Here is a 71,514-nt window from a genome sequence, read left to right as displayed (position 1 = left end):
GTGTGTGTTAAAGGTTGTGTGTGTTATAAGTGTGTGTTAAAGGTTGTGTGTGTTAAAGGTTGTGTGTGTTATAGGTTGTGTGTGTTAAAGGTTGTGTGTGTTATAAGTGTGTCTGTTAAAGTTTGTGTGTGTTAAAGGTTGTGTGTGTTAAAGGTTGTATGTGTTATAAGTGTGTGTTAAAGGTTGTATGTGTTATAAGTGTGTGTTAAAGGTTGTGTGTGTTAAAGGTTGTGTGTGTTAAAGGTTGTGTGTGTTATAGGTTGTGTGTGTTATAAGTGTGTGTTAAAGGTTGTGTGTGTTATAAGTGTGTGTTAAAGGTTGTGTGTGTTAAAGGTTGTGTGTGTTATAGGTTGTGTGTGTTAAAGGTTGTGTGTGTTATAAGTGTGTGTTAAATGTTGTGTGTGTTAAAGGTTGTGTGTGTTATAAGTGTGTGTTAAATGTTGTGTGTGTTAAAGGTTGTGTGTTAAAGGTTGTGTGTGTTAAAGGTTGCGTGTGTTAAAGGTTGTGTGTTAAAGGTTGTGTGTGTTATAAGTGTGTGTTAAAGGTTGTGTGTGTTAAGGTTGTGTGTGTTAAAGGTTTTGTGTGTTAAGGTTGTGTGTGTTAAAGTGTGTGTGTTAAAGGTTGTGTGTTAAAGCTTGTGTGTGTTAAAGGTTGTGTGTGTTAAAGGTTGTGTGTGTTAAAGTGTGTGTTAAAGGTTGTGTGTGTTATAAGTGTGTGTTAAAGGTTGTGTGTGTTAAAGGTTGTGTGTTAAAGGTTGTGTGTTAAAGGTTGTGTGTGTTAAAGGTTGAGTGTGTTAAAGGTTGTGTGTTAAAGGTTGTGTGTGTTAAAGGTTGTGTGTGTTAAAGGTTGTGTGTGTTAAAGGTTGTGTGTGTTATAAGTGTGTGTTAAAGGTTGTGTGTGTTAAAGGTTGTGTGTGTTAAAGGTTGTGTGTGTTAAAGGTTGTGTGTGTTAAAGGTTGTGTGTGTTATAAGTGTGTGTTAAAGGTTGTGTGTGTTAAAGGTTGTGTGTGTTAAAGTGTGTGTGTTAAAGGTTGTGTGTGTTAAAGCTTGTGTGTGTTAAAGGTTGTGTGTGTTAAAGGTTGTGTGTGTTATAAGTGAGTGTTAAAGGTTGTGTGTGTTATAAGTGTGTGTTAAAGGTTGTGTGTGTTAAAGTGTGTGTGTTAAAGGTTGTGTGTGTTAAAGGTTGTGTGTGTTAAAGGTTGTGTGTTAAAGGTTGTGTGTGTTAAAGGTTGTGTGTGTTATAGGTTGTGTGTGTTATAGGTTGTGTGTTAAAGGTTGTGTGTGTTAACGGTTGTGTGTGTTAAAGGTTGTGTGTGTTAAAGGTTGTGTGTGTTATAAGTGTGTGTTAAAGGTTGTGTGTGTTATAAGTGTGTGTTAAAGGTTGTGTGTGTTAAAGTGTGTGTGTTAAGGTTGTGTGTGTTAAAGGTTGTGTGTTAAAGGTTGTGTGTGTTATAAGTGTGTGTTAAAGGTTGTGTGTGTTAAAGTGTGTGTGTTAAAGGTTGTGTGTGTTAACGGTTGTGTGTGTTAAAGGTTGTGTGTGTTAAAGGTTGTGTGTGTTATAAGTGTGTGTTATAAGTGTGTGTTATAAGTGTGTGTTAAAGGTTGTGTGTGTTAAAGGTTGTGTGTGTTAAAGGTTGTGTGTGTGTGTGTGTGTGTGTGTGTGTGTGTGTGTGTGTGTGTGTGTGTGTGTGTGTGTGTGTGTGTGTGTGTGTGTGTGTGTGTGTGTGTGCGTGCGTGCGTGCGTGCGTGCGTGCGTGCGTGCGTGCGTGCGTGCGTGCGTGCGTGCGTGTGTGTGCACATGTCCAACTCAAAATAGTTACCAATACACACACACCACATACTGTACACACACACACACCACATTGTCACGCCTTGGTCATAGTATTTTGTGTTTTCGTTATATATTTGGTCAGGCCAGGGTGTGACATGGGTTTATTTTGTTGTATTTCGTATTGGGGTTTTGTAGTTATTGGGATTGCGGCTGAGTAGGGGTGTAGCATAGGTTTGGCTGCCTGAGGCGGTTCTCAATCAGAGTCAGGTGATTCTCGTTGTCTCTGATTGGGAACCATATTTAGGTAGCCTGGGTTTCACTGTGTATTTCGTGGGTGATTGTTCCTGTCTCTGTGTAGTTGTTCACCAGACAGGCTGTATAGGTTTTCACGTTCCGTTTGTTGTTTTGTATTTATTAGTCATTTAATGTATCACTATTTTTTCATTAAAGAACATGAGTAACCACCACGCTGCATTTTGGTTCTCTCCTTCAACAAACGAACGCCGTTACAGAATCACCCACTACACACGGACCGAGCGGCGTGGTAACAGGCAGGGACAGCAGGAGCAGCGAAGGGAGGACGTTATGGACAGCAGAAGTATGGAGTATACGACGTGGGAGGAAATAGACAGGTGGGCGGTCGACCCAGAGGGAGTGCCGGAGTCCGCCTGGGATTCGCTGGAGCAGTGCGAAGAGGGCTATAGGAGAATGGAGTTGGAGAGACAATCACGACGGCGCAGAAGAAAGCCCGTGAGTCAGCCCCAAAAATGTATTGGGGGGGGGGGGCTCAGAGGGAGAGTGGCAGAGTCAGGAGATAGACCTGAGCCAACTCTCCTTGTTAATCGTGAGGAGCCAAGGAGGAGACCAGAACCAGAGCCGGTGTTAGAGGTGAGCGAAGCAGAGATTGCGAAGGAGTTAATGGGGAAAGTGGAGTGGAGCTTGGTGCTTTAGGTACAAGATTTGTCCGACGGAGCGTGTCGGGGATTTGATGGCACCTGGGTCAGCGCTCCATACTCGTCCTGAGGTGCGTGTTAGTCGGCTGGTGAAAAATGTGCCAGCCTCACGCACTAGGCCTCCTGTGTACCTACCTAGCCTTGCACGTCCTGTGCCAGTCCTGCTCTCAGGCTCTCCAGTACACCTTCACGGTCCAGTCCATCCTGTGCCACCTTCACATACCAGTCCTCCGATGGCAGCTCCCCGCACCAGGCTTCCTGTGCGTGTCCTCGATCCAGTACCACCAGTTCCAGCACCACGCACCAGGCCTTCAGTGCGCCTCGCCTGTTCAGCGCAGCCAGCGCTTTCCCCCTCTCCTGCGCTGCTGGAGTCTCCTGCCAGTTTAGCGCAGCCAGAGCCTTCCTCCTCTACAGAGCTGCCAGACTGCATGGAGCAGCCAGAGCTGCCAGTCTGCATGGAGCAGCCAGAGCTGCCAGTCTGCATGGAGCAGCCAGAGCTGCCAGCCTGCATGGAGCAGCCAGAGCTGCCAGCCTGCATGGAGCAGCCAGAGCTGTCAGCCTGCATGGAGCAGCCAGAGCTGCCAATCTGCATGGAGCAGCCAGAGCTGCCAGTCTGCATGGAGCAGCCGGAGCTGTCAGCCTGCATGGAGCAGCCAGAGCTGTCAGCCTGCATGGAGGGGGGGTTCTGTCTCACCTCGGCTGAGTAGGGGTGTAGCATTGGTTTGGCTGCCTGAGGCGGTTCTCAATCAGAGTCAGATGATTCTCGTTGTCTCTGATTGGGAACCATATTTAGGTAGCCTGGGTTTCACTGTGTATTTCGTGGGTGATTGTTCCTGTCTCTGTGTAGTTGTTCACCAGACAGGCTGTATAGGTTTTCACGTTCCGTTTGTTGTTTTGTATTTATTAGTTATTTCATGTATCACTATTTTTTCATTAAAGAACATGAGTAACCACCACGCTGCATTTTGGTCCTCTCCTTCAACAAACGAACGCCGTTACACACACACTAACTACACACAATTCTCCAACTCCGTCAGAGAGTGTCCCTCAGCCCAATGATCAAATCAAATCAAAGTTTATGCACTATGCATTTTTATTTATTTTTTTAGCATCACAACATTGAAGTATTAGAGGCCTCCAGTTTTTAAATGGGATCTTTATATTTACCATCTGGATCTTGTTTTTGTAATAGTGACGTCAGACCTTCTTGCTGAGTACCTGACAGACTATCATTTGTATAATAAAACATGCTACTGATGGCTCTCTGAGTACATAGAAAAAGGTTTGATACACAGTTGAAAGTTGGAAGTTTACATACACTTACGTTGGAGTCATTAAAACTAGCTTATCAACCTCTCCACAAATTTCTTGTCAACAAACTATATTTTGTTGACAAGTCGGTTAGGACATATACTTTGTGCATGACACAAGTAATTTCTCCAACAATTGTTTACAGACAGATTATTTCACCGTATCACAATTCCAGTGGATCAGAAGTTTACATACAGTAAGTTCTGGAAAATTCCAGAAAATGATGTCATGGCTTTAGAAGTTTCTGATAGGCTAATCGACATAATTTGAGTCAATTGGAGGTGTACCTGTGGATGTATTTCAAGGCCTACCTTCAAACTCAGTGTCTCTTTGCTTGACATCATGGGAAAATCAAAAGAAATCAGCCAAGACCTCAGATTTTTTTTGTAGACCTCCACAAGTCTGGTTCATCCTTGGGAGTACTTTCAAAATGCCTGAAGGTACCACGTTCATCTGTACAAACAATAGTATGCAGGTATAAACACCATGGGACCACGCAGCTGTCATACCGCTCAGGAAGGAGATGCGTTCTGCCTCCTAGAGATGAACGTACTTTGGTGCGAAAAGTGCAAATCAATCCCAGAACAACAACAAAGGACCTTGTGAAGGATGCTGGAGAAAACAGGTACAAAAGTATCTATATCCACAGTAAAACGAGTCCTATATCAACATAACCTGAAAGGCTGCTCAGCAATGAAGAAGGCACTGCTCCAAAACCGCCATAAAAAAGCCAGACTACGGTTTGCAACTGCACATGGGGACAAAGATCATACATTTTGGAGAAATGTCCTCTGGTCTGATGAAACAAAAATAGAACTCTTTGGCCATAATGACCATTGTTATGTTTGGAGGGAAAAGGGGGAGGTTTGAAAGCTGAAGAACACCATCCCAACCGTGAAGCACAGGGGTGCCAGCATCATGTTGTGGGGGTGCTTTGCTGCAGGAGGGACTGGTGCACTTCACAAAATAGATGGCATCACGAGGCAGGACATTTATGTGGATATAATGAAGCAACATCTCAAGACATCAGTCAGGAAGTTAAAGCTTTGTCATAAATGGGTCTTCCAAATGGACAATGACCCCAAGCATACTTCCAAAGTTGTGGCAAAATGGCTTAAGGACAACAAAGTCAAGGTATTGGAGTGGCCATCGCAAAGCCCTGACCTCAATCCTATAGAAAATGTGTGGACAGAACTGAAAAAGTGTGTGCAAGCAAGGAGGTCTACAAACCTGACTCAGTTACACCAGCTCTGTCAGGAGGAATGGGCCAAATCTCCCCCAACTTATTGTGGGAAGCTTGTGGAAGCTACCCGAAACGTTTGACCCAAGTTAAACAATTTAAAGGCAATGCTACCAAATACTAATTGAGTGTATGTAAACTTCTGACCCACTGGGAATGTGATGAAAGAAATACAAGCTGAAATAAATAATTCTCTCTACAATTATTCTGACATTTCACATTCTTAAAATAAAGTGGTGATCCTAACTGACCTAAGACAGGGATTTTTTTACGAGGATTAAATGTCAGGAATTGTGAAAAACTGAGTTTGAGTGTATTTGGCTAAGATGTATGTAAACATCCAACTTCAACTGTAGCGCAGGAAGGACCTTATTAAGGACCTAAAGGAAGCCATTCCTACCTCATAAAAGCCTGTTGTACATAATGCATGTTTCCACTGCACAACCTTCCCAGAACCTTCATACAACACAGTGTTATAGAGACCTGCGTGTCCTCCTACCTTTCTGTAGACGATGACGTTGGGAGAGTCCTGATCAGGGTCTGCTGTCCCCACTCCCCTCTGGTCCTGGCTGGACTGGTTCATACTGTAGAGCTCTGTCCCCACTCCACTCTGGTCCTGGCTGGACTGGTTCATACTGTAGACAATTATGAGCTCTGTCTCCTCTCCCTCTCCTTCGTTCAATTTCTTCTTCTGTCGCTGGAGGCTGTGAAAAGAATACATTCGATTCATAGCTGTCTCTAATCTTCTCTTTCACTCCCTCTGCTCTCTTTCTTTCTCTAGTGAATAATGATGATACAGTATAGCTAGTGAATAGTGATGATACAGTATAACTAGTGAATAGTGATGATACAGTATAGCTAGTGAATAGTGATGATACAGTATAGCTAGTGAATAGTGATGATACAGTATAGCTAGTGAATAATGATGATACAGTATAGCTAGTGAATAGTGATGATACAGTATAGCTAGTGAATAGTGATGATACAGTATAGCTAGTGAATAATGATGATACAGTATAACTAGTGAATAGTGATGATACAGTATAGCTAGTGAATAATGATGATACAGTATAGCTAGTGAATAGTGATGATACAGTATAGCTAGTGAATAATGATGATACAGTATAACTAGTGAATAGTGATGATACAGTATAGCTAGTGAATAATGATGATACAGTATAACTAGTGAATAGTGATGATACAGTATAGCTAGTGAATAATGATGATACAGTATAGCTAGTGAATAGTGATGATACAGTATAGCTAGTGAATAGTGATGATACAGTATAACTAGTGAATAGTGATGATATAGTATAGCTAGTGAATAGTGATGATACAGTATAGCTAGTGAATAGTGATGATACAGTATAACTCTAGTGAATAGTGATGATACAGTATAACTAGTGAATAATGATGATACAGTATAACTCTAGTGAATAGTGATGATACAGTATAACTCTAGTGAATAATGATGATACAGTATAACTCTAGTGAATAATGATGATACAGTATAACTCTAGTGAATAGTGATGATACAGTATAACTAGTGAATAGTGATGATACAGTATAACTCTAGTGAATAATGATGATACAGTATAACTAGTGAATAATGATGATACAGTATAACTCTAGTGAATAGTGATGATACAGTATAACTCTAGTGAATAGTGATGATACAGTATAGCTAGTGAATAGTGATGATATAGTATAGCTAGTGAATAGTGATGATATAGTATAGCTAGTGAATAGTGATGATACAGTATAACTAGTGAATAGTGATGATACAGTATAACTCTAGTGAATAGTGATGATACAGTATAACTCTAGTGAATAGTGACGATACAGTATAACTCTAGTGAATAGTGACGATACAGTATAACTCTAGTGAATAGTGGTGATACAGTATAACTAGTGAATAGTGGTGATACAGTATAACTAGTGAATAGTGATGATACAGTATACCTCTAGTGAATAGTGATCATACAGTATAACTCTAGTGAATAGTGATGATACAGTATAGCTAGTGAATAGTGATGATACAGTATAACTAGTGAATAGTGATAATACAGTATAACTAGTGAATAGTGGTGAAACAGTATAACTAGTGAATAGTGATGATACAGTATAACTAGTGAATAGTGATAATACAGTATAACTCTAGTGAATAGTGATGATACAGTATACCTCTAGTGAATAGTGATCATACAGTATAACTCTAGTGAATAGTGATGATACAGTATAACTAGTGAATAGTGGTGAAACAGTATAACTAGTGAATAGTGATGATACAGTATAACTCTAGTGAATAGTGATGATACAGTATAGCTAGTGAATAATGATGATACAGTATAACTCTAGTGAATAATGATGATACAGTATAACTCTAGTGAATAGTGACGATACAGTATAACTCTAGTGAATAGTGGTGATACAGTATAACTCTAGTGAATAGTGACGATACAGTATAACTCTAGTGAATAGTGACGATACAGTATAACTCTAGTGAATAGTGATGATACAGTATAGCTAGTGAATAGTGATGATACAGTATAGCTAGTGAATAGTGATGATACAGTATAACTAGTGAATAGTGATAATACAGTATAACTAGTGAATAGTGGTGATACAGTATAACTTGTGAATAGTGATGATACAGTATAACTCTAGTGAATAGTGGTGATACAGTATAACTCTAGTGAATAGTGAGGATACAGTATAACTCTAGTGAATAGTGGTGATACAGTATAACTCTAGTGAATAGTGGTGATACAGTATAACTCTAGTGAATAGTGAGGATACAGTATAACTCTAGTGAATAGTGGTGATACAGTATAACTCTAGTGAATAGTGGTGATACAGCCGATAACAGTTTATTTTGCTGTTGGTACTGTGGGGCTCTCGATGGTATTGTGTATTACTCCGTTTTGAATTGAGGTTTTGAGAATACAGTGACACAAAGCACTACCTGCGCCTTATTTCAATCCCACGTTGACCAACAACAGAACGAGAGATAAGTCCAAATGGGTGTTTTCTCTATAGTAACTAAATCGACAAATGGAAAGACATTGCTTCACTTTCAATTCAAGAATTAATTCTACTCAGTACAGATATCCACCTTTACATCCTCTGCATGGCCATTTATAGTATATAATAATATCATATATAATATAATATAATATAATATATAATATATATGGCATTTAGCAGACACCGTTATACAAAGCGTCGTGCAGTCATGCATGGATTAGTTTTTTATGTATGTATGGTCCCAGGAATCAAATCCACCCTCTTGGCATTGCAAGATCCATGCTCGAGTAACTGAGATACAGAGGATCACATTACTGCACATCCAGTGATCCCAAAAGGCTGTTCTGATACGAGCTCCATGTGCCAGGCTGACAAGCACCAACACCATTTACAGGTGACATTATTCCAGCATTCAAAACCCGAAACGTTGCCTGCAGCTCTCTGGAGGATCCGATAGTGCCATTTCCATTCCACCTTCCTTTCCCAGGTGCCCCAGGTGTCCCGCTGCTGCCGGCTGGCACCTGACGGGCTGACACCTGTCACAATATTGGCGTCTGTGAGCTGTGGCGTGAGCAGAGGAAGAGATGAGGTGAATACCCAAACAGCCGTTGCTTTGCTCTCACTGTTTACCATACACTCAGAGGTACAAGTTTACCCCTAACCACAGATCTAAGATCAGATTACTTTACCCTGAATCCTAACCTTAACCACGAGGGAGATGTAGCAATATTTGACCATTAGACCTAGAGAAAGCAACGTGTTGACTGTTAGACCAGGAGAAAGCAACGTGTTGACCGTTAGACCAGGAGAAAGCAACGTGTTGACTGTTAGACCAGGAGAAAGCAACGTGTTGACCGTTGGACGAGGAGAAAGCAACGTGTTGACCGTTAGTACCAGGAGAAAGCAACGTGTTGACTGTTAGAGCAGGAGAAAGCAACGTGTTGACTGTTAGACCAGGAGAAAGCAACGTGTTGACCGTTAGACCAGGAGAAAGCAACGTGTTGACCGTTAGACGAGGAGAAAGCAACATGTTGACCGTTAGACCAGGAGACAATTGCTATTTTGGCCGAGAGAGAGAGACCGAGAGAGAGAGAGAGAGAGAGAGAGAGAGAGAGAGAGAGAGAGACAGAGACAGAGACAGAGAGAGAGAGAGAGAGAGAGAGAGAGAGAGAGACAGAGAGAGAGAGAGAGAGAGAGAGAGAGAGACAGAGAGAGACAGAGAGAGACAGAGACAGAGAAAGAGAGACAGAGAGACAGAGAGAGACAGAGAGAGAGAGACAGAGACAGAGACAGAGACAGAGACAGAGAAAGAGAGACCGAGAGAGAGATAGCGAGAGAGACAGACCGAGAGAGAGAGAGCGAGAGAGACAGAGAGAGACAGAGAGAGACAGACAGACAAACACCATATTCCACAAACAAACCACAGAGAGAGAGCTTCCCTATTCCTTCCCCTATGGGATGATTAATATGAATGACTGTAGAGGATTCAGAAGCAGCAGGACTTCAACATGAATACTGAACACATTAGAAAGCAACGGTGAAGACAGTGGTCTGTTACTGTACTGTAGCAGCTTCTACTCCGTAGACTTCTATACTGTAGCTCTGAGATCCCCTATACTGTAGCAGCTTCTACTCTGTAGACTTCTATACTGTAGCTCTGAGATCCCCTATACTGTAGCAGCTTCTATTCTGTATATTTCTATACTGTAGCTCTGAGATCCCCTTTACTGTAGCAGCTTCTACTCTGTAGACTTCTATACTGTAGCAGCTTCTATTCTGTAGACTTCTATACTGTAGCAGCTCCTTCTATCCTGTAGCAGCTTCTATACTGTAGACTTCTATACTGTAGCAGCTCCTTCTATCCTGTAGACTTCTATACTGTAGCAGCTCATTCTATCCATTATCAGCTTCTATACTGTAGACTTCTATACTGTAGCAGCTCCTATCGTGTAGCAGCTTCTATTCTGTACACTTCTATACTGTATACTTCTATACTGTAGACTTCTTCTGTCTTTTTAGCCATTTATTAATGTTATTCAATGCGTTTCTATGAGCTGTTTTTTCAAATACTTTTTATATATATATAAATATTTATATACATTTTTATACCTAAAGGGGTCCTTAAATTCAAAATCAAATATCTTAATGATCCATATTATGACGTTCTTAAAACAATTCCACATGTCAGCTTTTTAACCTTGTAAATGTGACGTTTGCTATCCTTGTGGGGAACAAACAATTGATTCCCATTCAAAATTATATTTTCCCTAAACCCAAAACCTAATTCAAACCCTAACGCAGAGCCTAACCCCTAAACCTAATTCAAACCCTAACGCAGAGCCTAACCCCTAAACCTAATTCAAGCCCTAACGCAGAGCCTAACCCCTAAACCTAATTCAAACCCTAACCCCTAAACCTAATTCAAACCCTAACGCAGAGCCTAACCCCTAAACCTAATTCAAACCCTAACCCCTAAACCTAATTCAAACCCTAACCCCTAAACCTAATTCAAGCCCTAACGCAGAGCCTAACCCCTAAACCTAATTCAAACCCTAACCCCTAAACCTAATTCAAACCCTAACGCAGAGCCTAACCCCTAAACCTAATTCAAGCCCTAACGCAGAGCCTAACCCCTAAACCTAATTCAAACCCTAACCCCTAAACCTAATTCAAACCCTAACGCAGAGCCTAACCCCTAAACCTAATTCAAACCCTAACCCCTAAACCTAATTCAAACCCTAACCCCTAAACCTAATTCAAGCCCTAACGCAGAGCCTAACCCCTAAACCTAATTCAAACCCTAACCCCTAAACCTAATTCAAACCCTAACGCAGAGCCTAACCCCTAAACCTAATACAAACCCTAACGCAGAGCCTAACCCCTAAACCTAATTCAAACCCTAACGCAGAACCTAACACCTAAACCTATTTCAAACCCTAACGCAGAACCTAACACCTAAACCTATTTCAAACCCTAACGCAGAACCTAACACCTAAACCTATTTCAAACCCTAACGCCTAAACCTAATTCAAACCCTAACGCAGAGCCTAACCCCTAAACCTAATACAAGCCCTAACGCAGAGCCTAACACCTAAACCTATTTCAAACCCTAACGCAGAACCTAACACCTAAACCTATTTCAAACCCTAACACCCATAAACCTATAAAAGTGCTTTTCATTGTGGGGACCGGCGAAATGTCGCCACTTTTCCATGTTTTAGTATCCTTGGTCCCCACAAGGACTTCTGGTCCCCTCAAGGACTTCTGGTCCCCACAAGGAATTCTGGTCCCCACAAGGAATTCTGGTCCCCACAAGGAATTCTGGTCCCCACAAGGAATTCTGGTCCCCTCAAGGACTTCTGGTCCCCTCAAGCACTTCTGGTCCCCTCAAGCACTTCTGGTCCCCTCAAGCACTTCTGGTCCCCACAAGCACTTCTGGTCCCCTCAAGCACTTCTGGTCCCCTCAAGCACTTCTGGTCCCCTCAAGCACTTCTGGTCCCCTCAAGCACTTCTGGTCCCCTCAAGCACTTCTGGTCCCCTCAAGCACTTCTGGTCCCAACAAGGACTTCTGGTCCCCACAAGGACTTCTGGTCCCCACAAGGACTTCTGGTCCCAACAAGGACTTCTGGTCCCCACAAGGACTTCTGGTCCCCACAAGGACTTCTGGTCCCCACAAGGACTTCTGGTCCCCACAAGGACAGTAAAACCAAACCACACACACTAACACCCACTAGTAACATAACTCCCATATTCACCTGGCAAAACTGCTGTCGTTATTTGATAAACATACATGCACATTCTCTCACATACCCCAGTGACAAAACTCAATATTGTGTTCATTACCTTAAAGTATCGGCTGGTCCACTCCTCTTGGTTCTCTTCCCCCCTTAGCAACAAGCACACGGCAGGTTCATGATATATTTGGCTTGAGGAGCGAGAGAGAGAGGGAAAGAGAGAGGGAGAGAGTCAGACAAAAGGAGGGATGTGAGGATGGTGAGAACGGGAGAAGAATAAGAAGACGCGGAACAAACAGCTGCTGTGTAGCATTTCTCTCTCTCCTCGTTCTGTCTCTAGCTCTGTTCGCTGGGCTGTGGCGTGGGTGGTATCTGTGTAGAGTGGAGCAGTCAGGTACGGAGAGAGAGGATTGTCGCGTTTGCTACTGAGTGTGTGTGTGTGTGTGTATACATATCTGTGTGAGAGAGAGAGAGAGACAGAGAGAGAGACAGAGATATATATATATATATATAATATGACATTTGTAATGTCTTTACTGTTTTGAAACTGTTGTATGTGTAATGTTTACTGTTAATTTTTGTTGTTTTTCACTTTATATATTCACTTTGTATGTTGTCTACCTCACTTGCTTTGGCAATGTTAACACATGTTTCCCATGCCAATAAAGCCCTTGAATTGAATTGAATTGAAATTGAATTGAGAGAGAGAGACAGAGAGAGAGAGAGAGAGAGAGAGAGAGAGAGAGAGAGAGAGAGAGAGAGAGAGAGAGATAGCAGGAGAGAGAGAGAAAGAGAGAGAGAGATAGCAGGAGAGAGAGAGAAGAAAAGCTAGAATCCTTAATTGAAACAAACAAAGTGGTCAACTCACCTGTGTTTTGGTATAAAGCTGAGGGATGAGTCTGAAGAAAAGGACTATCTATAATAAAAACAATTATAGTTTTAACCATGTTTTGAGGTTATAGTGTTTGTTTACATTTAAACAAGCTTATGATTTGGTACGACAGTTGAACTGAGCTCATGATGCATTTCTACATTATTTTCTTCAATATTCAAATGGGTAGATTTGCAGATTTCCCCTTTAATACAATATTCAAATATACCCTTTTTTTAAATTACAGCTCAGTCTCCCCTGCTGAATACCATTACAATGAAATAATACAACATTATAAGATATAAATAATCAGATTGGAAAGGCAAAATAAACTGGACCAGATGGGTTTAAATCAGTTTTGTTCAGCAAAGAGCTCATTGGAAGAAAAAAAAAACATTTGTTTATTTGTGCATCTCGACTCCATTAAGTCTAAAGTGATTGATGAGTGTGTTGAGGTAAATTACCATAATGTTCTCTGTCCACAGCAATAATGACAGGACTGGAATGAAAAGGGAATTAAAAGAGCTTCTTCATTCGTTTTCCAAATTTGATTTATTTTCCAAATCCTTTGTGGGAATTACATGCTACGAGTCATACAGACACACACACATGCAAACAAACAGCGAGACAAGAGTCAGACTTTTGCTCCTCAGGTGTGACTTTGGCTCCTCAGGTGTGACTTTGGCTCATCAGGTGTGACTTTGGCTCCTCGGGTGTGACTTTGGCTCCTCGGGTGTGACTTTGGCTGTGACATTGGCTCATCAGGTGTGACTTTGGCTCCTCGGGTGTGACTTTGGCTCCTCGGGTGTGACTTTGGCTCCTCGGGTGTGACTTTGGCTGTGACATTGGCTCATCAGGTGTGACTTTGGCTCCTCGGGTGTGACTTTGGCTCCTCAGGTGTGACTTTGGCTCCTCAGGTGTGACTTTGGCTCCTCAGGTGTGACTTTGGCTCCTCAGGTGTGACTTTGGCTCCTCAGGTGTGACTTTGGCTCCTCAGGTGTGTTACTGATGCAAAATGCCACCTTCCCCCTCTTCTCCATCCCTCTATTTACAGTTTGTTTATGCAATCGCTTTGGTGCATTTTTTAGATATACAGGGGGTACCAGTACAGAGTCAATGTGGAGGCTATATACAGGGTATTACGGTACAGAGTCAATGTGGAGGCTATATACAGGGTATTACGGTACAGAGTCAATGTGGAGGCTATATACAGGGGGTACCGGTACAGAGTCAATGTGGACGCTATATACAGGGGGTACCGGTACAGAGTCAATGTGGAGGCTATATACAGGGGTACCAGTACAGAGTCAATGTGGAGGCTATATACAGGGTATTACGGTACAGAGTCAATGTGGAGGCTATATACAGGGTGTTACGGTACAGAGTCAATGTGGAGGCTATATACAGGGGGTACCGGTACAGAGTCAATGTGGACGCTATATACAGGGGGTACCGGTACAGAGTCAATGTGGAGGCTATATACAGGGGGTACTGGTACAGAGTCAATGTGGAGACTATATACAGGGGGTACCGGTACAGAGTCAATGTGGAGGCTATATACAGGGGGTACCGGTACAGAGTCAATGTGGAGGCTATATACAGGGGGTACTGGTACAGAGTCAATGTGGAGACTATATACAGGGGGTACCGGTACAGAGTCAATGTGGAGGCTATATACAGGGGGTACCGGTACAGAGTCAATGTGGAGGCTATATACAGGGGGTACCGGTACAGAGTCAATGTGGAGACTATATACAGGGGGTACCGGTACAGAGTCAATGTGGAGGCTATATACAGGGGGTTCCCGGTACAGAGTCAATGTGGAGGCTATATACAGGGGGTTCCCGGTACAGAGTCAATGTGGAGGCTATATACAGGGGGTTCCCGGTACAGAGTCAATGTGCCGGGGCACCGGTTAGATGAGGTAATTGAGGTAATATGTACATGTAGGTAGCGTTATTAAAGTGACTATGCATAGATGATAGATGATATGCATAGATGATAACAACAGAGACTAGCAGCAGTGTAAAAGCCATTTGACTAGATGTTCAGGAGTCTTATGGCTTGGGGGGGTAGAAGCTGTTTCGAAGCCTCTTGGACCTAGACTTGGCGCTCCGGTACCTCTTGCTGTGCGGTAGCAGAGAAGACAGTCTATGACTAGGGTGGCTGGATTCTTCGACAACGTTTAGGGCCTTCCTCTGAAACCGCCTGATATAGAGGTCCTGGATGGCAGGCAGCTTTACCCCGGTGATGTACTGGGCCGTTCTCACTACCCTCTGTAGCGCCATACCAGGCGGTGATGTATTGGGCCGTTCTCACTACCCTCTGTAGCGCCATACCAGGCGGTGATGTATTGGGCCGTTCTCACTACCCTCTGTAGCGCCATACCAGGCGGTGATGTACTGGGCCGTTCTCACTACCCTCTGTAGCGCCATACCAGGCGGTGATGTACTGGGCCGTTCTCACGACCCTCTGTAGCGCCTTACCAGGCGGTGATGTACTGGGCCGTTCTCACTACCCTCTGTAGCGCCATACCAGGCGGTGATGTACTGGGCCGTTCTCACTACCCTCTGTAGCGCCATACCAGGCGGTGATGTATTGGGCCGTTCTCACTACCCTCTGTAGCGCCATACCAGGCGGTGATGTACTGGGCCGTTCTCACTACCCTCTGTAGCGCCATACCAGGCGGTGATGTACTGGGCCGTTCTCACTACCCTCTGTAGCGCCATACCAGGCGGTGATGTACTGGGCCGTTCTCACGACCCTCTGTAGCGCCTTACCAGGCGGTGATGTACTGGGCCGTTCTCACTACCCTCTGTAGCGCCATACCAGGCGGTGATGTACTGGGCCGTTCTCACTACCCTCTGTAGCGCCATACCAGGCGGTGATGTACTGGGCCGTTCTCACTACCCTCTGTAGCGCCATACCAGGCGGTGATGTACTGGGCCGTTCTCACTACCCTCTGTAGCGCCATACCAGGCGGTGATGTACTGGGCCGTTCTCACTACCCTCTGTAGCGCCATACCAGGCGGTGATGTACTGGGCCGTTCTCACTACCCTCTGTAGCGCCATACCAGGCGGTGATGTACTGGGCCGTTCTCACTACCCTCTGTAGCGCCATACCAGGCGGTGATGTACTGGGCCGTTCTCACTACCCTCTGTAGCGCCATACCAGGCGGTGATGTACTGGGCCGTTCTCACGACCCTCTGTAGCGCCATACCAGGCGGTGATGTACTGGGCCGTTCTCACTACCCTCTGTAGCGCCATACCAGGCGGTGATGTACTGGGCCGTTCTCACTACCCTCTGTAGCGCCATACCAGGCGGTGATGTACTGGGCCGTTCTCACTACCCTCTGTAGCGCCATACCAGGCGGTGATGCAACCCATCGGGATGCTCTCGATGGTGCAGCTGTAGAACTGTTTGAGGATCTGAGGACCCTGGACACTGTAAATGTACATCTCACATAATGATCATAAACAATGACGGTGTTTATATGAGTTTTATTGTTTGGAAAAATTGGCTTCTATGACATCAAACCGGTATTTATTATAATCCTCAACGTCTCATCTTTCAAAATACATAAGAGTCCTGCTCTGACCTCATCTATAGCACGTTACTGTACAGCCACTGAGCTCTGACCTCATCTATAGCATGTTACTGTACAGACACTGAGCTCTGACCTCATCTATAGCATGTTACTGTACAGACACTGAGCTCTGACCTCATCTATAGCATGTTACTGTACAGACACTGAGCTCTGACCTCATCTATAGCATGTTACTGCCACACGCCCAGAGGTCCTGCCCTACCACACACCCAGAGGTCCTGCCCTACCACACGCCCAGAGGTCCTGCCCTACCACACGCCCAGAGGTCCTGCCCTACCACACACCCAGAGGTCCTGCCCTACCACACGCCCAGAGGTCCTGCCCTACCACACGCCCAGAGGTCCTGCCCTACCACACGCCCAGAGGTCCTGCCCTACCACACGCCCAGAGGTACTGCCCTACCACACGCCCAGAGGTCCTGCCCTACCACACGCCCAGAGGTCCTGCCCTACCACACGCCCAGAGGTCCTGCCCTACCACACGCCCAGAGGTGCTGCCCTACCACACGCCCAGAGGTGCTGCCCTACCACACGCCCAGAGGTCCTGCCCTACCACACACCCAGAGGTGCTGCCCTACCACACGCCCAGAGGTCCTGCCCTACCACACGCCCAGAGGTGCTGCCCTACCACACACCCAGAGGTGCTGCCCTACCACACGCCCAGAGGTCCTGTGTGTGTGTGTGTGTATATGTGTACCTGTGTGTGTATATGTGTACCTGTGTGTATATGTGTACCAGTGTGTGTTTGTATGTATATGTGTACCAGTGTGTATGTATATGTGTACCAGTGTGTGTGTGTGTATGTGTACCTGTGTGTGTGTGTGTGTGTGTATGTATATGTGTACCAGTGTGTGTGTGTATATGTGTACCAGTGTGTATGTGTGTGTGTGTGTGTATGTATATGTGTACCAGTGTGTGTGTGTGTGTGTATATGTGTACCAGTGTGTGTGTGTATGTATATGTGTACCAGTGTGTGTGTGTGTGTATATGTGTACCAGTGTATGTGTGTGTATATGTGTACCAGTGTGTGTGTGTGTGTGTATGTATATGTGTACCTGTGTGTGTGTGTGTGTGTATATGTATATGTGTACCAGTGTGTGTGTGTATGTATATGTGTACCTGTGTGTGTGTGTATGTGTATGTATATGTGTACCAGTGTGTGTGTGTATGTATATGTGTACCAGTGTGTGTGTGTATGTGTGTGTATATGTGTACCAGTGTGTGTGTGTATGTATATGTGTACCAGTGTGTGTGTGTATGTATATGTGTACCAGTGTGTGTGTGTATGTATATGTGTACCAGTGTGTGTGTGTATGTATATGTATATGTGTACCTGTGTGTGTGTGTATGTGTGTGTATATGTGTACCAGTGTGTGTGTGTATGTGTATGTGTACCTGTGTGTGTGTGTATGTATATGTGTACCTGTGTGTGTGTGTATGTATATGTGTACCAGTGTGTGTGTGTATGTATATGTGTACCTGTGTGTGTGTGTATGTATATGTGTACCAGTGTGTGTGTGTATGTATATGTGTACCTGTGTGTGTGTGTGTATGTATATGTGTACCTGTGTGTGTGTGTATGTATATGTGTACCAGTGTGTGTGTGTATGTATATGTGTACCAGTGTGTGTGTGTATGTATATGTGTACCTGTGTGTGTGTGTATGTATATGTGTACCAGTGTGTGTGTGTATGTATATGTGTACCTGTGTGTGTGTGTATGTATATGTGTACCTGTGTGTGTGTATGTAATAATAATAATAATAATATATATGTGTACCAGTGTGTGTGTGTATATGTGTACCAGTGTGTGTGTGTGTATGTATATGTGTACCTGTGTGTGTGTGTGTGTATGTATATGTGTACCAGTGTGTGTGTGTATGTATATGTGTACCTGTGTGTGTGTGTATGTATATGTATATGTGTACCAGTGTGTGTGTGTGTATGTATATGTATATGTGTACCTGTGTGTGTGTGTATGTATATGTATATGTGTACCAGTGTGTGTGTGTATGTATATGTGTACCAGTGTGTGTGTATATGTATATGTGTACCAGTGTGTGTGTGTATGTATATGTGTACCAGTGTGTGAAAATGACACAATCGTCTCCAGGCACAAAACAATCGGTTTCAGAGAGAAACACACAGAGAGACTTGGTTCTAACACAGTTGGACTGATGTCCCAACAACAACACTCACTGTTCTATTGCAAATGGTCCTTCATCTAACAAAGTATCAATGTACACGGATTGTAAAAAGAAAACCCTTGACAGACAGGTAAAACATAGACTGACCAGGTGAATCCAGAAGAGAAAACCCATGACAGACAGGTAAAACATAGACTGACCAGGTGAATCCAGAAGAGAAAACCCATGACAGACAGGTAAAACATAGACTGACCAGGTGAATCCAGAAGAGAAAACCCATGACAGACAGGTAACCTCTTAGTCCGCCCCATCCCGCATGCGGGATCGTGACTACAGCCTCAAGCTCATTACCATAACGCAACATTAGCGATTTCTAAAAATTGCAAATGAAATGAAATAAATATGCCTGCTCTCAAGCTTATCCTTTTCTTAACAATCCTGTCGTCTCAGATTTTCAAAATATGCTTTAGAACCAGAGAAAATCAATAATTTGTGTAAGAGTGGTGATAGCTAGCTTAGCATTTAGCGTTAGCATTTAGCACGCAACATATTCACAAAAACCAGCAAAGGGATCAAATAAAATAATTTACCTTTGAAGAACTTCAGATGTTTCAATGAGGAGACTCTCAGTTACATAGCAGATGTCCAGTTTTTCCTGAAAGATGCTTGTGTAGGACACAACGTTCCGTTTTGTTACTATGCATTTGGCTACCGAAACTAACCGAAAATTCAGTCACCTAAACGTCAAACTTTTTTCCGAATTAACTCCATAATATCGACTGAAACATGGAAAACGTTGTTTGAATCAATCCTCAAGGTGTTTTGTCATATATCTCTTCATTGAAATGCCGTCCCTGGAAGCGTGCATTCTTCTCTGATTCGGATGGAAAAATACTGGTAGCTGACTTTTTGCGCACCAATTTCCGCAGACACCGTGCGGGACACTTGGCAATTGTAGTCTCTTATGGTCAATCTTCCAATGATATGCCTACAAATACGTCACAATGCTGCAGACACCTGGGGAAACGATAGGAAGTGTCCGTTCATTCCTGTTGCATTCACAGCCATATAAGGCGATCATGGAAAACGTGCCGTCAGAAATCCTGTTGATTTCCTGGTCGCTCAAACATCTTGGTTTTGCCTGTAGATTTTGTTCTATGGCACTCACAGTGAAAATCTTTGCAGTTCTGGAAACGTCAGAGTGTCTTCTTTCCAAAACTATCAATTCCAAGCATAGTCGAGCATCTTTTCGTGACAAAATATTGCGCTAAAAACGGGCACGTCTTTTTATCCAAAAATGAAATACTGCCCCTATAGGACTAACAGGGTAAAACATAGACTGACCAGGTGAATCCAGAAGAGAAAACCCATGACAGACAGGTAAAACATAGACTGACCAGGTGAATCCAGAAGAGAAAACCCATGACAGACAGGTAAAACATAGACTGACCAGGTGAATCCAGAAGAGAAAACCCATGACAGACAGGTAAAACATAGACTGACCAGGTGAATCCTGAAGAGAAAACCCATGACAGACAGGTAAAACATAGACTGACCAGGTGAATCCAGAAGGGAAAACCCATGACAGACAGGTAAAACATAGACTGACCAGGTGAATCCAGAAGAGAAACCCATGACAGACAGGTAAAACATAGACTGACCAGGTGAATCCAGAAGAGAAAACCCATGACAGACAGGTAAAACATAGACTGACCAGGTGAATCCAGAAGAGAAAACCCATGACAGACAGGTAAAACATAGACTGACCAGGTGAATCCAGAAGAGAAAACCCATGACAGACAGGTAAAACATAGACTGACCAGGTGAATCCTGAAGAGAAAACCCATGACAGACAGGTAAAACATAGACTGACCAGGTGAATCCAGAAGAGAAAACCCATGACAGACAGGTAAAACATAGACTGACCAGGTGAATCCTGAAGAGAAACCCATGACAGACAGGTAAAACATAGACTGACCAGGTGAATCCAGAAGAGAAAACCCATGACAGACAGGTAAAACATAGACTGACCAGGTGAATCCAGGTGAAAGATATGATCCCTTGATGATGTCACTCGTTAAATCCACTTCAATCAGGGCAGATGAAGGGGAGGAGACGGGTTACAGAAGGATTTTTAAGCCTTGAGACATGGACTGTGTCTGCGTGTGTCCCATTCAGAGGGTGAACGGGGGCAAGACAAAATATTGAAGTGCCTTTTAAAAGGGTATGTTAGTAGGTGCCAGGCGCACCTGTTTGTGTCAAGAACTGCAACGTTGCTGAGTTTTTCCCACACTCGACAGTTTCCTGTGTGTATAATGAATGGTCCACCACCCAAAGAACATCCAGGCAACTTGACCCAACTTTGGGAAGCATTGGAGTCAACATTGGGGTCATCTTGTAGAGTCGATGCCCCGACGAATTGAGGCAGTTCTGAGGGCAGAAGAGGGGTGCAACTCAATATTAGGAAGGTACTCTCAATGTTTCTATAGTAACTCATGTTTTGTCCACTCAGTGTTCTATAAAATCACGGAGGTCCTTACTGAGGCATTGGGGCGCTGCTCAGTCTCCTCTCTGTCGTCGTTTCAGCAAATTGATGGGAAAAATGGTCACAATAACCACACGAGTCAATACATGCACTTTAACTCAGAAACGAACCATGAAGACAACAAGACTCAAACTAATGGACTACTCTGGATGAACAGATACACACGTGTTGGTACTCTTTAGTGCTGCATGTCTCCAAACAGGCCTGTCTGCTTCATTTCCTCACATGCACTAATGGACCACTTATCCATGTGGTAGACACACACACACACTGTATAAACACACACACACACACACACACTGTGTAGACCCACACACACACAGCGTATAAACACACACACACACCTTATAAACACACAAACACACACTGTGTAGACTCACACACACCGTGCAGACACACACTGTATAAACACACACACACCATGTAGACACACACACACCGTGCAGACACACACATACACCGTGCAGACACACACACACACACACCGTGTAGACACATAAAATACACTAAGCCCCTGATTGGTAGAAACCAGTGTGTTATTGCTGGGGTGGAACACAAACCTGCAACCCGATAGCCATCAGTGAAGACCCCCTATAGCCATCAGTGAAGAACCCCTATAGCCATCAGTGAAGACCCCCTATAGCCATCAGTGAAGAACCCCTATAGCCATCAGTGAAGAACCCCTATAGCCATCAGTGAAGAACCCTTATAGCCATCGGTGAAGAACCCCCATAGCCATCAGTGAAGAACCCCTATAGCCATCAGTGAAGAACCCCCATAGCCATCAGTGAAGAACCCCTATAGCCATCAGTGAAGAACCCCTATAGCCATCAGTGAAGAACCCTTATAGCCATCAGTGAAGAACCCCTATAGCCATCAGTGAAGAACCCTTATAGCCATCGGTGAAGAACCCCCATAGCCATCAGTGAAGAACCCGTATAGCCATCAGTGAAGAACCCCTATAGCCATCAGTGAAGAACCCCTATAGCCATCAGTGAAGACCCCCTATAGCCATCAGTGAAGAACCCTATAGCCATCAGTGAAGAACCCCTATAGCCATCAGTGAAGAACCCCTATAGCCATCAGTGAAGAACCCCTATAGCCATCAGTGAAGACCCCTATAGCCATCAGTGAAGACCCCTATAGCCATCAGTGAAGAACCCCTATAGCCATCAGTGAAGAACCCCTATAGCCATCAGTGAAGAACCCCTATAGCCATCAGTGAAGAACCCCTATAGCCATCAGTGAAGAACCCTATAGCCATCAGTGAAGAACCCCTATAGCCATCAGTGAAGAACCCCTATAGCCATCAGTGAAGAACCCCCATAGCCATCAGTGAAGACCCCTATAGCCATCAGTGAAGAACCCCCATAGCCATCAGTGAAGACCCCCTATAGCCATCAGTGAAGAACCCCGTAGCCATCAGTGAAGAACCCTGTAGCCATCAGTGAAGAACCCCATCAGTGAAGAACCCCATCAGTGAAGAACCCTATAGCCATCAGTGAAGAACCCCCATAGCCATCAGTGAAGATCCCCTATAGCCATCAGTGAAGACCCCTATAGCCATCAGTGAAGAACCCCTATAGCCATCAGTGAAGAACCCCTATAGCCATCAGTGAAGACCCCCATAGCCATCAGTGAAGAACCCCTATAGCCATCAGTGAAGAACCCCTATAGCCATCAGTGAAGAACCCTATAGCCATCAGTGAAGAACCCCTATAGCCATCAGTGAAGAACCCCTATAGCCATCAGTGAAGACCCCTATAGCCATCAGTGAAGAACCCCCATAGCCATCAGTGAAGATCCCCTATAGCCATCAGTGAAGACCCCCTATAGCCATCAGTGAAGAACCCCTATAGCCATCAGTGAAGAACCCCTATAGCCATCAGTGAAGACCCCCATAGCCATCAGTGAAGAACCCCTATAGCCATCAGTGAAGAACCCCTATAGCCATCAGTGAAGAACCCTATAGCCATCAGTGAAGAACCCCTATAGCCATCAGTGAAGAACCCCTATAGCCATCAGTGAAGACCCCTATAGCCATCAGTGAAGAACCCCATAGCCATCAGTGAAGAACCCCTATAGCCATCAGTGAAGAACCCCTATAGCCATCAGTGAAGAACCCCTATAGCCATCAGTGAAGAACCCCTATAGCCATCAGTGAAGAACCCCATAGCCATCAGTGAAGAACCTCCATAGCCATCAGTGAAGAACCCCTATAGCCATCAGTGAAGAACCCTATAGCCATCAGTGAAGAACCCCTATAGCCATCAGTGAAGAACCCCTATAGCCATCAGTGAAGAACCCCCATAGCCATCAGTGAAGAACCCGTATAGCCATCAGTGAAGAACCCCTATAGCCATCAGTGAAGAACCCCATAGCCATCAGTGAAGAACCCCTATAGCCATCAGTGAAGAACCCCATAGCCATCAGTGAAGAACCCCATAGCCATCAGTGAAGAACCCCATCAGTGAAGAACCCCTATAGCCATCAGTGAAGAACCCCATCAGTGAAGAACCCCCATCAGTGAAGAACCCCTATAGCCATCGGTGAAGAACCCCCATAGCCATCAGTGAAGAACCCCTATAGCCATCAGTGAAGACCCCTATAGCCATCAGTGAAGACCCCTATAGCCATCAGTGAAGAACTCCTATAGCCATCAGTGAAGAACCCCTATAGCCATCAGTGAAGAACCCCCATCAGTGAAGACCCCTATAGCCATCAGTGAAGAACTCCTATAGCCATCAGTGAAGACCCCCATAGCCATCAGTGAAGAACCCCATAGCCATCAGTGAAGTCCCCCTATAGCCATCAGTGAAGACCCCTATAGCCATCAGTGAAGAACCCTATAGCCATCAGTGAAGAACCCCTATAGCCATCAGTGAAGAACCCCTATAGCCATCGGTGAAGAACCCCTATAGCCATCAGTGAAGAACCCCTATAGCCATCGGTGAAGAACCCCTATAGCCATCAGTGAAGAACCCCTATAGCCATCGGTGAAGAACCCCTATAGCCATCAGTGAAGAACCCCTATAGCCATCAGTGAAGAACCCCTATAGCCATCGGTGAAGAACCCCTATAGCCATCAGTGAAGAACCCCCATAGCCATCAGTGAAGACCCCTATAGCCATCAGTGAAGAACCCCTATAGCCATCGGTGAAGAACCCCTATAGCCATCGGTGAAGAACCCCTATAGCCATCAGTGAAGAACCCCCATAGCCATCAGTGAAGAACCCCTATAGCCATCAGTGAAGAACCCCTATAGCCATCAGTGAAGAACCCTATAGCCATCAGTGAAGAACCCGTATAGCCATCAGTGAAGAACCCCTATAGCCATCAGTGAAGACCCCTATAGCCATCAGTGAATAACCCATATAGCCAACAGTGAAGAACCCCATAGCCATCAGTGAAGAACCCCTATAGCCATCAGTGAAGAACCCCTATAGCCATCAGTGAAGATCCCCTATAGCCATCAGTGAAGAACCCCTATAGCCATCAGTGAAGACCCCTATAGCCATCAGTGAAGAACCCGTATAGCCATCAGTGAAGAACCCCTATAGCCATCAGTGAAGAACCCCATAGCCATCAGTGAAGAACCCCTATAGCCATCAGTGAAGAACCCCTATAGCCATCAGTGAAGAACCCTCATAGCCATCGGTGAAGAACCCCCATAGCCATCAGTGAAGAACCCTATAGCCATCAGTGAAGAACCCCCATAGCCATCAGTGAAGAACCCCCATAGCCATCAGTGAAGAACCCCTATAGCCATCAGTGAAGAACCCCTATAGCCATCAGTGAAGAACCCTTATAGCCATCAGTGAAGAACCCCTATAGCCATCAGTGAAGAACCCTTATAGCCATCGGTGAAGAACCCCATAGCCATCAGTGAAGAACCCGTATAGCCATCAGTGAAGAACCCCTATAGCCATCAGTGAAGACCCCTATAGCCATCAGTGAAGACCCCTATAGCCATCAGTGAAGACCCCTATAGCCATCAGTGAAGAACCCCTATAGCCATCAGTGAAGACCCCCTATAGCCATCAGTGAAGAACCCCTATAGCCATAAGTGAAGAACCCCTATAGCCATCAGTGAAGAACCCCTATAGCCATCAGTGAAGAACCCCTATAGCCATCAGTGAAGAACCCCTATAGCCATCAGTGAAGAACCCTATAGCCATCAGTGAAGAACCCCTATAGCCATCAGTGAAGAACCCCTATAGCCATCAGTGAAGAACCCCTATAGCCATCAGTGAAGAACCCTATAGCCATCAGTGAAGACCCCTATAGCCATCAGTGAAGAACCCCTATAGCCATCAGTGAAGAACCCCTATAGCCATCAGTGAAGAACCCCTATAGCCATCAGTGAAGAACCCCTATAGCCATCAGTGAAGAACCCTATAGCCATCAGTGAAGAACCCCTATAGCCATCAGTGAAGAACCCCCATAGCCATCAGTGAAGACCCCTATAGCCATCAGTGAAGACCCCTATAGCCATCAGTGAAGAACCCCTATAGCCATCAGTGAAGACCCCTATAGCCATCAGTGAAGACCCCTATAGCCATCAGTGAAGAACCCCTATAGCCATCAGTGAAGAACCCCTATAGCCATCAGTGAAGAACCCCTATAGCCATCAGTGAAGAACCCCTATAGCCATCAGTGAAGAACCCCTATAGCCATCAGTGAAGAACCCCTATAGCCATCAGTGAAGAACCCCTATAGCCATCAGTGAAGAACCCTATAGCCATCAGTGAAGAACCCCCATAGCCATCAGTGAAGACCCCTATAGCCATCAGTGAAGAACCCCCATAGCCATCAGTGAAGACCCCTATAGCCATCAGTGAAGAACCCCATAGCCATCAGTGAAGAACCCCTATAGCCATCAGTGAAGAACCCCATCAGTGAAGAACCCCATCAGTGAAGAACCCCTATAGCCATCAGTGAAGAACCCCTATAGCCATCAGTGAAGAACCCCTATAGCCATCAGTGAAGAACCCCTATAGCCATCAGTGAAGAACCCCCATAGCCATCAGTGAAGAACCCCATAGCCATCAGTGAAGACCCCTATAGCCATCAGTGAAGAACCCCATAGCCATCAGTGAAGAACCCCTATAGCCATCAGTGAAGAACCCCATCAGTGAAGAACCCCCATCAGTGAAGAACCCCTATAGCCATCAGTGAAGAACCCCCATAGCCATCAGTGAAGAACCCCCATAGCCATCAGTGAAGATCCCCATAGCCATCAGTGAAGACCCCTATAGCCATCAGTGAAGAACCCCTATAGCCATCAGTGAAGACCCCCATAGCCATCAGTGAAGAACCCCTATAGCCATCAGTGAAGAACCCCTATAGCCATCAGTGAATAACCCTATAGCCATCAGTGAAGAACCCCTATAGCCATCAGTGAAGAACCCCTATAGCCATCAGTGAAGACCCCTATAGCCATCAGTGAAGAACCCCCATAGCCATCAGTGAAGATCCCCTATAGCCATCAGTGAAGACCCCTATAGCCATCAGTGAAGAACCCCTATAGCCATCAGTGAAGAACCCCTATAGCCATCAGTGAAGACCCCCATAGCCATCAGTGAAGAACCCCTATAGCCATCAGTGAATAACCCCTATAGCCATCAGTGAAGAACCCCTATAGCCATCAGTGAAGAACCCCTATAGCCATCAGTGAAGAACCCCTATAGCCATCAGTGAAGAACCCTATAGCCATCAGTGAAGAACCCCCATAGCCATCAGTGAAGAACCCCTATAGCCATCAGTGAAGAACCCCTATAGCCATCAGTGAAGAACCCCTATAGCCATCAGTGAAGAACCCCTATAGCCATCAGTGAAGAACCCCCATAGCCATCAGTGAAGAACCTCCATAGCCATCAGTGAAGAACCCCTATAGCCATCAGTGAAGAACCCCTATAGCCATCAGTGAAGAACCCCTATAGCCATCAGTGAAGAACCCCTATAGCCATCAGTGAAGAACCCCCATAGCCATCAGTGAAGAACCCGTATAGCCATCAGTGAAGAACCCTATAGCCATCAGTGAAGAACCCCCATAGCCATCAGTGAAGAACCCTATAGCCATCAGTGAAGAACCCCCATAGCCATCAGTGAAGAACCCCCATAGCCATCAGTGAAGAACCCCATCAGTGAAGAACCCCCATCAGTGAAGAACCCCATCAGTGAAGAACCCCTATAGCCATCGGTGAAGAACCCCCATAGCCATCAGTGAAGAACCCCTATAGCCATCAGTGAAGACCCCCTATAGCCATCAGTGAATAACTCCTATAGCCATCAGTGAAGAACCCCTATAGCCATCAGTGAAGAACCCCATCAGTGAAGACCCCCTATAGCCATCAGTGAAGAACTCCTATAGCCATCAGTGAAGACCCCCATAGCCATCAGTGAAGAACCCCCATAGCCATCAGTGAAGTCCCCTATAGCCATCAGTGAAGACCCCTATAGCCATCAGTGAAGAACCCCTATAGCCATCAGTGAAGAACCCCTATAGCCATCAGTGAAGAACCCCTATAGCCATCGGTGAAGAACCCCTATAGCCATCAGTGAAGAACCCCTATAGCCATCAGTGAAGAACCCCTATAGCCATCAGTGAAGAACCCCTATAGCCATCGGTGAAGAACCCCTATAGCCATCGGTGAAGAACCCCTATAGCCATCGGTGAAGAACCCTATAGCCATCAGTGAAGAACCCCTATAGCCATCAGTGAAGAACCCCTATAGCCATCGGTGAAGAACCCCTATAGCCATCAGTGAAGAACCCCCATAGCCATCAGTGAAGAACCCATATAGCCATCAGTGAAGAACCCATATAGCCATCAGTGAAGAACCCCTATAGCCATCAGTGAAGAACCCCTATAGCCATCGGTGAAGAACCCCTATAGCCATCAGTGAAGAACCCCTATAGCCATCGGTGAAGAACCCCTATAGCCATCAGTGAAGAACCCCTATAGCCATCAGTGAAGAACCCCTATAGCCATCGGTGAAGAACCCCTATAGCCATCAGTGAAGAACCCCCATAGCCATCAGTGAAGACCCCCATAGCCATCAGTGAAGACCCCTATAGCCATCAGTGAAGAACCCCTATAGCCATCAGTGAAGAACCCCTATAGCCATCGGTGAAGAACCCCTATAGCCATCAGTGAAGAACCCCCATAGCCATCAGTGAAGAACCCCTATAGCCATCAGTGAAGAACCCCTATAGCCATCAGTGAAGAACCCCTATAGCCATCAGTGAAGAACCCCTATAGCCATCAGTGAAGAACCCCTATAGCCATCAGTGAAGAACCCCCATAGCCATCAGTGAAGAACCTCCATAGCCATCAGTGAAGAACCCCTATAGCCATCAGTGAAGAACCCCTATAGCCATCAGTGAAGAACCCCTATAGCCATCAGTGAAGAACCCCTATAGCCATCAGTGAAGAACCCCTATAGCCATCAGTGAAGAACCCCTATAGCCATCAGTGAAGAACCCCTATAGCCATCAGTGAAGAACCCCTATAGCCATCACTGAAGAACCCCTATAGCCATCAGTGAAGAACCCCTATAGCCATCAGTGAAGACCCCTATAGCCATCAGTGAAGAACCCCTATAGCCATCAGTGAAGAACCCTATAGCCATCAGTGAAGAACCCCTATAGCCATCAGTGAATAACCCGTATAGCCAACAGTGAAGAACCCCTATAGCCATCAGTGAAGAACCCGTATAGCCATCAGTGAAGAACCCCTATAGCCATCAGTGAAGAACCCCTATAGCCATCAGTGAAGAACCCCTATAGCCATCAGTGAAGAACCCCTATAGCCATCAGTGAAGAACCCGTATAGCCAACAGTGAAGAACCCCTATAGCCATCAGTGAAGACCCCTATAGCCATCAGTGAAGAACCCCTATAGCCATCAGTGAAGAACCCCTATAGCCATCAGTGAAGAACCCCTATAGCCATCAGTGAAGAACCCTATAGCCATCAGTGAAGAACCCGTATAGCCATCAGTGAAGAACCCCTATAGCCATCAGTGAAGAACCCCCATAGCCATCAGTGAAGAACCCCTATAGCCATCAGTGAAGAACCCCTATAGCCATCAGTGAAGAACCCTCATAGCCATCGGTGAAGAACCCCATAGCCATCAGTGAAGAACCCCTATAGCCATCAGTGAAGAACCCCATAGCCATCAGTGAAGAACCCCCATAGCCATCAGTGAAGAACCCCTATAGCCATCAGTGAAGAACCCCTATAGCCATCAGTGAATAACCCGTATAGCCAACAGTGAAGAACCCCTATAGCCATCAGTGAAGAACCCTATAGCCATCAGTGAAGAACCCCTATAGCCATCAGTGAAGAACCCCTATAGCCATCAGTGAAGAACCCCTATAGCCATCAGTGAAGACCCCTATAGCCATCAGTGAAGAACCCCTATAGCCATCAGTGAAGAACCCCTATAGCCATCAGTGAAGAACCCCTATAGCCATCAGTGAAGAACCCCCATAGCCATCATTGAAGACCCCTATAGCCATCAGTGAAGACCCCTATAGCCATCAGTGAAGACCCCTATAGCCATCAGCGAAGAACCCCTATAGCCATCAGTGAAGAACCCCATCAGTGAAGAACCCCTATAGCCATCAGTGAAGAACCCCTATAGCCATCAGTGAAGAACCCCCATCAGTGAAGAACCCCTATAGCCATCAGTGAAGAACCCCATAGCCATCAGTGAAGAACCCTATAGCCATCAGTGAAGAACCCCTATAGCCATCAGTGAAGAACCCCTATAGCCATCAGTGAAGAACCCCCATCAGTGAAGAACCCTATAGCCATCAGTGAAGAATCCCTATAGCCATCAGTGAAGAACCCCCATAGCCATCAGTGAAGAACCCCTATAGCCATCAGTGAAGACCCCTATAGCCATCAGTGAAGACCCCTATAGCCATCAGTGAAGACCCCTATAGCCATCAGTGAAGAACCCCATCAGTGAAGAACCCCTATAGCCATCAGTGAAGAATCCCTATAGCCATCAGTGAAGAACCCCCATAGCCATCAGTGAAGAACCCCTATAGCCATCAGTGAAGAATCCCTATAGCCATCAGTGAAGAACCCCATAGCCATCAGTGAAGAACCCCTATAGCCATCAGTGAATAACCCCTATAGCCATCAGTGAAGAACCCGTATAGCCATCAGTGAAGAACCCCTATAGCCATCAGTGAAGAACCCCCATAGCCATCAGTGAAGACCCCCATAGCCATCAGTGAAGACCCCTATAGCCATCAGTGAAGAACCCCTATAGCCATCAGTGAAGAACCCCATAGCCATCAGTGAAGACCCCTATAGCCATCAGTGAAGAACCCCCATAGCCATCAGTGAAGAACCCCTATAGCCATCAGTGAAGACCCCCATAGCCATCAGTGAAGACCCCCTATAGCCATCAGTGAAGAACCCCTATAGCCATCAGTGAAGAACCCCTATAGCCATCAGTGAAGAACCCCCATCAGTGAAGAACCCCCATAGCCATCAGTGAAGAACCCCCATCAGTGAAGACCCCCATAGCCATCAGTGAAGAACCCCCATCAGTGAAGAACCCTATAGCCATCAGTGAAGACCCCCTATAGCCATCAGTGAAGAACCCTATAGCCATCAGTGAAGAACCCCTATAGCCATCAGTGAAGATCCCCTATAGCCATCAGTGAAGAACCCCCATAGCCATCAGTGAAGAACCCCTATAGCCATCAGTGAAGAACCCCTATAGCCATCAGTGAAGAACCCCTATAGCCATCAGTGAAGGACCCCTATAGCCATCAGTGAAGAACCCCTATAGCCATCAGTGAAGAACCCCTATAGCCATCAGTGAAGACCCCTATAGCCATCAGTGAAGAACCCCATAGCCATCAGTGAAGACCCCTATAGCCATCAGTGAAGAACCCCTATAGCCATCAGTGAAGACCCCTATAGCCATCACTGAAGAACCCCCATAGCCATCAGTGAAGAACCCTATAGCCATCAGTGAAGAACCCCTATAGCCATCAGTGAAGAACCCCTATAGCCATCAGTGAAGAACCCTATAGCCATCAGTGAAGAACCCCTATAGCCATCAGTGAAGAACCCCTATAGCCATCAGTGAAGAACCCTATAGCCATCAGTGAAGAACCCCTATAGCCATCAGTGAAGAACCCCTATAGCCATCAGTGAAGAACCCTATAGCCATCAGTGAAGAACCCCATCAGTGAAGAACCCCTATAGCCATCAGTGAAGAACCCCATAGCCATCAGTGAAGAACCCCTATAGCCATCAGTGAAGAACCCCTATAGCCATCAGTGAAGAACCCCATCAGTGAAGAACCCCTATAGCCATCAGTGAATAACCCCTATAGCCATCAGTGAAGAACCCTATAGCCATCAGTGAAGAACCCCCATCAGTGAAGAACCCCTATAGCCATCAGTGAAGACCCCTATAGCCATCAGTGAAGAACCCCCATATCCATCAGTGAAGACCCCTATAGCCATCAGTGAAGACCCCCTATAGCCATCAGTGAAGAACCCTATAGCCATCAGTGAAGAACCCCTATAGCCATCAGTGAAGAACCCCTATAGCCATCAGTGAAGAACCCCTATAGCCATCAGTGAAGATCCCCTATAGCCATCAGTGAAGAACCCCTATAGCCATCAGTGAAGAACCCCTATAGCCATCAGTGAAGAACCCTATAGCCATCAGTGAAGAACCCTATAGCCATCAGTGAAGAACCCCTATAGCCATCAGTGAAGAATCCCTATAGCCATCAGTGAAGAACCCCATAGCCATCAGTGAAGAACCCCTATAGCCATCAGTGAAGACCCCTATAGCCATCAGTGAAGACCCCCTATAGCCATCAGTGAAGACCCCTATATCCATCAGTGAAGAACCCCCATCAATGAAGAACCCCTATAGCCATCAGTGAAGAATCCCTATAGCCATCAGTGAAGAACCCCCATAGCCATCAGTGAAGAACCCCTATAGCCATCAGTGAAGAATCCCTATAGCCATCAGTGAAGAACCCCCATAGCCATCAGTGAAGAACCCCCATAGCCATCAGTGAAGAACCCTATAGCCATCAGTGAATAACCCCTATAGCCATCAGTGAAGAACCCGTATAGCCATCAGTGAAGAACCCCTATAGCCATCAGTGAAGAACCCCCATAGCCATCAGTGAAGACCCCCATAGCCATCAGTGAAGACCCCTATAGCCATCAGTGAAGAACCCCTATAGCCATCAGTGAAGAACCCCCATAGCCATCAGTGAAGACCCCTATAGCCATCAGTGAAGAACCCCATAGCCATCAGTGAAGAACCCCTATAGCCATCAGTGAAGACCCCCATAGCCATCAGTGAAGACCCCTATAGCCATCAGTGAAGAACCCCTATAGCCATCAGTGAAGAACCCCTATAGCCATCAGTGAAGAACCCCCATCAGTGAAGAACCCCCATAGCCATCAGTGAAGAACCCCCATCAGTGAAGACCCCCATAGCCATCAGTGAAGAACCCCATCAGTGAAGAACCCCTATAGCCATCAGTGAAGACCCCTATAGCCATCAGTGAAGAACCCCTATAGCCATCAGTGAAGAACCCCTATAGCCATCAGTGAAGATCCCCTATAGCCATCAGTGAAGAACCCCATAGCCATCAGTGAAGAACCCCTATAGCCATCAGTGAAGAACCCCTATAGCCATCAGTGAAGAACCCCTATAGCCATCAGTGAAGAACCCCTATAGCCATCAGTGAAGACCCCCTATAGCCATCAGTGAAGAACCCCTATAGCCATCAGTGAAGACCCCCTATAGCCATCAGTGAAGAACCCCCATAGCCATCAGTGAAGACCCCCTATAGCCATCAGTGAAGAACCCCTATAGCCATCAGTGAAGACCCCCTATAGCCATCAGTGAAGAACCCCCATAGCCATCAGTGAAGAACCCCTATAGCCATCAGTGAAGAACCCCTATAGCCATCAGTGAAGAACCCCTATAGCCATCAGTGAAGAACCCCTATAGCCATCAGTGAAGAACCCCTATAGCCATCAGTGAAGAACCCTATAGCCATCAGTGAAGAACCCTATAGCCATCAGTGAAGAACCCCTATAGCCATCAGTGAAGAACCCCTATAGCCATCAGTGAAGAACCCCTATAGCCATCAGTGAAGAACCCCATCAGTGAAGAACCCCTATAGCCATCAGTGAAGAACCCCCATAGCCATCAGTGAAGAACCCCTATAGCCATCAGTGAAGAACCCCTATAGCCATCAGTGAAGAACCCCCATCAGTGAAGAACCCCTATAGCCATCAGTGAATAACCCCTATAGCCATCAGTGAAGAACCCCTATAGCCATCAGTGAAGAACCCCATCAGTGAAGAACCCCTATAGCCATCAGTGAAGACCCCTATAGCCATCAGTGAAGAACCCCATATCCATCAGTGAAGACCCCTATAGCCATCAGTGAAGACCCCTATAGCCATCAGTGAAGAACCCCTATAGCCATCAGTGAAGAACCCCTATAGCCATCAGTGAAGAACCCCTATAGCCATCAGTGAAGAACCCCTATAGCCATCAGTGAAGATCCCCTATAGCCATCAGTGAAGAACCTCTATAGCCATCAGTGAAGACCCCTATAGCCATCAGTGAAGAACCCCTATAGCCATCAGTGAAGAACCCCTATAGCCATCAGTGAAGAACCCCTATAGCCATCAGTGAAGAACCCCTATAGCCATCAGTGAAGAACCCCTATAGCCATCAGTGAAGAACCCCATCAGTGAAGAACCCCTATAGCCATCAGTGAAGAACCCCTATAGCCATCAGTGAAGAACCCCTATAGCCATCAGTGAAGACCCCTATAGCCATCAGTGAAGACCCCTATAGCCATCAGTGAAGACCCCTATAGCCATCAGTGAAGAACCCCTATAGCCATCAGTGAAGAACCCCATAGCCATCAGTGAAGAACCCCTATAGCCATCAGTGAAGAACCCCTATAGCCATCAGTGAAGAACCCCCATCAGTGAAGAACCCCTATAGCCATCAGTGAAGAACCCCTATAGCCATCAGTGAAGAACCCCTATAGCCATCAGTGAAGAACCCCTATAGCCATCAGTGAAGAACCCCTATAGCCATCATTGAAGAACCCCTATAGCCATCAGTGAAGAACCCCTATAGCCATCATTGAAGAACCCCTATAGCCATCAGTGAAGAACCCCTATAGCCATCATTGAAGAACCCCTATAGCCATCAGTGAAGATCCCTATAGCCATCAGTGAAGAACCCCTATAGCCATCAGTGAAGATCCCCTATAGCCATCAGTGAAGAACCCCTATAGCCATCAGTGAAGAACCCCTATAGCCATCAGTGAAGATCCCCTATAGCCATCAGTGAAGAACCCCTATAGCCATCAGTGAAGAACCCCTATAGCCATCAGTGAAGAACCCTATAGCCATCAGTGAAGAACCCTATAGCCATCAGTGAAGAACCCCTATAGCCATCAGTGAAGACCCCCTATAGCCATCAGTGAAGAACCCCTATAGCCATCAGTGAAGAACCCCTATAGCCATCAGTGAAGATCCCCTATAGCCATCAGTGAAGACCCCCTATAGCCATCAGTGAAGAACCCCTATAGCCATCAGTGAAGAACCCCTATAGCCATCAGTGAAGAACCCCTATAGCCATCAGTGAAGAACCCCTATAGCCATCAGTGAAGAACCCCTATAGCCATCAGTGAAGATCCCCTATAGCCATCAGTGAAGAACCCCTATAGCCATCAGTGAAGAACCCCTATAGCCATCAGTGAAGAACCCCTATAGCCATCAGTGAAGAACCCCTATAGCCATCAGTGAAGAACCCCTATAGCCATCAGTGAAGAACCCCTATAGCCATCAGTGAAGAACCCCTATAGCCATCAGTGAAGAACCCCTATAGCCATCAGTGAAGAACCCCTATAGCCATCAGTGAAGACCCCCTATAGCCATCAGTGAAGACCCCTATAGCCATCAGTGAAGAACCCCTATAGCCATCAGTGAAGAACCCTATAGCCATCAGTGAAGAACCCCTATAGCCATCAGTGAAGAACCCCTATAGCCATCAGTGAAGAACCCCTATAGCCATCAGTGAAGAACCCCTATAGCCATCAGTGAAGAACCCCTATAGCCATCAGTGAAGAACCCCTATAGCCATCAGTGAAGAACCCCTATAGCCATCAGTGAAGAACCCCTATAGCCATCAGTGAAGAACCCCTATAGCCATCAGTGAAGAACCCCTATAGCCATCAGTGAAGAACCCCTATAGCCATCAGTGAAGACCCCTATAGCCATCAGTGAAGAACCCCTATAGCCATCAGTGAAGACCCCCTATAGCCATCAGTGAAGAACCCCTATAGCCATCAGTGAAGAACCCCTATAGCCATCAGTGAAGAACCCCTATAGCCATCAGTGAAGAACCCCTATAGCCATCAGTGAAGAACCCCTATAGCCATCAGTGAAGAACCCCTATAGCCATCAGTGAAGAACCCCTATAGCCATCAGTGAAGACCCCTATAGCCATCAGTGAAGAACCCCTATAGCCATCAGTGAAGACCCCTATAGCCATCAGTGAAGACCCCCTATAGCCATCAGTGAAGACCCCCTATAGCCATCAGTGAAGAACCCCTATAGCCATCAGTGAAGAACCCCTATAGCCATCAGTGAAGAACCCCTATAGCCATCAGTGAAGACCCCCTATAGCCATCAGTGAAGAACCCCTATAGCCATCAGTGAAGAACCCCTATAGCCATCAGTGAAGACCCCCTATAGCCATCAGTGAAGAACCCTATAGCCATCAGTGAAGAACCCCCATAGCCATCAGTGAAGAACCCTATAGCCATCAGTGAAGAACCCCTATAGCCATCAGTGAAGACCCCTATAGCCATCAGTGAAGAACCCCCATAGCCATCAGTGAAGAACCCTTATAGCCATCGGTGAAGAACCCCTATAGCCATCAGTGAAGAACCCCTATAGCCATCAGTGAAGAACCCCTATAGCCATCAGTGAAGAACCCTATAGCCATCAGTGAAGACCCCTATAGCCATCAGTGAAGACCCCTATAGCCATCAGTGAAGAACCCCTATAGCCATCAGTGAAGAACCCCATCAGTGAAGAACCCCTATAGCCATCAGTGAAGAACCCCATAGCCATCAGTGAAGAACCCCTATAGCCATCAGTGAAGAACCCCTATAGCCATCAGTGAAGACCCCTATAGCCATCAGTGAAGAACCCCCATAGCCATCAGTGAAGAACCCTTATAGCCATCGGTGAAGAACCCCTATAGCCATCAGTGAAGAACCCCTATAGCCATCAGTGAAGAACCCTATAGCCATCAGTGAAGAACCCCTATAGCCATCAGTGAAGAACCCCTATAGCCATCAGTGAAGACCCCCCATCAGTGAAGAACCCCTATAGCCATCAGTGAAGAACCCCTATAGCCATCAGTGAAGAACCCCTATAGCCATCAGTGAAGAACCCCTATAGCCATCAGTGAAGAACCCCTATAGCCATCAGTGAAGAACCCCTATAGCCATCAGTGAAGAACCCCTATAGCCATCAGTGAAGAACCCCTATAGCCATCAGTGAAGAACCCCTATAGCCATCAGTGAAGACCCCTATAGCCATCAGTGAAGAACCCCTATAGCCATCAGTGAAGAACCCCTATAGCCATCAGTGAAGAACCCCTATAGCCATCAGTGAAGACCCCCTATAGCCATCAGTGAAGAACCCCTATAGCCATCAGTGAAGAACCCCTATAGCCATCAGTGAAGAACCCCTATAGCCATCAGTGAAGAACCCCTATAGCCATCAGTGAAGAACCCCTATAGCCATCAGTGAAGAACCCCATCAGTGAAGAACCCCTATAGCCATCAGTGAAGAACCCCTATAGCCATCAGTGAAGAACCCCTATAGCCATCAGTGAAGACCCCCTATAGCCATCAGTGAAGAACCCCTATAGCCATCAGTGAAGAACCCTATAGCCATCAGTGAAGAACCCCCATCAGTGAAGAACCCCTATAGCCATCAGTGAAGAACCCCTATAGCCATCAGTGAAGAACCCCTATAGCCATCAGTGAAGAACCCCATCAGTGAAGAACCCCTATAGCCATCAGTGAAGAACCCCTATAGCCATCAGTGAAGAACCCCTATAGCCATCAGTGAAGAACCCCCATCAGTGAAGAACCCCTATAGCCATCAGTGAAGAACCCTATAGCCATCAGTGAAGAACCCCTATAGCCATCAGTGAAGAACCCTATAGCCATCAGTGAAGAACCCCTATAGCCATCAGTGAAGACCCCCATAGCCATCAGTGAAGAACCCTATAGCCATCAGTGAAGAACCCCTATAGCCATCAGTGAAGACCCCCATAGCCATCAGTGAAGAACCCCTATAGCCATCAGTGAAGAACCCCCATAGCCATCAGTGAAGAACCCTATAGCCATCAGTGAAGAACCCTATAGCCATCAGTGAAGAACCCCTATAGCCATCAGTGAAGAACCCCCATAGCCATCAGTGAAGAACCCCTATAGCCATCAGTGAAGAACCCCCATAGCCATCAGTGAAGAACCCCTATAGCCATCAGTGAAGAACCCCATAGCCATCAGTGAAGAACCCCTATAGCCATCAGTGAAGAACCCTATAGCCATCAGTGAAGAACCCCTATAGCCATCAGTGAAGACCCCCTATAGCCATCAGTGAAGAACCCCTATAGCCATCAGTGAAGACCCCTATAGCCATCAGTGAAGAACCCCTATAGCCATCAGTGAAGAACCCCTATAGCCATCAGTGAAGACCCCTATAGCCATCAGTGAAGAACCCCTATAGCCATCAGTGAAGACCCCTATAGCCATCAGTGAAGACCCCTATAGCCATCAGTGAAGAACCCCTATAGCCATCAGTGAAGAACCCCTATAGCCATCAGTGAAGAACCCCTATAGCCATCAGTGAAGAACCCCTATAGCCATCAGTGAAGAACCCCTATAGCCATCAGTGAAGAACCCCTATAGCCATCAGTGAAGAACCCCTATAGCCATCAGTGAAGAACCCCTATAGACATCAGTGAAGAACCCCTATAGACATCAGTGAAGAACCCCTATAGCCATCAGTGAAGAACCCCTATAGCCATCAGTGAAGAACCCCTATAGACATCAGTGAAGAACCCCTATAGACATCAGTGAAGAACCCCTATAGACATCAGTGAAGAACCCCTATAGACATCAGTGAAGAACCCCTATAGACATCAGTGAAGAACCCCTATAGCCATCAGTGAAGAACCCCTATAGCCATCAGTGAAGAACCCCTATAGCCATCAGTGAAGAACCCCTATAGCCATCAGTGAAGAACCCCTATAGCCATCAGTGAAGACCCCTATAGCCATCAGTGAAGAACCCCTATAGCCATCAGTGAAGAACCCCTATAGCCATCAGTGAAGAACCCTATAGCCATCAGTGAAGAACCCCTATAGCCATCAGTGAAGAACCCCTATAGCCATCAGTGAAGAACCCCTATAGCCATCAGTGAAGAACCCCTATAGCCATCAGTGAAGAACCCTATAGCCATCAGTGAAGACCCCTATAGCCATCAGTGAAGAACCCCTATAGCCATCAGTGAAGAACCCCTATAGCCATCAGTGAAGACCCCTATAGCCATCAGTGAAGAACCCCTATAGCCATCAGTGAAGAACCCCTATAGCCATCAGTGAAGAACCCCTATAGCCATCAGTGAAGAACCCCTATAGCCATCAGTGAAGAACCCTATAGCCATCAGTGAAGAACCCCTATAGCCATCAGTGAAGAACCCCTATAGCCATCAGTGAAGACCCCTATAGCCATCAGTGAAGACCCCCTATAGCCATCAGTGAAGAACCCCTATAGCCATCAGTGAAGACCCCTATAGACATCAGTGAAGAACCCCTATAGCCATCAGTGAAGAACCCCTATAGCCATCAGTGAAGACCCCTATAGACATCAGTGAAGAACCCTATAGACATCAGTGAAGAACCCCTATAGCCATCAGTGAAGAACCCCTATAGCCATCAGTGAAGAACCCCTATAGACATCAGTGAAGAACCCCTATAGACATCAGTGAAGAACCCCTATAGACATCAGTGAAGAACCCCTATAGACATCAGTGAAGAACCCTATAGACATCAGTGAAGAACCCCTATAGCCATCAGTGAAGAACCCCTATAGCCATCAGTGAAGAACCCCTATAGCCATCAGTGAAGAACCCCTATAGCCATCAGTGAAGAACCCCTATAGCCATCAGTGAAGACCCCTATAGCCATCAGTGAAGAACCCCTATAGCCATCAGTGAAGAACCCCTATAGCCATCAGTGAAGAACCCCTATAGCCATCAGTGAAGAACCCTATAGCCATCAGTGAAGAACCCCTATAGCCATCAGTGAAGAACCCCTATAGCCATCAGTGAAGAACCCCTATAGCCATCAGTGAAGAACCCCTATAGCCATCAGTGAAGACCCCTATAGCCATCAGTGAAGAACCCCTATAGCCATCAGTGAAGAACCCCTATAGCCATCAGTGAAGACCCCTATAGCCATCAGTGAAGAACCCCTATAGCCATCAGTGAAGAACCCCTATAGCCATCAGTGAAGAACCCCTATAGCCATCAGTGAAGACCCCTATAGCCATCAGTGAAGAACCCCTATAGCCATCAGTGAAGAACCCCTATAGCCATCAGTGAAGAACCCCTATAGCCATCAGTGAAGAACCCCTATAGCCATCAGTGAAGACCCCTATAGCCATCAGTGAAGAACCCCTATAGCCATCAGTGAAGAACCCCTATAGCCATCAGTGAAGACCCCTATAGCCATCAGTGAAGAACCCTATAGCCATCAGTGAAGAACCCCTATAGCCATCAGTGAAGAACCCTATAGCCATCAGTGAAGAACCCTATAGCCATCAGTGAAGAACCCCTATAGCCATCAGTGAAGAACCCCTATAGCCATCAGTGAAGAACCCCTATAGCCATCAGTGAAGACCCCTATAGCCATCAGTGAAGACCCCTATAGCCATCAGTGAAGACCCCAGTAGGTGTGAGTTTGGTGCTGATATACACCTCATCTGATCACAGCTCAACCCACCATCGCAGACTACTGATCCCGGCTGGTCCTGTTAGTGCTGAGGAGGGACACAAGCCTCACCTCAAAGACCAAGAGTTAAGGAGGTTAGGTCGCCTACTCTTCCTGCACTATCAATTTAGCACATGAAACCAGTAATTTATAAAAAAGAAACGTTTTGTAGTAAATTTAAAAAATATAAATATTCTAAGCTTTCTTGACTGCTGATCACCAGTAAAAATGAAAAGAAATGTTTGAGTTTGTGACGCATATTAATTTTGCCGGCAAACATCTTAATCATTCTAAAAACATCGCTCCACCAGTGACTCAGCCCCAGGTGGATTTCAGATAGTTGCAATGGAGGATGATGATGGTGTAGAGGCTCTACAGTAACCACTAGCAGATCAAGCTAAAATGAACAGATTGACGTCGGTGCTTTACTTAGGTTTAAGCAAGTCATTACAAGTACTGTAAAAATTGTCCAGAGAGTGTTGTATCGTCATCTGTACATCGGTTGTAACAATATTGAATTTACGGTCCTTCCTGGCAAAGCTATATGAGGAGGTTGATAGTCAGGAACACATCGTGAAGGGGAACATAAGGGCAGTGCAGGGCGGGGCCAGTCTCCAGTCCCTCTCCCCCTATCCTTTCCTCTTCTCATATCACCCCCCTCCTCTCCTCTCCAGTCCCTCTCCCCTATCCTTTCCTCTTCTCATATCACCCCCTCCTCTCCTCTCCAGTCCCTCTCCCCCTATCCTTTCCTCTTCTCGTATCACCCCCTCCTCTCCTCTCCCTCTCCCCCTATCCTTTCCTCTTCTCATATCACCCCCCTCCTCTCCAGTCCCTCTATCCCCTCCCTTCCTCCCTCCTCTCCCATCCCTCCACACTCTCTATCCCCTCCCTTCCTCTCTCCTCTCCCATCCCTCCACTCTCTATCCCCTCCCTTCCTCTCTCCTCTCCCATCCCTCCACTCTCTATCCCCTCCCTTCCTCTCTCCTCTCCCATCCCTCCACACTCTCTATCCCCTCCCTTCCTCTCTCCTCTCCCATCCCTCCACACTCTCTATCCCCTCCCTTCCTCTCTCCTCTCCCATCCCTTCACACTCTCTATCCCCTCCTTCCTCTCTCCTCTCTATCCCTCCCTTCCTCTCTCCTCTCTATCCCCTCCCTTCCTCTCTCCTCTCCAGTCCCTCCACCCCCTCTCTATCCCTCCCTTCCTCCCTTCCTCTCCCCGTCCCTCCACCCCCTCTCTCTATCCCCTCCCTTCCTCTCTCCTCTCCAGTCCCTCTCTCTCTCTATCCCCTCCCTTCCTCTCTCCCTCCCTTGTCTCTCGCTCTCTCTATCCCCTCCCTCCCTCTTGTCTCCTCTTTGTTGCTCTGATTACTCACTGCAAACTGCAATTATCTAGCAGCCAAACAGATACTCATGAAACTGAGCTGGGTGTGAGTGTATAGAGAGAAAGAGGAGAGAAGGAGAGAGAGAAGGAGAGGGAGAAGGAGAGGGAGAGCGAGAAGGAGAGAGAGAAGAAGGAGAGGGAGAGAGAGAAGGAGAGAGAGAAAGAGAGAGAGAGAAGGAGAAGTAGAGAGAGAAGGAGAGAGAGAAAGAGAGGGAGAAGGAGAAGTAGAGAGAGGAGAGGGAGAAGGAGAGAGAGAAGGAGAGAGAGAAGGAGAAGTAGAGAGAGAGAGAGGGAGAAGGAGAGAGAGAAGGAGAGGGAGAAGGAGAGAGAGAAGGAGAAGTAGAGAGAGAAGGAGAGAGAGAAAGAGAAGTAGAGAGAGAAGGAGAGAGAGAAAAAGAGAGGAGAAGGAGAGGGAGAGAGAAGGAGAGAGAGAACAAGAGGGAGAAGGAGGTAGAGAGAGAAGGAGAGGCAGAAGGAGAGGGAGGAGGAGGGAGAAGGAGAGGGAGAGAGAGAAGGAGAGAGAGAGGGAGAGATAGAGAGAAGGAGAGAGAGGGAGAGAGAAGGAGAGAGAAGGAGAGAGAGACGGAAAGGGAGGAGAGAAAGAGGAGGGAGAAGGAGAGAGAGAAGGAAAGGGAGAAGGAGAGAAAGAGGAAGAGAGAGAAGGAGAGAGAGAAGGAGAGGGAGGAGAGAGGAGGAGGCAGACTCCAGCCGCAAAACAACAAAACAGTCACTCGAAACAGAAAATAGAGCTCTCGCTTAATTAATAAAGGAAAGTGAAACACCAATCTATTGGCAGATAAATACATCTGTTGGACCAGTACACACACACACATATCTACCCAAGCAGCAAAACAAAAGCAGTCTCTCTCCTCCCACACTACAACAGAAAACTGAGGCTCACATTATGTATTTTAATTCAAAAAAACTTTAATCGTGTGATGACCACTGAAAATGGCTATTTTATACACCTCTACATTTTACAAACATGGGATATAAACTTTGTTCATTAATAACCATGTCATTTTTTTATTTTTATATGTGCATTCAATGCAAAACGGTTTGATTTCTTCGTGGTAATTTGTTTAACTAGGGCCCATGTTTCCAACAGAATACTGTCCCCCCATAAACCCCTACTTAAGCCACTGCAATACTACAGTACCAGCAACAATAAGGACACGTCCCAAATGGCACCCTATCCCCTATATAGTGCACTACTTTTAACAAGTAGTGCACTAGATAGGGTGCCATTTGGGATGCACTCAGAGAGAAATAAAGTACATTTAGATAACATACATGCATACAGGAGTGGTTTTCATACACATTTGATACAATTCAGTCGCAACAATCATTTGTACAAAACAGTCTGAAAAGATCCCTTTTTAAAAAAAAAACATTTGGAGACTAAGGATATTATTACAAAACATTATGTTACATTCACACTCCCAGAATTTATTGGTCTTGTTTTCTAAATGTCTTAACAGAATAGAAGGAACAGAACGAACAGAAGAAACCCAACATAAGGAACAGAACAGCAAAAGAAAAATGAAAAGGTGAAGAGTAACGTGACAGAATATTCAGAATGGAGGAATAAGCCTGGTACTGTATCAAGGCGAGAGAGAGAGTGTGTGTGTGTGTGTGTGTGTGTGTGTGTGTGTGTGTGTGTGTGTGTGTGTGTGTGTGTGTGTGTGTGTGTGTGTGAGAACACAGAACTCAAAACTCCAACCCCTCTGCCCAACGTGATAGTTTGTGAGTACAACAGAGTACAAAACTATGGCAATAAAATCTAGAAATAACATCTCATCTCAATATGGACTAATGTTCTTCGCCAGTCACTGGTACTGTGAGGGAAGGGATGAGGTGGGTTGGACGATTCTTACAACAGAACCAAGACACGCCTCCCTAGATCCAGACAGACAGAGAGACAGACGAGGGAGAGAGACAGACGAGGGAGAGAGACAGACGAGGGAGAGAGACAGACGAGGGAGAGAGACAGACGAGGGAGAGACAGACGAGGGAGAGACAGACGAGGGAGAGACAGACAGACAGACAGACAGACAGACAGACAGACAGACAGACAGACAGACAGACAGACAGACAGACACCCACTTCATAGTTCTGGAATTCTCTAGCTCAGGCCACATACTGAATGAACACGGTGGGCTTCTGGTGTCTGATTAGGTTTTGACGAGTACTGGGGTGTAATCCCTGGGGAATATTTACAAGTAGAGGGAGAAGGGAGAACCCTCACCCCAACAGAGGTCAGAGACCCCTCACCCCAGCAGAGGTTAGAGACCCCTCACCCCAACAGAGGTCAAAGACCCCTCACCCCAACAGAGGTCAGAGACCCCTCACCCCAACAGAGGTCAGAGACCCCTCACCCCAACAGAGGTCAGAGACCCCTCACCCCAACAGAGGTCAGAGACCCCTCACCCCAACAGAGGTCAGAAACTCCCTCACCCCAACAGAGGTCAGAAACTCCCTCACCCCAACAGAGGTCAGAAACTCCCTCACCCCAGAGGTCAGAAACCCCTCACCCCAGAGGTCACCCCAACAGAGGTCAGAAACCCCTCACCCCAACAGAGGTCAGAAACTCCCTCACCCCAACAGAGGTCAGAAACTCCCTCACCCCAACAGAGGTCAGAGACCCCCTCACCCCAACAGAGGTTAAGGTCAGAAACCCCCTCACCCCAACAGAGGTCAGAGACCCCCTCACCCCAACAGAGGTTAAAGGTCAGAAACCCCTCACCCCAACAGAGGTCAGAAACCCCCTCACCCCAACAGAGGTCAGAGACCCCCTCACCCCAACAGAGGTTAAAGGTCAGAAACCCCCTCACCCCAACAGAGGTAAGAAACCCCCTCACCCCAACAGAGGTCAGAAACTCCCTCACCCCAGAGGTCAGAGACCCCTCACCCCAACAGAGGTCAGAAACCCCTCACCTCAACAGAGGTTAAAGGTCAGAGACCCCTCACCCCAACAGAGGTCAGAAACCCCTCACCCCAACAGAGGTCAGAGACCCCCTCACCCCAAGAGGTCAGAGACCCCCTCACCCCAAACAGAGGTCAGAGACCCCCTCACCCCAACAGAGGTCAGAGACCCCCTCACCCCAACAGAGGTCAGAGACCCCCTCACCCCAAACAGAGGTCAGAGACCCCCTCACCCCAACAGAGGTTAGAGACCCCTCACCCCAAACAGAGGTCAGAGACCCCCTCACCCCAACAGAGGTCAGAGACCCCTCACCCCAACAGAGGTCAGAGACCCCTCACCCCAACAGAGTTATTTAGCAATACCCATCACACACACACAGCAAAAGGGACACACACACCTGAGTGATGCCTAAGTGTTTCCCTCCCTAGTGTGTCTGTCTGTCTGTCTGTCTGTCTGATGTAACAGTGTCTCTACGGAGGTGGAAAGACCTGTCCTTTATTATCATACTACAGCCTAGCAACAGCTTCAAAAGAAACTCGCCTCGCTGAAGTGTGTGTGTTTTATACCAGGTAGCTGTCCATTTTAGTAGTGACCCAGGTGTATACCAGGTAGCGGTCCATTTTAGTAGTGACCCAGGTGTATACCAGGTAGCTGTCCATTTTAGTAGTGACCCAGGTGTATACCAGGTAGCGGTCCATTTTAGTAGTGACCCAGGTGTATACCAGGTAGCTGTCCATTTTAGTAGTGACCCAGGTGTATACCAGGTAGCGGTCCATTTTAGTAGTGACCCAGGTGTATACCAGGTAGCTGTCCATTTTAGTAGTGACCCAGGTGTATACCAGGTAGCTGTCCATTTTAGTAGTGACCCAGGTGTATACCAGGTCGCTGTCCATTTTAGTAGTGACACAGGTGTTTTCTTAGTCAGACCGGTTTGTGTTGTCATGCCAACTGTGACCAATAGGAGTTGGGCTAGAAGACAAGCCAGGATCCAAGTCACGTCTCCACATCAGTGGATGAAGAACACAGACTACACGGAGATAGATGAAATATAACACCATTCATTCACAGTCAAAACAATAATAACAACATATTATATTGTACTCTATTTGTTCTCAGACACCTGTATTGCAGCTCGAGTAGCTTGACAATGTTGAGGGTTTCAGATTGAATCACACAGTTATTCTTTCTTCCTTTATCTGTGGGGGTTGAACTGAATAAAACGACTGTCGTTTCTGACTATAGAGACAGAGAGGTGTTTTAGTACACAGAGGATGGATCATGGCAGCACATTGATTATTTTATGTTGAGTGACACTTCCACTTTTCACCACTGGAGGGCACTGTAAGCAACACAACAGCAGGCTCTGGCACCACGAAACGAGATATTAATAATATAGGAAGCTAGCTCTGGTCCAGGGTGTAAGCGCATGTTTCTCTACTAACAGGAGTGGAGGAACACGGACTAATATGCCCTGGACCAGAGCTAGTAGAAACCATAATGTCAGGCTTTAAAAGCGAGAATGGAAAGAATCAAAGCCATTTAGATAATAAAATAATGACATTTTCTAAGAGAAAACTAAACACTGACGACTTCAGTTGTACTGTACGCAATAAGAACAACTTATTTATTCTTTTTTTTTATAATACAAAGAAATAAATAAAATCCCCCCCAAAAATGCTTCCCGATTTAAAACGATTTAGAAGTGAATCACATTCCTTGAGATGGTGGGGGGAGAGAAGAATCCTCTCTCTTCTTCATCGCTCTCTTCTTCATCGTTGTCTTCTTCATCGCGCCGTACACCAAAATGATGAAGACGTCCCATTGCTATTCCATCACTCTGCTTTGGAGTAAAACGGCCGTTTGAAAAACCTACTGGTCCTCAGAACTTCTCTTGACAACGGAACAGGAAGTCTTGGTCATGTTCCGTGCTTATTGCTTTTAAAACACCGTTCTGTTAGCAATATAGTCCTGACGTCAGCCATGTCTGACCATCTCTCTCCACTGTTGATGACTTGGTTATTTAACGGACCTGGGACGCAGTTTCAAAGTGTCACAAGCACCTACACAATGGATTCTGAGATCGAGGATGCCGGATGTTTCTGAGGGGGGCAGAGTGTGGCTGGGAGGGGGCAGAGTGTGGTTGGGAGGGGCAGAGTGTGGTTGGGAGGGGGCAGAGTGTGGTTGGGAGGGGGCAGAGTGTGGTTGGGGGGGGCAGAGTGGTTGGGGGGGGCAGAGTGTGGTTGGGGGGGGGGCAGAGTGTGGTTGGGAGGGGGCAGAGTGTGGTTGGGGGGGGCAGAGTGTGGTTGGGGGGGGCAGAGTGTGGTTGGGAGGGGCAGAGGGGTTGGGGGGGCAGAGTGTGGTTGGGAGGGGGCAGAGTGTGGTTGGGAGGGGGCAGAGTGTGGTTGGGAGGGGGCAGAGTGTGGTTGGGAGGGGCAGAGTGTGGTTGGGAGGGGGCAGAGTGTGGTTGGGAGGGGGCAGAGTGTGGTTGGGAGGGGGCAGAGTGGTTGGGGGGCAGAATATGGGTTGGGGGGCAGAGTGTGGTTGGGGGGGGCAGAGTGTGGTTGGGGGGGGCAGAGTGTGGTTGGGAGGGGGCAGAGTGTGGTTGGGAGGGGGCAGAGTGTGGTTGGGAGGGGGCAGAGTGTGGTTGGGAGGGGTTGGGGGGGGCAGAGTGTGGTTGGGGGGGCAGAGTGTGGTTGGGAGGGGCAGAGTGTGGTTGGGAGGGGGCAGAGTGTGGTTGGGAGGGGCAGAGTGTGGTTGGGAGGGGGCAGCGTGTGGTTGGGAGGGGGCAGAGTGTGGTTGGGAGGGGGCAGAGTGTGGTTGGGAGGGGGCAGAGTGTGGTTGGGAGGGGGCAGAGTGTGGTTGGGAGGGGGCAGAGTGTGGTTGGGAGGGGGCAGAGTGTGGTTGGGAGGGGCAGAGTGTGGTTGGGAGGGGGCAGAGTGTGGTTGGGAGGGGGCAGAGTGTGGTTGGGAGGGGGCAGAGTGTGGCTGGGAGGGCAGAGTGTGGTTGGGAGGGGGCAGAGTGTGGTTGGGAGGGGGCAGAGTGTGGTTGGGAGGGGCAGAGTGGTTGGGAGGGGGCAGAGTGTGGTTGGGAGGGGGCAGCGTGTGGTTGGGAGGGGCAGAGTGTGGTTGGGAGGGGGCAGAGTGTGGTTGGGAGGGTGGGAGGCAGAGTGTGGTTGGGAGGGGTCAGAGGTGGTTGGGGGTCAGAGTGTGGTTGGGGGGGGGTCAGAATGTGTGGTTGGGAGGGTCAGAGTGTGGTTGGGAGGGGTCAGAGTGTGGTTGGGAGGGTCAGAGTGTGGTTGGGAGGGGTCAGAGTGTGGTTGGGAGGGGGCAGAGTGTGGTTGGGAGGGGGCAGAGTGTGGTAGGGGGTCAGAGTGTGGTTAGGAGGGGCAGAGTGTGGTTGGGAGGGGCAGAGTGTGGTTTGGAGGGGGCAGAGTGTGGTTTGGGGGCATCAGAGTGTGGTTTGGGGCATCAGTCAGAGTGTGGTTTGGGGGGTTGTAACACACTACTGGTCAATGAGACTAGTTGGGAGGGCAATATGGTGCGAGGGGGATTGACAAAACTCCAACTGCCAAAATACGTATTTTCCAGACTCTTGGAAAGTTCTCTTTCAGATGTTAGAAGCACATGCTTCTCAATGCCCTGGTCCAAAGCAGATACAATCCCTTGGTCAGAAAGTCCAGGCTTCCACAGACACCTAGTTAACCCAGTAGGTACCTGGATTGCTGGCTCTTCATTCTCTCTACTTGTTTGGTCCAATAGAAACGGGTGAAGAGGAAGATCTGTATGTGTGTAGAGGAATGTGATTGGACAGAAAACAGCAGGCAGGGCTGTCTGTCTATTCCCTCCATCTGTCTACCTGTTTAGTGGGATAGTGTAGACAGAGGTAGCATTAGACGAGTCAGGGTTTGGAGAGGAGTGGAGGAGAGGAGCAGAGAAGGGGAGAGGGAAGAGAGAGGAGAGAGAGGAGAGAGAGGGGAGAGGGAAGAGAGAGGTAGAGAGAGAAGAGAGAGAGAAGAGAGAGGAGAGAGAGGAGAGAGAGGAAGAGAAAGGGAAGAGAGAGGTAGAGAGGAGGAGAGAGGGAGAGGGAAGAGAGAGGTAGAGAGAGGTAGAGAGAGGTAGAGAGAGGAGAGAGAGGAGGAGAGAGAGAGAGAGAGGGAGGAGGAGGGAGGAGAGAGGAGGAGAGAGGGAGGAGAGAGGGAGAGGAGAGAGGAGAGAGAGAGAGGGAGGAGAGAGGAGAGAGGGAGAGAGGAGAGAGGGAGAGGAGGGAGAGAGGGAAGAGAGAGGAGAGAGGGGAGAGAGAAGAGAGAGGAGAGAGGAGAGAGGGAGGAGAGAGGAGAGAGGAGAGAGAGGAAAGAGGGAGGAGAGAGGGAGGAGAGAGGGAGAGAGAGGGAGGAGAGAGGGAAGAGAGAGGAGAGAGGGAGGAGAGAGAGGAGAGGGAGAGGGAAGAGAGAGGAGAGAGGGAGGAGAGAGGAGAGAGAAGAGAGGGAGAGGAGGGAGAGAGGGAAGAGAGAGGAGAGAGGGATGAGAGAGGAGAGGGAGGAGAGAGGAGAGAGGGAGGAGAGAGGGAAGAGAGAGGGAGGGAAGAGAGAGGAGCGATTCCAGTTTCCACAGGGGCTGTTACAGTTAGTGTGGTCTATGTTCTGAGGCCTCAGGTGAAGAGACGTATTGTACAGACACTGAGGCTGTCTGGGTAAACATAACTCTCTCTTTGTCCTCCTACCACTCCCAGAGTGAAGTCAGCTCAGACGCTGTGGGAGGAGACGAGGAGACAACGCTCAAGTCTTCTGAACTCTAGTATTTCTGGGCAGTACTGAAATCACACAACAAATACACACCTCCTCAGCCAGTATGTGAGGACAGGATTATTTAACACAACACTGTCCTTCTAGGCTCTGGTCCTGAGTGTGAGAAGGGAACTTTACTGAAGACCAAGGGTAAGAAGGAGACACGGGGGTTGTAATATGTCCTTCAGCGAGATCAGGGAGAAGGGGAAATGGTTTTGGCGCTGGTCCCATTGTTTGGCTAGAGTCAAGGACAATCACTTTCTCTCTTCCTCTTCTCCCTCTCCTCTTCCTCTCCTCACTCTCTCTTCCTCTTCTCCCTCTCCTCACTCTCTTCCTCTTCTCCCTCCAGTTGAAAAGTCCTCTTCCTCACCTCACTCTCTCCTCTTCTGTCTCTCTCTCTCCTGTCTCTCTCTGTCTCTCTCTCTCTCTTCTGTCTCTTCTGTCTCTCTCTCTTCTTCTGTCTCTCTCTCTCTCTTCTGTGTCTCGCTCTCTCTCTCTTCTGTGTCTCTCTCTCTCTCTTCTGTGTCTCTCTCTCTCTTGTCTCTCTCTCTTCTGTCTCTCTCTCTCTTCTGTCTCTCTCTCTTCTGTCTCGCTCTCTTCTGTCTCTCTCTCTCTGTCTCTCTCTCTCTTCTGTCTCTCTCTCTCTTCTGTCTCTCTCTCTCTCTTTTGTCTCTCTCTCTTTTGTCTCTCTCTCTTCTGTCTCTCTCTTCTGTCTCTCTCTCTTCTGTCTCTCTCTCTTCTGTCTCTCTCTCTTCTGTCTCTCTCTCTTCTGTCTCAGTTCATGTCGATGGTGTTGAAAACCCACTCTGTGAACTTCTTGAGTTTGGCAGCAGAGCTCTGGGACTCCTCCTGCAGCCGCTGGTTATCTTCCCATAGCATCTTGATCTGTAGATGGAGACGCTGCTTCTCCTCACGCTCCTACAGGGAGGGAAGGAAAGGGAGGAGGAGGGAGGGAAGGAGAGGGAGGGGAAGGAAAGGAGAGGGAGGGAAGGAGAGGGGAGGGAGGGAGGGAAGGAGAGGAGAGGAGGAGGGAGGGAGGGGAAGGAGAGGGGGGAGGAGGGAAGGGAAGGAAAGGGAGGAAGGAAGGAAAGGAGTAGGGAGGGAAGGAGGAGGGAGGAAAGAAGGAAAGGAGGAGGGAGGGAAGGAAAGGGAGGGAAGGAAGGAAAGGAGGAGGAAGGGAAGGAAGGAAGGAAAGGAGGAGGGAGGAAGGAAGGAAAGGAGGAGGGAGGAAAGGGATGGAAGGAAGGAAGGAAAGGAGGAGGGAGGGAACGAAAGGGAGGGAAGGAAGGAAGGAAGGAAGGAAAGGAGGAGGGAGGGAGGGAGGGAGGGGAGGGAGGGAAGGAAGGAAGGAAGGAAGGAAGGAAGGAAGGAAGGAAGGAAGGAAGGAAAGGAGAGGGAGGAGGGAGGAGGGAGGGAAGGAAAGGAGAGGGGAGGAGGAGGGAGGGAAGGAAAGGAGAGGGAGGAGGAGGGAGGGAAGGAAGGAAAGGGAGGAGGAGGGAGGGAAGGAAGGAAAGGGAGGAGGAGGGAGGGAAGGAAGGAAGGAAAGGGAGGAGGAGGGAGGGAAGGAAGGAAAGGGAGGAGGAGGGAGGGAAGGAAAGGAGAGGGAGTAGGAGGGGAGGGAAGGAAAGGAGAGGGGAGGAGGAGGGAGGGAAGGAAAGGAGAGGGAGGAGGAGGGAGGGAAGGAAAGGAGAGGGAGGAGGAGGGAGGGAAGGATGGAAAGGTGAGGAGGAGGTGGGAGGGAAGGATGGAAAGGAGAGGGAGGGGAGGGAGGGAAGGAAGGAAAGGGGAGGAGGAAGGAAGGAAGGGAAGGGAGGGAGGAGGGAGGGAAGGAAGGAAAGGGAGGAGGAGGGAAGGAAGGAAGGGAAGGGAGGAGGAGGGGAGGGAAGGAAGGAAAGGAGGAGGGAGGGAAGGAAAGGGAGGAGGAGGAGGGAAAGGAATGGGATGAGGAGGGAGGGAAGGAAAGGAGAGGGAGGAGGAGGGAGGGGAGGATGGAAAGGAGAGGGAGGAGGAGGGAGGGAAGGATGGAAAGGAGAGGGAGGAGGAGGGAGGGAAGGATGGATGGAAAGGTGGAGGGAGGGAAGGAAAGGAGAGAGGGTGGAGGGAGGGAGGGAAGGATGGAAAGGAGAGGGGAGGAGGAGGGAGGGAAGGATGGAAAGGAGAGGGAGGAGGGAGGGAAGGATGGAAAGGAGGAGGTAGGGAAGGAAAGGAGAGGGAAGAGGAGAGAGGGAAGGAAAGGAGAGGGAGGAGGAGGGAGGGAAGGAAAGGAGAGGGAGGAGGAGGGAGGGAAGGATGGAAAGGAAGGGGAGGAGGAGGGGGAGGGAAGGATGGAGAGGGAGGGAAGGAAGGAAAGGAGGAGGGAGGGAAGGAAAGGAGAGGGAAGAGGAGAGAGGGAAGGAAAGGAGAGGGAGGGGAGGAGGGAGGGAAGGAAAGGAGAGGGAGGAGAAGAGAGGGAGGAGGGAGGGAAGGAGGGGGAGGGAAGGAAAGGAAAGGAGAGGGAAGAGGAGAGAAGGAAGGAAAGGAGAGGGAAGAGGAGAGAAGGGAAGGAAAGGGAGAAGGAGACAGGAAAGGAAAGGAGAAGGAGTGAGGGAAGGAAAGGAGGGAGGGGAGGAAAGGAGAGATAATGGGAGGGATAGAGAGGAAGGGGAGGGAGAAGGAGGGTGAGAGAGGAGGGGGAAGGAGGGTGAGAGGGATTGGAGAGGGAGGAGGGATAGAGGGAGGGGGAGAGAGGAGGGAGGCGGAGAGAGAGGATGGAGGGGAGAAAGAGGAGGGAGAGGGATAGAGAGGAAGAGGGAGAAGGAGAGAGAGAGGAGGGAGGGGGAGAGGAGGGTGGGAGGGATTGGAGAGGGAGGAGGGATAGAGGGAGAGAGAGGGGGAGGGAGAGAGAGGAGTTAGAGTTTAGCAACATTGTATAACAGATTGTATCTAAACCACCGGGAATGACACAAACTGCTGATTCACTAACTAAAAGGACAGAAAACTGTGTTACCAAGTTTGTTCCAAATGAGAAAACAGTAGGCAGCTTTTGACAAACGTAGAGATCGGACACAGCTAAAGTTTCAGAAAGTACAGAAGTTTGAGTGTGTACGTGCGTGCGTATTTTTGTGAGAGCCAGTACGTACACACACCGATCTGTTCATCCAGAGTAGTCCATTAGTTTAAACCTTTTCTTCATGGTTCGTTTCTGAGTTAAAGTGCATGTATTGACTCGTGTGGTTATTGACGACCATTTTTCCCATCAATTTGCTGAAACGACGGACAGAGAGAGAGGAGAGCTATGTTGTGTGTGTGTGTGTGTGTGTGTGTGTGTGTGTGTGTGTGTGTGTGTGTGTGTGTGTGTGTGTGTGTGTGTGTGTGTGTGTGTGTGTGTTACCTTCTTCAGGTCATCCTGCAGCATCCTAACCATGGCTTCCAGCTTGGTCAACTTCCTCTCCAAACCTGCAGGACCCTCACTGGGGGAAGAGTGACAAACACACATCCGACCACATGACATCTGGCATCCTCTAAAACACATCTAGTAATAACTGAGTAGTCAGGATGGGAGATCAGGATGGGACATCCTCTAAAACACATCTAGTAATAACTATGAGTAGTCAGGATGGGAGATCTGGCATCATCTAAAACACATCTAGTAATAACTACGAGTAGTCAGGATGGGAGATCTGGCATCATCTAAACACATCTAGTAATAACTATGAGTAGTCAGGATGGGAGATCTGGCATCATCTAAAACACATCTAGTAATAACTGAGTAGTCAGGATGGGAGATCTGGCATCATCTAAAACACATAAGTAACTGAGTAGTCAGGATGGGAGATCTGGCATCATCTAAAACACATATAGTAATAACTGAGTAGTCAGGATGGGAGATCTGGCATCATCTAAAACACATATAGTAATAACTGAGTAGTCAGGATGGGAGATCTGGCATCATCTATAACACATCTAGTAATAACTATGAGTAGTCAGGATGGGAGATCTGGCATCATCTATAACACATCTAGTAATAACTATGAGTAGTCAGGATGGGAGATCTGGCATCACCTAAAACACATTTAGTAATAATGCTGAGTAGTTTATGTGTCAGGATGGGACAGTTTGTTATCATCTAAAACACATCTCCTAATAATTCGGTGTCCTGATGGAGATCTGGCATCATCTAAAACACTCTCTTTCTAATAACTACGAGGACCTGAGCCCTCAGGATGGGACTACCTGGCATCATCTATAACACATCCACCTAATAACTGCTGTCCAGTTTCAGGATGGGAGATCTGGCATCCCTAAAACACATCTAGTAATAACTACATGAGGAGTCAGGATGGGAGATCCACCTGGCCATCATCTAAAACACAGTCTTAATAACTGACTACCTGACAGGATGGGAGATCTGGCATCCCACAGTCCACCTGACTGTCAGGCTCCAGAACTGTTCTGCCTTATCTATTAAACCATGCATAATTTAGTACATTTGAACATCTTGGTAATGTTCTGGATAATCTCTACATCTGGCATCATCCAGAAGACAGGACTGGCCACCCCACATAACTATGAGGTTCCTCTCTAGGATTCTTCCCTAGGTTTTGGCCTTCTAAAGTTTTTCCTAGCCATAACTGCATTGTTTCTGGATGGGGATTTAGGCTGGGTTTCTGTACAGCACTTTGAGATATCAGCTGATGTAAAGGGCTATATAAATAAATTTGAGATTGATTTGATTTAGTAATAACTACGAGTAGTCAGGATGGGATATCTGGCATCATCTAGTAATAACTGAGTAGTCAGGATGGGAGATCTGGCATCATCTAGTAATAACTGAGTAGTCAGGATGGGAGATCTGGCATCATCTAGTAATAACTGAGTAGTCAGGATGGGAGATCTGGCATCATCTAAAACACATAAAGTAATAACTGAGTAGTCAGGATGGGAGATCTGGCATCATAACACATAGTAATAACTACGAGTAGTCAGGACGGAAAGATCTGGCATCATCTAGTAATAACTATGAGTAGTCAGGATGGGAGATCTGGCATCATCTAGTAATAACTATGAGTAGTCAGGATGGGAGATCTGGCATCATCTAGTAATAACTGAGTAGTCAGGATGGGAGATCTGGCATCATCTAGTAATAACTATGAGTAGTCAGGATGGGAGATCTGGCATCATCTAGTAATAACTGAGTAGTCAGGATGGGAGATCTGGCATCATCTAGTAATAACTATGAGTAGTCAGGATGGGAGATCTGGCATCATCTAGTAATAATTGAGTAGTCAGGATGGGAGATCTGGCATCATCTAGTAATAACTATGAGTAGCAGTCAGGATGGGAGATCTGGCATCATCTAGTAATAACTGAGTAGTCAGGATGGGAGATCTGGCATCATCTAGTAATAACTGAGTAGTCAGGATGGGATATCTGGCATCATCTAGTAATAACTGAGTAGTCAGGATGGGAGATCTGGCATCATTTAGTAATAACTGAGTAGTCAGGATGGGAGATCTGGCATCATCTAGTAATAATTGAGTAGTCAGGATGGGAGATCTGGCATCATCTAGTAATAACTATGAGTAGTCAGGATGGGAGGACCCTCTGGCATCATCTAGTAATAACTGAGTAGTCAGGATGGGAGATCTGGCATCATCTAGTAATAATTGAGATATCAGCTGACTAGAATAAATAAATTTGATTTGATTTGATTTGATGGGAGATCTTTTACTGGCATCATCTAGTAATAATTGACGTAGTCAGGATGGAGATCTAAGCAAACAGCTGGACAGGGCTTTCTCCTATAGAGCTCCATTTTTATGGAGCAGTCTGCCTAAGCCTTCAGAAACTATTTCAATATAATATAATATATATATCAAATACTTTAACAGAATCTCTGGGTGGTTGACAAACAGGAGGATGGTAAGTTGGTGGTTGAAGATGTTTAGAACCTAGTGTCACCGGATGGGGGCCACCTCTGACCCCTGTTCACTGCTCTAGGGTTACCTGGAGTACTTCTCCTGTGTCGGTGTAACCTGTGTGGGTAACAAACTCTAATTCCTCCTTCTCTCTTTCTTTCTCTCGAGTGAGGACCTGACCCTAGGACCAGGGTTACCTGACATGGAGCTGTCCCCAGTCCACCTGGCCACCACCTTCCCTAGGACCATGACACCTGAAACCCCTGTCCCCACCTGGCCATTACTGGTCAAGGAATTACCTAGGATGAGATGGATTTATGTTTGAACATATGTGGTCATGTTCTGTTATAATCTCTACCCCCCTAAAATGTGGGTTTAGAGGTTTAGCCTTTCTAGGGAGTTTTCTATTGTAAAGTGTTTGCTGGGTTTCCAGCTGGATGTCATAAGATTTGTTTGAATGGCATCAATTTACCTGGGTAGTCAGGATGGGAGATCTGGCTCTGGATAAGAGTAGTCTGCTATCTTCAATCCTTCAGAAACTATTTCAATATGTATAATGTAAATGTAAATAATTTAACAGAATACTGCTGCCATCAGGTGTGGGCACCAGTGTGGGCTAACCTGGGCCTAGGAAGTGTGGGTTACCTGTGTGGGTTACCTGTGTGGGTTGTGTGGGTACCTAGTGTGGGTTACCTAGTGCTGTGTTAGTGTGGGTTACCTAGTGTGGGTAACCTGTGTGGGTTACCTAGTGTGGGTTACCTAGTGTGGGTTACCTGGGTGAGTGTGTCTGGTGTGGACCTGGGTGAGGGCCAGGCTGGGTTACCTGGGTGGGCCAGTGTGGGTTACCTGGGTGAGGGTCAGGCTGTATCAGGTGTGTGGGTTACCTGGGTGAGGGCCAGGCTGTATCAGGTGTGGGTTACCTGGATGAGGGTCAGGCTGTATCAGGTGTGGGTTACCTGGTGGGTTATGAGGGGGCCAGGCTGTGTCAGGTGTGGGTTACCTGGGTGAGGGCCAGGCTGTATCAGGTGTGGGTTGTGGGCTACCTGGATGAGGGGGATACCTGGTGTGTGGTTACCTGGGTGAGGGCTGTATCAGGTGTACCAGGGTTACCTGGGTGAGGGCCAGGCTGTGGAGGCTGGGTGATCAGGTGTGGGTTACCTGGATGAGGGGCCAGGCTGTATCAGGTGTGGGTTACCTGGGTGAGGGCCAGGCTGTATCAGGTGTGGGTTACCTGGGTGAGGGCCAGGCTGAGGGCCAGGCTGTATCAGGTGTGGGTTACCTGGGTGAGGGCCAGGTGTGGGCTGTACCTGGATGAGGGCAGGCTGTGGTTACCTGGGTGAGGGCCAGGCTGTATCAGGTGTGGGTTACCTGGGTGAGGGTCAGGCTGTATCAGGTGTGGGATACCAGGTGTGGGTTACCTGGGTAAGGGCCAGGCTGGTGTGGGCTACCTGGGTGTGGGCTAGGTGTGGGTTACCTGGGTGTGGGTTAGGGCCAGGCTGTATCAGGTGTGGGTTACCTGGGTGAGGGGCTCGGCTGTATCAGGTGTGGGTTACCTGGGTGTTACCTGGTGTAGTTTACTGAGGGCCAGGCTGTATCAGGTGTGGGTTACCTGGTGTGGGCCTGGTGTGGGTTACCTGGATGAGGGCCAGGCTGTATCAGGTGTGGGTTACCTGGATGGGTGTACCCTGGATGAGGGCCAGGCTGTATCAGGTGTGGGTTACCTGGATGAGGTCCTGATAGAGGGCCAAGCTGTACCTCCAGGCTGGGCTGTTACCTGGTGAGGGCCAGGAGGCTCCACACCTCTGGGGTTACCTGGATGATCAGGCTGTATCACAAACCCTACCTGGATGTGTGGTGAAGAAAGGAGAGGCCAGGCTGTATCAGGTGTGGTTTTACCTGGGTGAGAGGAGGCTGTATCAGAGTGAGTGGTGAGGTTACCTGGATGAGGACAGAGAGAGGTACAGAGTGTGGCTTACCTGGATGAGGGCCAGGCTGTAAGGTGTGGGTTACCTGGATGAGGAGGTGTGGGCTAGAGAGAGTGAGGGACCTGGGTGAGAGAGGTGTGGGTTACCTGGACAGGTGTGGCTTACCTGGATGAGGGCAGAGTGTGGAGTTACCTGGTGAGGGTCAGGGAGTGGGCTACCTGGAGAGAGTGAGGGCACAGGCTGTAGAGGTGTGGGCCTGGATGAAGACACAGAAAGGTGTGGGCTACCTGGTGTGGAGTTACCTGAGGAGAGACCTGGTGTGAGGGCCAGGCTGTATCAGGTGTGGGTTACCTGGAGATGGCCAGAAAGAGAGAGACTGGATGAGGTGCCAGGCCTGGATCAGGATGTGGGTTACCTGGGTGAGGGCCAGGCTGTATCAGTGTGGGTAACCTGGATGAGGTCAGGCTGTATCAGGTGTGGGCTACCTGGGTGTGGGCCCGAGATGCTGCACCTGGGTGAGGGCCAGGCTGTATCAGGTGTGGGTTACCTGGGTGAGGGCCAGGCTGTATCAGGTGTGGGTTATGGATAGAAGAGCTGTATCCAGGTGTGGGTTACCTGGATGAGGGTCAGGCTGTATCAGGTGTGGCACCTGGTGTGGGTTACCTGGGTGAGGGCCAGGCTGTATCAGGTGTGGGTTACCTGGTGTGGGTTACCTGGATGAGGGCCAGACTGTATCAGGTGTGGGCTACCTGGTGTGGGTTACCTGGGTGAGGGCCAGGCTGTATCAGGTGTGGGTTACCTGGTGTGGGCTACCTGGGTGAGGGCCAGGCTGTATCAGATATGGGCTACCTGGTGAGGGAGCCCAGGCTGTATCAGATGTGGGCTACCTGGATGAGGGCCAGGCTGTATCAGGTGTGGGTTACCTGGTGTGGGTTACCTGGATGAGACTGTATCAGGTGTATTACCTGGATGAGGGTCAGACTGTATCAGGTGTAGGTTACCTGGATGAGGGCAGTATCAGGTGTGGGTTACCTGGGTGGTCATATCAGGTGTGGGTTACCTGATGTGGGTTACCTGGATGAGGAGACTGTATCAGGTGTGGGTTACCTGGATGAGGGTCCAGACTGTATCAGGTGTGGGTTACCTGGATGAGGGCCATACTGTACAGGTGTGGGTTACCTGGATGAGGTCAGACTGTATCACACCTGGATGAGGGCCAGGCTGTATCAGGTGTGGGTTACCTGGACACAGACAGAGAGGATGAGAGAGGTGTGGGCTACCTGGGTCAGAGGCTGTAGAGGTGTGGGCTACCTGGGTGAGGGCCAGAGGTGTGGGCACCTGGGTGAGGAGAGAGAGAGAGGACTGTATCAGGTGTGGGTTACCTGGATGAGGGCCAGGCTGTATCAGGTGTGGAGTTACCTGGAGAGATAGAGGACACACAGGGAGATAGAATCACTGACACAGAGGACAGAGACGAGAGAGGACACAGAGAGAGAGGACACAGAGAGAGAGAGAGGAGACAGAGAGAGACACAGAGAGGACACAGAGAGAGAGGACACAGAGAGAGAGGACAGAGAGAGAGAGACACAGAGAGAGAGAGAGGACACAAGAGGACACAGAGAGAGAGAGGACACAGAGAGAGAGGACACAGAGAGAGAGAGGACACAGAGAGAGAGAGGACACAGAGAGAGAGGACACAGAGAGAGGGAGGACACAGAGAGAGAGACACAGAGAGAGGACACAGAGAGAGAGGACACAGAGAGAGGACACAGAGAGAGGGAGGACACAGAGAGAGAGACACAGAGAACACAGAGAGAGAGAGGACACACAGAGAGAGAGACACAGAGAGAGAGAGGACACAGAGAGAGACAGAGAGAGCAGAGAGAGAGAGAGAGAGAGAGAGAGAGAACAGATTATGTATATATTATAAGGAGGTTAAATTAGGTTAAAGGTCAAGCCACAATCCAGTTATAGCTTCCAATGTTTCAAAGGAAGCCATTTAAATCTAGACATTACTGTAATTACTCTCAAAGGTGCTGGCCACATCCACCAGGTGGGTCCAGTCAGGGCTGTCCCTGCTCTCAGAGGGGGGGGGCATCAGCTCCTGGGGAGGGTGGCGCTGACGCTCAACCATCTCAGCCAATGACGTGTCAGATGCAGACAGGTCACCTGGAGAAACAGCACAGGGGGCGGGGGGACAGGTTAGAGCCGGAGACATTACTAACCACGAGAAGACAAACTTAGTGACAATGTTGTTCAAACCATGCACACTAGTCCCTTAGATTTCATTTTCATTTTCATTTTCAGAAAAAAGAGGCTAACAGGTTGCTATTTTATATTTGTACAACAACATGAGCTTTTCTACCAGCAGAGGGCAGCAGATACACAGCTGCAGCTCCAACGAAGCATCACAGGAAACACCGTGATCACAAAGCCCTCCATCGAAGCTTCACATGTCATTCCAAGTAGTCCACTGTCCACAGTTGTATTTTAGAAACCAATGACCATGTTAATATATTCTACGGTTGAAGTCGGAAGTTTAAATACACCTTAGCCAAATACATTTAAAGTCAGTTTTTCACAATTCCTGACATTTTAATCCTAGTAAAAATTCCTGTTTTAGGTCAGTTGGGATCACCAGTTTATGTTTAGAATGTGAAATGTCAGAATAATAGTAGAGAGATTCATTTATTTCAGCTTTCTTCTTTCATCACATTCCCAGTGGGTCAGAAGTTTACATACACTCAATTTCAACTCTCTGTGTCCTCTCTTTAAACTCTTTAACTTGGGTCAAACGTTTTGGGTAAGCTTCCACAAGCTTCCCACAATAAGTTGGGTGAATTTTGGCCCATTCCTCCTGACAGAGCTGATGAAATTGAGTCAGGTTTGTAGGCCTCCTTGCTCGCACACGCTTCAGTTCTGCCCACTAAATGTCTATGTGATTGAGGTCAGGGCTTTGCGATGGCCACTCCAATACCTTGACATTGTTGTCCTTAAGCCACAACTTTGGAGGTTTGCTTGGGGTCATTGTCCATTTGGAAGACCCATTTGCGGAAAAGCTTTATCTGATGTCTTGAGATGTTGCTTAAATATATCCACATAATTTCCTCCCTCATGAAGCCATCTATTTTGTGAAGTGCACCAGGCACTCCTGCAGCAAAGCACCCCAAAACATGATGCTGCCACCCCGTGCTTCATGGTTGGGATGGTGTTCTTTCGGCTTGCAAGCCTTCCCCTTTTAAACAATGGTCATTATGGTCAAACAGTTCTATTTTTGTTTCATCAGACCAGAGGACATTTCTCCAAAAAGTACAATTTTTGTCCCCATGTGCAGTTGCGAACCGTAGTCTGGCTTTTTTATGGCGGTTTTAGAGCAGTGGTTTCCTCCTTGCTGAGTGGCCCTTTCAGGTTATGTTGATATAGGACTCGTTTTACTGTGGATATAGATACTTTTGTACCTGTTTCCTCCAGCATCTTCACAGTCCTTTGCTGTTGTTCTGGGATTGATTTGCACTTTTAGCACCAAAGTACATTCATCTCTAGGAGACAGAACGCGTCTCTTCCTTGCGGTATGACGGCTGCGTGGTCTCACTGTGTTTATACTTGCATACTATTGTTTGTACAGATGAATGGTACCTTCAGGCGTTTGGAAATTGCTCCCAAGGATGAATCAGACTTGTATGGGTCTACAATATTTTTCTTAAGTCTTGGCTGATTTAGTTTGATTTTCCCATGATGTCAAGCAAAGAGGCACTGAGTTTGATGGTAGGCCTTGAAATACATCCACAGGTACACCTCATTTTCTGGAATTTTCCAAGCTGTTTAAAGGCACAGTCAACTTAGTGTATGTAAACTTCTGACCCACTGGAATTGTGATACAGTGAATTATAAGTGAAGTAATCTGTCTGTAAACAATTGTTTGGAAAAATGACTTGATGTCATGCACAAAGTAGATGTCCTAACTGGACTTGCCAAAACCAGTTTGTTAACAAGAAATTTGTGGAGAGGTTGAAAAACGATTTTTAATGACTCCAACCTAAGTGTATGTAAACTTCCGACTTCAACTGTATGTGATCGTCAAGGTGTGTTACTCAATAGTCAGGAATCAAAAGGGTTTGTGAGCAGGGTTCAAGGTAACTGGCCCGTCTGGTGTTCAACCTTCCCAGTTCTCTCACGTCACCGCTCCTCCGCTCTCTCCACTGGCTTCCAGTTGAAGCTCGCATCTGCTACAAGACCATGGTGCTTGCCTACGGAGCTGTGAGGGGAACGACACCTCAGTACCTCCAGGCTCTGATCAGGCCCTACACCCAAACAAGGGCACTGCGTTCATCCACCTCTGGCCTGCTCGCCTCCCTACCACTGAGGAAGTACAGTTCCCGCTCAGCCCAGTCAAAACTGTTCGCTGCTCTGGCCCCCAATGGTGGAACAAACTCCTCACGACGCCCAGGACAGCGGAGTCAATCACCACCTTCCGGAGACACCTGAAACCCCACCTCTTTAAGGAATACCTAGGATAGGATAAGTAATCCTTCTCACCCCCCTTTAAGATTTAGATGCACTATTGTAAAGTGACTATTCTACTGGATGTCATAAGGTGAATGCACCAATTTGTAAGTCGCTCTGGATAAGAGCGTCTGCTAAATGACTTAAATGTAAATGTAACAGTCTCACCGTGGAGAGTTTGATCCCCAGTTTGTACGAAGGTCGTCTGAGAGGCACTCGCGGGTGGTGGGGAGAACGTGGCAACGTGGAGCAGCTGAACAGCACATCACTGGCCAGGCTGGGGTCTGGTTCTAGGTCCCCAAGCCTCAGAGAGGGGACACGCTGGCCCCGGTAGATACTTCTCATCAGACAGTCGTGGAGGTGATCGACGGGTAGGGGGCTGGCCTGAGGAGGACTGGAGGGAGGAGGGAAGAGAGTCAGACTGGTGAGTCCTGCGATTACAAGTCAATTTAATGAAAACACACACACTAGCAGAAGGATTTAAATTCTAACATTGCAGAAGTCCCTGGTCTGCTGTCTGTACACTGCATGATCTCATTGTACCCACATATAAAATGTCTTGTAATAATAAACACACATACTATATATATACTATGTGTGTGTGTTTATATATATATAGTGTATATATATATATATATATATATATAGTGTATATATATTATGTGTATAGTGTGTGTATATATAGTGTGTATATATATTATGTGTATAGGCCCCCTTGAACTTTGCGACCTTTTGCCACATTTCAGGCTTCAAACATATAGTGTGTGTGTATATATTTATATATAAAACTTTTATAAAAACTGAAAAATAACATTATTCAGTGCCTTCTCTCAGAGGTTCGTGAGGATCTCTGAATGTATTCGACTAATGCCCACCTGTGAACTTTGCACCTGCACCTTTTAAAAGCCACATTTCAGGCTTCAAACATAAAGATATAAAACTGTATTTTTTTTGTCATACAAGAAGAATCAGCAACAAGTGGGACACAATCATGAAGTGGAACGACATTTATTGGGGATATTTAAAACTTTTTAACAAATCAAAAACTGAAAAATTGGGTGGTGGCAGCATCATGGTTTGGGCCTGCTTTTCTTCAGCAGGGACAGGAAGATGGTTAAAATTGATGGAAGATGGATGGAGCCAAATACTTCTGGAAGAAAACCTATCTTGAGACTGGGACGGAGATGTGTCTTCCACCCACATAAAGCAAAATCTGGAATGGTTCAAAAATAAACATATCCAGGTGTTAGAATGGCCTTGACCTGAATCAATCGAGAATCTGGAGGAAGCTGTTCACAAATGCTCTCATCCAACTCACTGAGCTCGTGTTTTGCAAGGAGGAATGGGAAAACATTTCAGTCTCTCGATGTGCAAAACTGAGAGAGACTTTATATCTTACAAAGTATTAACCCACCCACCCTAAATGTCGTTCCATTCATGTATTCCTTTTTATATCTTTATGTTTGAAGCCTTGGCCTTGGGGGCGAATACTTCGCCACACTGTCTATGTGTATATATAGTTTATATATAGTGTGTATATATATATATAGTGTGCTGTTTACTGGACTCACTCCACTTTAGCAACAGTGGCCTTGTCATTCCTGATAATAAAATGTGTTTGTATTGTAGCTTTAGATCGCAGGTGCAAAGTTCACCCCCCATAACCGGTCTGTTAGGCATATGCTGGTCTTGGGGGGTCGTGGGTGAGGTGGTCTCTTCATATCTTCCCTACCCACCCTGCATGTACCTTGTCCTTGGGAGGAGGGGGGGTGATGCATGTACCTTGTCTGCTGGTCTCTTCATATCTTCCCCACCCACCCTGCATGTACCTTGTCCTTGGGAGGAAGGGGGGGTCTGGTCTCTTCACATCTTCCCCACCCACCCTGCATGTACCCCTTGGGAGGAAGGAAGGTCCTCTTCATAACCCCACCCACCCTGACCTTGTCCACCCCCTTCCCCACCCACCCTCCTCCTTGGGAGGAAGGGGAAGTCTTCCTCCATCTTCTGCATGTACCTTCCCCTTTATATCTTCCCACCCACCCTGCATGGTCCTTGGGAGGAAGGGGGAAGTCTTCCTTCATATCTTCCCCACCCACCCTGCATGTAATACATCACCCACCCTGCATGGAGGGAAGGGGGAGTCTGCATGTACCTTGTCCTTGGGAGGAAGGGGGGGGGGGTCTGGTTTCTTTATATCTTCCATCTTCCCCACCCACCCTGAATAACAGGAAGGGGGAGTGTTAAAAATGTAAAGGGGGAAGTACACCCACCCTGCTGCTTGTCTTGGGAGGAAGGGGGGGGGGTCAATACTGCATGTACCTTGTCCTTGGGAGGAAGGGGGGGGTCTGGTCTCTTTATATCACCCACCCTGCATGTACCCAGGAAGGGGGGGTCAGTATATCTTCCCCACCCACCCTGGTACAGTGAACCAGCATGCCTTGTCCCTTGGGAGGAAGGGGGTCTGATACCCCCATGCCTTGTCCTTGGGAGTAATCTTCCATCTTCCCCCACCCACCCTGCATGCAGTAAACCAGGTACCTTGTCTAGTCTGTCTCTTCAATCCAGGTCCTTGGGAGGAAGGGGGGGTAAACCCACCCTGCATGCCTTGTCCTTGGGAGTAATCTTCCCCACCCCACCCTGCATGTACCCTGTCCTTGGGAGGAAGGGGGGGTGAGCCCTTGTCCTTGGGAGGAAGGGGGGGAGAGGTAATATCTTCCCCACCCACCCTGCATGTACCTTGTCCTTGGAGTATATCTTCCCCACCCACCCTGCATGTACCTTGTCCTTGGGAGCCGGTACCTTGTCCTTGGGAGGAAGGGGGTGAACCAGGCAGGAAGGGGGGGTAACCCACCCTGCAGGCAGTAAAGGGAGAGGTCTAGTCTCTTTATATCTTCCCCAACCAGGTCCTTGGCCTTGTGCCGTCTGTGTTTGAGGGGGCTAAACCAGGCTTAGTAAACCAGGCAGTGACCTCCACCCCCTCTCCTCCACCCACTTCCTGGTAATACATCAACATGTTAGAGGTCCAGGCATGCTGCTTCTTCAATACCCTGGTAGGGCAGTAAACCAACAGAGGCCAGTAAACCAGGCAGTAAACCAGGCAGTGAACCCAGTAAACCAGGCAGTAAACCAGGCAGTAAACCAGGCAGTAAACCAGGCAGTGAGCCAGTAAACCAGGCAGTAAACCAGCCCAGGCAGTAAACCAGGCAGTGAACCAGCCAGGCAATAAGTAAAAACCAGGCAGTGAGCCGAGGCAGTAAACCAGGCAGTGAACAGTTAACCAGGCAGTAAACCAGGCAGTAAAGGCTGTAAACAGGAACCAGGCTGTAACCAGGCAGTGAGCCAGTAAACCAGGCTGTAAACCAGGCAGTGAGCCCAGGCAGTGAACCAGGCAGTAGCCAACCAGGCAGTAAACCAGGCAGTGAGCCAGTAAACCAGGCAGTAAACCCAGGCAGTGAACCAGCCATGCAGTGAAACCAGGCAGTGAACCAGGCAGTGAGCCAGGCAGTGAGCCCAGGCAGTAAACCAGGCAGTGAGCCAGCCCAGGCAGTAAACCAGGCAGAAACCAGGCAGTGGCAGTAAACCAGGCAGTGAGCAGGCAGTAAAACAGGCAGTGAGCCAGGCAGTAAACCAGGCAGTGAGCCAGGCATTAAACCAGGCAGTAAACCAGGCAGTAAACCAGGCAGTAAACCAGGCAGTAAACCAGGCAGTGAGCCAGGCAGTAAAACAGGCAGTGAGCCAGGCAGTAAACCAGGCAGTGAGCCTTAAAATAAATCTAATAGATTTTCATCTGGTACAGAGTTCCTCATCACATTTCAACTCAACTTGATGTTCAAAAGCAATGTAATACCCCCATTTGGCCACAAGGTGTGGATCAAGTATTCAGAGGTTCACACAACACCTGTTGTTGAACACCTGTCCCTCCTGGTCTTACCTGCGGTTGTCCCGAAGTCGACAGAGTTGATGGTGGATCCTGGCTTCCTCAGCCGATGAGGTACTTGGAGGTGGCTCCCTGACGGGGTAGAAGGTCTTAGGGCTGGGGAGACTGACGTCTGGGAGCAGGGGAGGTGGCAGAGGAAGCAGTCTCACGGGGGAACTGTGGCCAGAATGGCCTCTGGAGCTGGGGGTGGGGGAGAGAGAGGAGGTGGGGGAGAGAGAGGGGGTGGGGGAGAGAGAGTATGGGGGAGAGAGAGAGGGTGGGGGGAGAGAGAGAGTATGGGGGAGAGAGAGAGAGTATGGGGAGAGAGAGGGGCGAGAGAGAGAGTATGGGGGAGAGAGAGAGAGGGGGTAGGGGAGAGAGAGTATGGGGGGAGAGAGAGAGGGAGTGGGGAGAGAGAGAGTATGGGGGAGAGAGAGAGGGGCGGGGGAGAGAGAGTATGGGGGAGAGAGAGAGGGTGGAGAGAGAGGGGGTGGGGAGAGAGAGTATGGGGGAGAGAGAGAGGGTGGGGGGAGAGAGAGTATGGGGAGAGAGAGAGAGTATGGGGGAGAGAGAGGGGGCGAGGGGAGAGAGAGTTTTCGGGGAGAGAGAGGGGTGGGGGAGAGAGAGTATGGATTTAACTAGCGACCATCGAGGGCCAAAATAATATAACATGCCAATGAAATCATCTAGACTTTGAGCTAATAACCACGGAGATAAACACACATCTTTGCAGTGGACATGTAGAGATTACAGTGTGCTACATATCCTCCTCACAGTCCTAACGTCAATGTACACAGTTATCGTGCTATCAGCTAGCTAGGCTTTAATCAACGTGCATCTCTGTGAGCTTTGTTAACTGTGTGAGTTCTGTTACGAGTATCAAGGCCATTAAATTGTGCTTCTGGAGACAGAGAGAGACAGAGAGAGACAGAGACAGAGACAGAGAGAGACAGAGACAGAGACAGAGAGAGACAGAGAGACAGAGAGAGAGAGAGAGAGAGAGAGAGAGAGAGAGAGAGAGAGAGAGAGAGAGAGAGAGAGAGAGAGAGAGAGAGAGAGAGAGAGAGATAGAGAAAGAGAAAGAGAGAGAGAGAGAGAGAGAGGGGGTAGAGAGAGAGAGAGAGAGAGGGGGTGTAGAGAGAGAGAGAGAGAGAGAGAGAGAGAGAGAGGGGGGTGTAGAGAGAGAGAGAGGGGGGTGTAGAGAGAGAGAGAGAGGAGGGGGTGTAGAGAGAGAGAGAGAGAGAGAGGGGGGTGTAGAGAGAGAGAGAGAGAGAGAGAGAGGGGGGTGGGTGTAGAGAGAGAGAGAGGGGTGTAGAGAGAGAGAGAGGGGGTGTAGAGAGAGAGAGAGGGGGTGTAGAGAGAGAGAGAGGGGTGTAGAGAGAGAGAGAGAGAGAGGGGGTGTAGAGAGAGAGAGAGAGAGAGAGAGGGGTGTAGAGAGAGAGAGAGAGAGAGAGAGAGAGAGAGAGAGAGAGAGAGAGAGAGAGCGGGAGGGAGGGACCTAGCAAATATCATGGTTAAAAGACGGGAGTTTTTCAAAAGGTTATGTGTTTGAGGGTGAGTGTGTGTCTGCTGTATGCGTGTGTGTATTCAAGTCTTAAACACTACATACCTGGACCCTGCGTCACTCAGACTGAACAAGCTGCAATCTCTAACCAACAGGTGTGTAGGAGGAGTCCTAGCAGTCCCCTCTCCTCTCTCCCCCTCTCCACTGGGGGTTGTGGGGACTCCACGGTTGTCGTGGACCTCTCTAGCACCCTCCTGTCCCCCTCAGTGGGGCTATGCCAAGGGGATGGAGCTCTATCCCTCCCTCTCTACCCCCAGGAGCCAAGAGGGAACTAGAGCTCCCGTGGTGGGGGTGTGGGTGGCCCCCTCCTCCTCCGTAAGACGAGGTGTCTATCCCGCTGTCGGCAGAAGCACCATGGAGGTAACCCCTCCCAGGCCGTTGGGTTCAGAGTCAGGGGCCTCCCTGGTGCTCCGGGGCCCCCAGGTCGGACCACTTGTCGGTGTCGCTGTGGCCCCGCTGGAGGCCGTGCTGGACAGGGTGTTACTGCTGGAGTAGGGACCCTCAGGCTGTGGGGGAGAGAGAGAGAGAGGAGAGGGGGAGAGAGAAAGACAGAGAGAGCGAGAGAGGGGGAGAGAGAGATGGGTTAGACAGGAGTCTGGACAAGAGAAAATGTCTTCAGATCAGGGATATCCTCATCTCCTCTCCTCATTTCTCTCCTCATCTCCTCTCCTTCATCTGCAGTGATCTGAAAGACCTGGACAAGAGAACATGTCTTCAGGTGCTTTAGAGCAGATGAAGGAGAGGAGATGAGATGAGGAAATGAGGAGAGGAGGTGAGGCGAGGAGATGAGGAGAGGACATGAGGAGAGGAGATGGAGAGAAAGTCACTGTGGACTATTGACATGCAACCCAAATGTTTCATCAGGTGGCTTAAGAGGTTCGACCTCCACCCTGGTCGGGGTGAGGACAGGGGAGTGTGGCGCAGAGTGAAGCCTGACCTGGGAGCTCTTCTTGGGGGAGTGGTGGATGACCTGCTCCTGTCTCTGGATGCGTGGTGCTCCGGAGTACCCAGGACCAGACTTAGACACAGGAGAATCTAAAAACACACACACACACACACACACACACACACACACACACACACACACACACACACACACACACACACACACACACACGAGTTTGAGGTTAGCAACAGTGCAGGAAACACACACACACACACACACACACTAGTGTGAACACACACTAAGGACCATGACTTTCGCACACGGTCCTCAGAGCCAGATATACTGATAATCTAGTTTACATTATTCTACAGTCGCACGTACAGTGTGTGTGACGATCATCACATAATCTAGACATGCCTTATATACAGTTGAAGTCAGAAGTATACATACACTTAGTCATTAAAACATTAAAACTCGTTTCTCAACCACTCCACAAATTTCTTGTTAATAAACTATAGTTTTGACAAGTCGGTTAGGACATCTACTTAGTGCATGACTTCAAGTTGTTTACAGACAGATTACTTCACTGTATCACATTCCAGTGTGTCAGAAGTTTACATACACTAAGTTGACTGTGCCTTTAACCAGCTGGGAAAATTCCAGAAAATGAGGTGTACCTGTGGATGTATTTCAAGGCCTACCTTCAAAACCACCATAAAAAAAAAGCCAGACTACGGTTTGCAACTGCACATGGGGACAAAGATTGTACTTTTGGAGAAATGTCCTCTGGTCTGATGAAACAAAAATAGAACTGTTTGGCCATAATGACCATCGTTATGTTTGGAGGAAAAAGGGGAGGCTTGCAAGCTGAAGAACACCATCCCAACCGTGAAGCACAGGGGTGGCAGCATCATGTTGTGGGGGTGCTTTGCTGCAGGAGGGACTGGTTCACTTCACAAAATAGATGGCATCACGAGGAGGACAATTATGTGGAGATATATATATATATATATGTATATATACAGTGGGGCAAAAAATTATTTAGTCAGCCACCAATTGTGCAAGTTCTCCCACTTAAAAAGGTGAGAGAAACATGTAATTTTCAACATAGGTACACTTAAACTATGACAGACAAAATGAAAAACAAAATCCAGAAAATCACATTGTAGGATTTTTAATGAATTTTAATGAATTTATTTGCAAATTATGGTGGAAAATAAGTATTTGGTCACCTACAAACAAGCAAGATTTCTGGCTCTCACAGACCTGTAACTTCTTCTTTAAGAGGCTCCTCTGTCCTCCATTCGTTACCTGTATTAATGGCACCTGTTTGAACTTGTTATCAGTATAAAAGACACCCATCCACAACTTCAAACAGTCACACTCCAAACTCCACTATGGCCAAGAACAAAGAGCTGTCAAAGGTCACCAGAAACTAAATTGTAGACCTGCACCAGGCTGGGAAGACTGAATCTGCAATAGGTAAGCAGCTTGGTTTGAAGAAGTCAACTGTGGGAGCAATTATTAGGAAATGGAAGACATACAAGACCACTGATAATCTCCCTCGATCTGGGGCTCCACGCAAGATCTCACCCCGTGGGGTCAAAATGATCACAAGAACGGTGAGCAAATATCCCAGAACCACACGGGGAGACCTAGTGAATGACCTGCAGAGACCTGGGACCAAAGTAACAAAGCCTACCATCAGTAACACTATGCCGCCAGGGACTCAAATCCTGCAATGCCAGACGTGTCCCCCTGCTTAAGCCAGTACATGTCCAGGCCCGTCTGAAGTTTGCTAGAGAGCATTTGGATGATCCAGAAGAAGATTGGGAGAATGTCATATGGTCAGATGAAACCAAAATATAACTTTTTGGTAAAAACTCAACTCGTCGTGTTTGGAGGACAAAGAATGCTGAGTTGCATCCAAAGAACACCATACCTACTGTGAAGCATGGGGGTGGAAACATCATGCTTTAGGGCTGTTTTTCTGCAAAGGGATCAGGATGACTGATCCGTGTAAAGGAAATAATGAATGGGGCCTTGTATCGTGAGATTTTGAGTGAAAACCTCCTTCCATCAGCAAGGGCATTGAAGATGAAACGTGGTTGGGTCTTTCAGCATGACAATGATCCCAAACACACCGCCCGGGTAATCGAAGGAGTGGCTTCGTAAGAAGCATTTCAAGGTCCTGGAGTGGCTTAGCCAGTCTCCAGATCTCAACCCTAGGGAGTTTAAAGTCTGTGTTGCCCAGCAACAGCCCCAAAACATCACTGCTCTAGAGGAGATCTGCATGGAGGAATGGGCCAAAATACCAGCAACAGTGTGTGAAAACCTTGTCAAGACTTGCAGAAAACGTTTGACCTCTGTCATTGCCAACAAAGGGTATATAACAAAGTATTGAGATACACTTTTGTTAGGTGACCAAATACTTATTTTCCACCATAATTTGCAAATAAATTCATAAAAATCATACAATGTGACTTTCTGGATTTGTTTTCTCATTTTGTCTGTCTTAGTTGAAGTGTACCTATGATCGAAAATTACAGGCCTCTCTCATCTTTTTAAGTGGAAGAACTTGCACAATTAGTGGCTGACTAAATACTTTTTGCCCCACTGTACATATCTATATCTATATCTATATATATCTATATATCTATATATATCTATATATATCTATATATCTATATATATAAGTATCTATATCTACATATCTGTGTGTGTGTGCAATAAATGAGGCTATAGAGTAATTGGCCAGGTGTTACGCAACAACAACCACACAGAAATAGACAGGCCATTAGTGAGCATGGCACCCAGGGGGAAACATGGCTGTAAGTGAGAGAGCGAGAGAGAGAGTAGAGAACAAAGGGATACATTAGAAGAGATCATGCAGATAGAAAACAGAGAGAGGGACTGTAGAGAGCAGTAGAAAACAGAGAGAGGGACTGAAGAGATGAAGAGAGCAGTAGAAAACAGAGAGAGGGACTGTAGAGATGAAGAGAGCAGTAGAAAACAGAGAGGGGGACTGTAGAGATGAAGAGAGCAGTAGAAAACAGAGAGAGGGACTGAAGAGATAAAGAGAGCAGTAGAAAACCGAGAGAGGGACTGTAGAGATGAAGAGAGAGTAGAAAACAGAGAGAGGGACTGTAGAGATGAAGAGATGAAGAGAGCAGTAGAAAACAGAGAGGGGGACTGTAGAGATGTAGAGATGAAGAGAGCAGTAGAAAACAGAGAGAGGGACTGTAGAGATGAAGAGAGCAGTAGAAAACAGAGAGGGGGACTGTAGAGATGAAGAGAGCAGTAGAAAACAGAGAGATGGACTGTAGAGATGAAGAGAGCAGTAGAAAACAGAGAGAGGGACTGTAGAGATGAAGAGAGCAGTAGAAAACAGAGAGAGGGACTGTAGAG

General features: G+C 47.6%; 2 protein-coding genes and 1 long non-coding RNA gene across 3 annotated transcripts in view; 2 read left to right on the top strand and 1 right to left on the bottom strand.

The window, feature by feature from the left end:
• The window catches only part of LOC127918753 (uncharacterized), a 2,160-nt gene extending 555 nt beyond the window's left edge, over positions 1-1,605 (top strand). The window contains exons 1-3 of the long non-coding RNA XR_008100733.1: positions 1-42; positions 695-1,181; positions 1,425-1,605. The exon at positions 1-42 is cut by the window's left edge and continues 555 nt beyond it. This is a non-coding gene — a long non-coding RNA (uncharacterized LOC127918753). The remainder of the gene's footprint in view (positions 43-694; positions 1,182-1,424) is intronic.
• An 11,742-nt stretch (positions 1,606-13,347) lies between these two features.
• Positions 13,348-44,658, top strand: LOC127918754 (uncharacterized). Its single transcript, XM_052501942.1, has 8 exons — positions 13,348-13,361; positions 13,600-13,641; positions 13,804-13,823; positions 13,884-13,903; positions 16,682-17,180; positions 43,885-44,016; positions 44,199-44,288; positions 44,576-44,658. The coding sequence occupies exons 1-8, from the start codon at positions 13,348-13,350 to the stop codon at positions 44,656-44,658; spliced, it is 900 nt and encodes a 299-aa protein (XP_052357902.1).
• Positions 44,659-50,036: 5,378 nt separating this feature from the next.
• On the bottom strand, positions 50,037-52,897 carry LOC127918752 (signal-induced proliferation-associated 1-like protein 1). The gene is made up of 2 exons (XM_052501941.1): positions 52,786-52,897; positions 50,037-50,333 (listed from the first exon to the last, which is right to left on the bottom strand). The coding sequence occupies exons 1-2, from the start codon at positions 52,888-52,890 to the stop codon at positions 50,190-50,192; spliced, it is 249 nt and encodes an 82-aa protein (XP_052357901.1). The 5' UTR covers positions 52,891-52,897; the 3' UTR covers positions 50,037-50,189.
• Between the last annotated feature and the right edge of the window lie 18,617 nt (positions 52,898-71,514).

This window comes from Oncorhynchus keta, unplaced genomic scaffold, assembly GCF_023373465.1.
Source record: "Oncorhynchus keta strain PuntledgeMale-10-30-2019 unplaced genomic scaffold, Oket_V2 Un_contig_14787_pilon_pilon, whole genome shotgun sequence".
Taxonomy (NCBI): domain Eukaryota; kingdom Metazoa; phylum Chordata; class Actinopteri; order Salmoniformes; family Salmonidae; genus Oncorhynchus; species Oncorhynchus keta.
The sequence above is the reverse complement of the archived record's forward strand: the minus strand, read 5'-3'. Positions and strand labels throughout refer to the sequence as shown.

Excerpts from the sequence above, each read along its gene's own strand:
- LOC127918752 (XM_052501941.1), bottom strand. The coding sequence starts at position 52,890 with ATGTGTGTTTGTCACTCTTCCCCCAGTGAGGGTCCTGCAGGTTTGGAG. Across the intron at positions 50,334-52,785 it reads TGCAGGATGACCTGAAGAAG|GAGCGTGAGGAGAAGCAGCG; the intron begins GTAACACACACA and ends CCCTCCCTGTAG.
- LOC127918754 (XM_052501942.1), top strand. Across the intron at positions 13,824-13,883 it reads GTGTGACTTTGGCTCCTCAG|GTGTGACTTTGGCTCCTCAG; the intron begins GTGTGACTTTGG and ends TTGGCTCCTCAG. Across the intron at positions 44,289-44,575 it reads AACCCCTCACCCCAACAGAG|AGGTCAGAAACTCCCTCACC; the intron begins GTCAGAAACTCC and ends TCACCCCAACAG.